The sequence below is a fragment of the Drosophila arizonae genome, chromosome X (genome assembly GCF_054131065.1).
Source record: "Drosophila arizonae isolate 15081-1271.41 chromosome X, UAZ_ARI_1.0, whole genome shotgun sequence".
NCBI lineage: Eukaryota > Metazoa > Arthropoda > Insecta > Diptera > Drosophilidae > Drosophila > Drosophila arizonae.
In genome coordinates this window covers 30,630,635-30,702,723 of record NC_142927.1, presented here as the reverse complement: position 1 = coordinate 30,702,723, position 72,089 = coordinate 30,630,635, and the positions used below count along the sequence as shown (strand labels likewise).

General features: G+C 42.0%; 6 protein-coding genes across 6 annotated transcripts; 2 read left to right on the top strand and 4 right to left on the bottom strand.

Annotated features, from left to right (window-relative positions):
- The first annotated feature begins 18,496 nt into the window (after positions 1-18,496).
- LOC108617779 (uncharacterized) lies at positions 18,497-22,232 on the top strand. The gene is made up of 2 exons (XM_018013548.2): positions 18,497-18,711; positions 18,778-22,232. Exons 1-2 carry the CDS (start codon positions 18,652-18,654, stop codon positions 19,072-19,074), a joined length of 357 nt encoding a protein of 118 aa, XP_017869037.1. The 5' UTR covers positions 18,497-18,651; the 3' UTR covers positions 19,075-22,232.
- On the bottom strand, positions 19,757-21,648 carry Nemp (Nuclear envelope integral membrane protein). Its single transcript, XM_018013888.2, has one exon. The coding sequence runs from the start codon at positions 21,646-21,648 to the stop codon at positions 20,272-20,274; it is 1,377 nt and encodes a 458-aa protein (XP_017869377.1). The 3' UTR covers positions 19,757-20,271.
- Positions 22,078-23,293, top strand: ATPsyndelta (ATP synthase, delta subunit). The gene is made up of 4 exons (XM_018013865.2): positions 22,078-22,232; positions 22,473-22,677; positions 22,752-22,963; positions 23,040-23,293. Exons 2-4 carry the CDS (start codon positions 22,479-22,481, stop codon positions 23,100-23,102), a joined length of 474 nt encoding a protein of 157 aa, XP_017869354.1. The 5' UTR covers positions 22,078-22,232; positions 22,473-22,478; the 3' UTR covers positions 23,103-23,293.
- A 635-nt stretch (positions 23,294-23,928) lies between these two features.
- On the bottom strand, positions 23,929-25,481 carry LOC108617751 (uncharacterized). Its single transcript, XM_018013517.2, has 2 exons — positions 25,324-25,481; positions 23,929-25,264 (listed from the first exon to the last, which is right to left on the bottom strand). The coding sequence occupies exons 1-2, from the start codon at positions 25,327-25,329 to the stop codon at positions 24,209-24,211; spliced, it is 1,062 nt and encodes a 353-aa protein (XP_017869006.1). The 5' UTR covers positions 25,330-25,481; the 3' UTR covers positions 23,929-24,208.
- Positions 25,482-26,044: 563 nt separating this feature from the next.
- Positions 26,045-28,525, bottom strand: LOC108617961 (uncharacterized). The gene is made up of 2 exons (XM_018013866.2): positions 28,372-28,525; positions 26,045-28,303 (listed from the first exon to the last, which is right to left on the bottom strand). The coding sequence occupies exons 1-2, from the start codon at positions 28,375-28,377 to the stop codon at positions 28,016-28,018; spliced, it is 294 nt and encodes a 97-aa protein (XP_017869355.1). The 5' UTR covers positions 28,378-28,525; the 3' UTR covers positions 26,045-28,015.
- A 3,374-nt stretch (positions 28,526-31,899) lies between these two features.
- On the bottom strand, positions 31,900-33,216 carry LOC108617959 (uncharacterized). Its single transcript, XM_018013864.2, has 2 exons — positions 33,061-33,216; positions 31,900-32,989 (listed from the first exon to the last, which is right to left on the bottom strand). The coding sequence occupies exons 1-2, from the start codon at positions 33,064-33,066 to the stop codon at positions 32,096-32,098; spliced, it is 900 nt and encodes a 299-aa protein (XP_017869353.1). The 5' UTR covers positions 33,067-33,216; the 3' UTR covers positions 31,900-32,095.
- Between the last annotated feature and the right edge of the window lie 38,873 nt (positions 33,217-72,089).

Sequence of the window (72,089 nt, the reverse complement as noted above, 5' to 3'; positions counted from 1 at the left end):
GATTTGTGCGTATTATTGAGATTGCATATCGGGGTGGCAACGACACCGTGGCACGGCTGAGCTCGGCTGAGAGTAGCGGGCACTGGGCATACATACGTGGAGGGTGATTGGGCGAGCAGGTGTCGCCGGGCCTATCGTAAAGTTTTACCTTACCTAAATCTATTTATATAGGTTTACAGTTTGACTCCGTTTGATAAATTCATTTTAATCAGATTTAAGCTGCTTGTTTTTCACTTTCTTGTGGCTATCGGTTTCTTGCGCCCGCTGCCTGGAATGAAACGTTGTCAAAGATCACAAACTGAGTCTGGTTCGCAAAGAAGGTCTCTGCTCAGCAGTTCCAATCTAATCTTATCGCACTGCTAATAGTCCATTTAAAAACTTTCATTCCAATGATCATGCGTGACCTCGCCTGTCCAAATGGTTGTTATATATCGTATCGCTGCCTGACTGCCCGGCTAGATGAGAAATATGTATAAAGGTTAGACGCAATCACATACAAACGCACGCGCCATAACTTATCAATAATTGTGGACACGCATTCATTGGAAAACTTTAAAGAGTGGCTAATCAAACAAATATTCAAATGGCCAATAATTTAGTTCTCTGTGAATTGTTAATTATTAACTTTTAATGATGGAGCGTATTTCTAGATTATCAACTGAGTTTATCAACAGAGTCTCGCTGATTGATTCTAGTTTAATTTTAAGAGTCGATAAGGCATAGCTATGAATGTAGATTGAGAATTGCTGCTTTAAGACTAGAAAAAATTAGTGCTAGGAACTTATCTCTCCTATTACTCACGCATATATACAGAGGTATACCACATATCAACATTTTTTTTTTAAATTAATTTTATTTTATTGCAAATTCACCTACATTTTTTTTTGGCAAGCGTCCAAATTATTATTAGTCATAAATAAATATAGTTTGTATGTCAAAGAAATCCATTATAAGCTGTAATTCATAGAACTCTTAGCTCACCCAACTTGGCATATTTTGATAAGACTTACCACTCGGCTGAGTCGTCAGCATTTAGCATATCTTTTTTGATACGTCGATTTCTTTATTACTTCAGTTAAGCAAACGTAATTTATACCCATGTAATATAAATGGCGTATAAATGGGTGAAAGTGTTGAGGGAAGAGCGAGAAGGCAAACAGAAGAGTGAATATACAGCAACTGATAATCGATAAATATCGAGTTGGCTTTCTGTCATATTGCAGAGATTATTAGTCTGACTAGGACTAATATATAACCTACAAGTAAGTCAAGTTCTGACATGGACGCGTGCAAGCATACGGACAGACGGAGGGATGGAAAGATCAACGGACAGGGCTCGTCGACATGATCAAGTATATATAAACTTTATGGGGTGTGTCTGTTACATACAATCTAAAAGAATAGTTACACTCTGATTTCTAGGTCACTATCAAAGGGCTCAGGGTATAAAAAACTTTTTTTTATAGATGTACTCTTTTACAGTTTTTACAACTTACATGAACTTCAATCTATGTAGAGGGTATCTTTAGGTGGCTCACTTAATGTTGTTTCTGTCAAAGGTCTTAATCAATATGATCTCTAGACGCTTCGCCACCAGGAGCGGCAGCGACAGCAACAACAGCACGAAACATTCCACAAATAATAGCCAGAAATTTATCGCATTGAAAATTCCGAATTGCTAAACGACACTAATCTACGATTTATTTAAATAGGGTTCAACAACAACAACAGCAACAGCAACAGCAGCAGCATCATCAACAGGAGGGCCAAAATGTACCTGTTAGCCGGGTTAGGCTGAGCTCAAAAACAAAAACAATAACAAAAACCTGAACAATATCTGGGCATAGCTCAATATGGCTTACATGTGTATCTGTATCTTATGGAAATGCTTCCTCTAGCTTAAACTCCCTCTCTCGCAGTCTCTCTCGCGCTGTTACTCCTTATGCTTGTGTGTGTGTGTGTGTGAGTTTTCATGGGCAACCTATTTAATTGCCGCTTCTTTGTACCTGTTCTAGCCATTCGGTCCGTCTACCAGTCCTAGCTGTCCCTTTGCAGGTTTCGGGTGTTCAAACAGAATTTAGCCGACAATTAATACGGCGCTGAGCTTGGGATTTGGTATTTCGGCTCGCTTGGCTGGCTACGCGCGCTGCTGGCCAGGCGCTGGTTTCGTTATGCGTTTTATGGCCATACTCACAAAGCTGAGCTCGCGCATACTTTAAGATACATAGATACAACTGCGCTCGCGTGACTATTCATAGCTTATTGTCCCCGTCTTCGTCTTCATCACCATCACCATCTCTATCTCTATCTCTCTCTGGATTCGTAAGTTTATTTGTCTCTTTTTTTTCATTTTTTTTTTTTTTTTGCAAACTAAGCATACATGTATATTCATTCAATGAATGAGTTGATTCCGTATTCACAGACAATGTCAATAATAATAATTGGTGCTCACAGGCAAAAACATCATAGTTAACGACACATTCATGGCGATCAATTATTACATAAATCATGAGAATTAACTATATTGTATGTACTCGGGAGACTACTTATGACTAAGCTCAAGTCTGGTCAAATGTTTCAACTACTATCAGAACTGTTCTAGTGCAGCACTATAACTGAACCAGCTGCCTGTTAAAAGAGTTCCAAAATTTCAGTGAAAGCTGATAGATGAAATGATGGGGATAAATCAAGATCTCTAAAATATTATATGTATTACAAATCAATATTGATAATATCATTGCATTTCTGAGACCACGAATCCTCTGCGGAATATGAAGTAGTGAATTTAGCTGTGATATTCAATATACTTATTAAAGACAAAAGGAAGTTAACATTTGCAAAATATAGCTTTTTTGCATTTATTAGTATAAGTTTGGACTATATTTGCTATGCCCATGTAGCAACATTCCTTATACATATATATTTATATTTCAATACGAATTTTATAATACCAAACAATAATAATAAAGTTTGCAGGTCTTGAACAGCTGCCCATTATACGTTCATGTTATTGATCACTGCGTATTGCCTACTATCTCAGATATTGAAGACGAAACGTATATTGATATTCTATGTTTATATATATATATTTTTTTTATTTACGTATCACGTTAGCCCAGTTAGTTGCTTCATTTAGTTGCTGTTGCCAACTGGGCGCTCTTATCAATTGCTCATAAAAAAATCAGAGAGAGACAGATAGATAGATAGATAGATAGATAGATAGAGAGAGAGAAAGAGAGATAGAGAGAGAGAGAGAGAGAGAGAGAAACAGAGAAGTATGTGTTATGTCAATGCTCCCAATGCTTCGATCGCAATATTGATCTTACGCCCAATGGCATCCAATATTTGACAAGTCATCGACGAACCGTCGTAGCTGTAGCTTAAGTCGAGTCTTAGGCCATTTAACACCAACTAATTATAAAGCATTTCAAGTTTATTGAGCAAATGTTTGCCCTCAAACAAAATGTATGCAAAATGCCCCGCATACAACTCGCTTTTATGCCCATCTTTGAAGGCTGCGGCCGTTTTCAATTTGTGCCCAAAATTTTTAGCGTCTTTAGCAAACGAACTTCAAAGACGGCGTTTGTGAAACACTCAAGATGTATCTAATGAAATGGTTTTGGCTTAGGTATTTGATTAATGAAACAACTTCCAAATCACTGGAACTGCAAGCAATATAATAAACTATACTAGTTTCAAATCGTATATTCAATTTATATATTTTTTACTTCAGATTTTTGTTGTATTTAGTGTTTAAATTTAAGCTAAGAGTTAAGAGTAACAAAATGATTTCGTTGGAATAAAATAGCGGTAATGTATCTGAAATATTTTTAGCCTATACACTTAACACTTAAGACTGATCGATAATAATTATACTAAACGAAAAAGCTTTTTGTATATTGCCTTAGAATCTTATAGGTTTACTAAAAGCCATAACAGGATATTAATTCATATGGATTACATTATGTAAGCATTTAAAATTAAAATTATATATATAGTAAGCTATAGAATTCTGCTCATCCTCCTACAGGTTCAAACATCATTATTGATAAGAATAAGACAAACATTGGTTATTGATTCGGTTTTCGACCTCGGTGGAAAAATTGCAGTTATTTGCACACATCAAATACATCTATTGTTATAGACTTTCAATGGACATTATATGGCTTTTTTTCATTTGTTTTACATACATTTTCTACAGAATAATAAATTATATGTTTTTATCGTATGCATAATGTTTTAATAGAAGTGCGTACAATATTATTCGGCGCAACTAAAATTTAGCTGATCTTGAAGACAATATACATAGTTAGTGCTTTCTGATACGCCAATTGCTTTTGAGTGTTTATCGAGTATTTATCCAATTTCCAGAAACATTAAAGTACGTAGTTTTATATGTTAAATATAACATACATAATACCTACTGGCTATATGCGCTATATTGAACAGTTAGTCCAGAGTCTCAATTGGGAAAAATTGATGGTGTTTAGCCCAAGCGTAGCCCCACATGGTCTAGCTTGTAAAGAGATGACGAGCTTGGATCGAGCAGGCAAGTGCAGGGCTTATCAGAGCTAAGCTGATTTCGTCAGCACATGTAGCATGTAGCACAAACATACATACATCCAAATATCCAAAAACGTTTTCTAAGTACTTTGAAAGTGCGCAATTAAGGAAATACAAAATACAAATGCGCAAAAGTATTTCTCCCAGGCGATATCAAGGCGCCAATGCGTGCCCGTGTGAATTTATGTGGGGTCTGCGGCTACAATTTGGATATTCTGCTACCCGCCGTACCAGCCGCACTACCCCGCCCACTCCGCTCCACTGGCACGATCTCGAGCTGGGCTGCCCTTATAAGTAACCCCGATTTCCTTCATCGCGGTCACTGCTATCCATTCAAAAGCGCTTGCTTCCGCCCATATTTGCAATTACAATTAAAAAGATAAGTCCCTCAACTGTCGCAGCGACCATCAAATACTCTGTAAATAGAATTGGAGCTTGTAACGAATACCCAATACTCTCTGCCGATCTTAAAGGCCTATGGATGAACTGAATCAAGCTTTACCCCAATGCAAATTTTTGTTTTCGTTTTTTTTTTTCTGTATCAAACATGATCCACCATCGCAAATCGTCCGACCTAGATATTTGCGTTTGTGATCCGTTCGTTGAGCATATCCGCATGAAAACTACATTTGCTTGTGCTTTGAATTGTTGCTGCTGCTCACTGTGGTTGGGGCTTCGACTGTGGCTGTGACTGCGACTGCGACTGCGACTGGAACTGGAACTGGGGCTCGGACGAGCTGGGGCTGGAGTTGGGTCTGCTAATGCCAAAAGTCAAAGTCTGGATTAATCATCAATCAAAAAAGCAGCATAAATTAATCGCGAGCACAAAGAGCGCTTGTAGATCAGAGACCAGCATGCTTCCACGCCACTGTCTTTTCATCCGACCGCGGCTTTTTGTCATGCCTGGCGAAATTTCTTTCTTTGAAAGTTATAGAACTGATGTCGTATCATAAATGTAGATGTATGAAGATGTCGCTACATACATATATATGTATTACGTACATGTGTAAGTACTAGTACAAGTATCATCACTACTAAGTTATTTATTTCAATTTTTTGTATTTGTCCCTGAGTGTGCCGCTCTCTTTTTCCAAATTTCTTTTCTATTCAAGTTTTTGAGCGTAGGGAATGTGTCCTAAAGTCATCTGTTGAAGGTATCCAGCTCTTTAAACATATGAAAATATAACGATTTATCTAGAAATTTGTGGAATCAATGATATCATTTCTACTAGCATCATCTGAGAAGATAAGTATATACTTCAAATCTGTTGTGCTTTCGGATTCCCACTGGAATTCACATTTAATTCATTATTAATTTTTGGCTACTAAGTAGTCGAGTGTAATTAAATGATCACATTCACCGATTGTCATCAGTGAAAGAGATCCTTACAGTCAAGAGTCATGGGAACTCGACAAGACGTCGTCACGGTCGGTTTGGCTCTTCCGCTATCCATTATCATCATCTGGAATAATCAGTGACGCGTTTAACAGCACCCTTTTATCTCCGAGTGGGGTCTTGGAACATGGAGGGGGCAGAAAGAGGAGGAAAAGAAGGAGGAGGAGCAGCCAGTGTGCGAGTAAGTATTTTATATGTTCAGTTGCTTTATCAACTAACCTCTGCACATGGTCGGTCGACCTAATCAGCTAGTCGTATAGCAGATTGAGATGGGTTGGACAAAGCTGAGAGCGATCTTAACATCTCATTCAGCTGAGTGTTGATATGTGCCATGCACAATGAACTCCAACTCCAACTCCAACTCCAATTCCTACTGCAATTCCAGCTTCAGCGCCAACTCGGCATCGATTTGTTTTGCAAATTTGGATCCCACGGAAGACAAGTGACACTCACGATCCCCCGATCGTGTCATAAGCATTTTCAGTGGCTTTTTTATTTGTATACCCTGTGCTACTGTTCCAACTGAGTCGTTCTGGCAATCCAATAGTTTTTATAGTCTCCATAGTATAAATATCCATCGATAGTATCTACGTACCTATTATATTTATCTATAGTATTTATTGTATCTATAGTATCTAAAGTATACATATATGTGCATATAGCTATAGATCTTTAAGTATCTGTTCATATAGTATCCGTATTATGTATATTAACATATATTTCTATCTACTAGTATCTATTTCTATCTGTAGTATATGTATAGCATTTAGAGCATCTGTGTCTGTCAGCATCCACAGCCGTGGCACTCACTACAGGGTATCTGTTAGCACTTTAATATTCGCTCTTTTGTTTTTATTTTTTATGTGGATTCGAGAAAATTTGCAGCTGTAATTAAAAACAAGCGCAAAACTCGAAGCAGGGGAAGGAAAAAGGGGAGGAAGGCGTGCGACTTGCAGTTCAGATCCTGAGCAGTTGCCATGGCATGTGACGGTGTATAAGTATCTATCAATGTGTTCGCGTGTGTGTGTGGGTCTGTGTGAGTTTGTATGTATTTGTGCGTTCGCACATAATTGAAAGGAGTGAAGTGGCTTGTACGTGCGCCACATGCATGCCATATGTCTGGCCCGGCTCAGAGACCAATTTATTTTAAACAAAATGCAGGTCACGAAATGCTTAACCCGAAAGCAAAGTCAAAACAGGCTGAAAGGCAATAACAATCAACAAACAACAACAACCGCAAACATGCAGGCAATGCGACGGACTGAAAAAGAAAGTCAACCAAATGGCAAAAATTGCCAAATACACACAAATACAGAGAGACAGAGAAAGAGAGAGAGAGAGAGAGAGAGAGAGAGAGAGAGAGAGTTTATGGAAGGCGCATCATATGGAGCATGCAGGATTTGCCCCTATATCTTATGTGGCTGGAGAAAGTCAATAAGCGACAAACATCTATCATAAAACTCACTCTCTCCCACAGTCCTCATCCCCTGAGCCCGCATTGCACGGCCTGTCGTAACGCTTCAGACTTTCCTGACGCTGTGAAAATTCTTAACAAATTTGCAAACCTAGTCGATCAATCATTGAATGGACCATCATCACGATCAGCACGTCGTAGTCACACTCCCATATCTATGATACACTGCGTATTCGTGGGGTGTGTGGCTATCCTCTGATCTTCAATATGTGATAAGTCCTCAGGGGTTCTCTAAACACAGAAAAGTTACACGATCATCAGCTTACAGAGTGCAAAGGCCTTTGGCTTTGTCTCAGTTTCAATGTAAATGAATTTGTAAACAGTTCTTTTGTTATTTTAATGTTTTAATATTTTCTGCTTAAGCTAAAACAGTAAGATAGTTTGATTAAAGTTGGACTGTGGAACTTGACTATACAAATTTATTAATAAATTTCTTATTATATATGACGTATTAAACATATGTAATACAAAAAATTTAGTTCTTGTTTTATTTGTTTAAACAAATGCTTAGCACACTTTTGGGCTGATACATTTGTTGCTACTTACGCCCCGTAGCTAGCTAGCCCCTATACGTAGATCTCTTGTATTATGCAAATGTGTGTGACTGAGTGTGTACATATGTGTGTGTGCACTTCAGTAGACTTTCCAAATGGCTGCATGTTTTATGGGCCATTAAATGCTTGTTACGCTTTAATTTATGTTTGTTACTATTTTACGAGTGTTTAATTTTAGCCCATCAAGCCGAGCAGACTTCATTGACGAGCTGTAACGAACCACCCAAACAGCCGCATGGCCACGCCCACTCCGACACTCTGCACAAAGCCAGCCAAAATATGGGCTCGTTGATTGCCGCTTAATTGGCGAAAATGTAACCATCGTCAGCGACCAGACACATAATTTTTATTTTTTTTGGCTAATTATGAGCTCCCAATTATGAACATTGCAGGCTCGTTGATTGTTTTAAGTGATTTTCATAGTTATACGCTGTACAAAATAAACTCTGTAAAGAGGTCTTAACACAGTTGACGCATTGGATGTACGATGTCAATATCTGAGCGAAGCACATCAGGTTCGAGTAGCTAACTTGAATACGATTTTTTCAGGGTAATCAAGATCATCATAGTAATTATAAAGAAGAGGATAATATAAATTATTAGGATAATATTGAGACTCATGATGAAAACGTAAACTCTATCGCCATGATAATGATTTTGATAGGAATTCTATGCATACTAATAATGATGTTAATTGTGATATTTTAATGTTAGGGCTAAGTAAGCGAGAATGTTACATGCATTTTCTGCTAGACAGCTTCTCTTTATGTCCAACTTCACTTAACATTGCAGCTAACTGACCTACAGCCCTTCTTTTGTCTTTATTTTCTTTATATTATATATTTGTATGCATATATGTATTATTTGTTGAATGCGTGTCAGAGAGATACAGTGTAATAGTACTAGACTTTGCCAGAGAGTATAGGAAGGTTCTCTTGAACTTGACCTACAGAGAGTAAAACCAGCATTACAATTTCGGCTTGCTTTTCCACCTTTAGATCTAATTAAAGTTTTATCGTATTTGCATCTGTTATATATTCGTTCGTTTTTGATTGATAATACATACATAGGTTTTTCCTCTTTGGCGTGTTAAGTTAACAGTGTGATGTCACGCTTTTTATGCCAATGAAGCATCTTATCACTGTTATATGTATATCTATCATATCCTATTTTATCCTAAGCCGTTGCAATAACTTTCTTGTTGAATAACTTGAACATAACTATTTAGGTATTTCACATATTATACTGCTGCTCACAGTTAATTTAATATTCTACTTAATTTGTTTATTTTAAGTAAATATTTGAGTCTCAATATGATCCGTTTTATGGTATTTACTATTGGAGCTCGCTACTAGCTACGTCATTTTGATTGTCTTGTGGAATTTGCGGGATCTCAATTCACAATGGATTGTAAGATAAAAGGCGAAATAAATGCAATAAAAAATGTTAAAAATGTTAAATGTTTGTAGCATCTAGGGTATATTTTCGTCACATATGTAAATATTTCATATAAACATTCAATTTTCTGACGTTTTTCTTTGTGCACTTTGGTGGCAAAAACTAATATTGTATTCAGCTTGTATTTAGTTGGTCGTCAAGAGGTCTTCGACCCCTAGGGCAGAAAATTAGTCAAATTTTCCATTGGAAAATGCGCGTCTGACACCAAATAGATTGACAAGCCAAAAGCAAAGAAACATTTGTCGCGACAACCCAGACAACTAACAGAAATAGTCAGGCCAAGTCAAACTAAAACTCACACGTACGCCCACAGGCCAAAGACTTTTATGCCACAGTGCCATAAATATAGGTATAACATGTAAAATATATATATAGACAGATGTATATATTTATACTTGTACAATAGTTGCTGTGTTGAGCACATTACCCGCTCGCCCAGCTCACTTAGCTGGCACCCCTGCAAAGCTCTGCTCATTAAGTAATTTATCATATAGGAAAAACCTCAAGTGCGCGCCTCATATATTGGCCCAAACTGAGGAAAGACAAAACACCAACGACAACAAAAAGACACAAATACAACAGAACAGCGATAAGAAGAAGAAATAAACTTAAAATGAAATGGGCCGGCATTCTTGAAAATAGTGCGATAGCGCAACTCTTGACTACTTAATTACTTATGAGCGGTAAGAGCTACACCACGGCCGACTACCCCGACTACTCTCTCTCTCTCTCTATCTATGTGCAGTTCGGGCACGACTCTGGGTGGGCAGAACGTTCAATACTTGCCTGAGTTAGGCTATGTGCAGAGAGGCGTGTGTCTGTCTAATTGATTTTCAACAACAAGTGATGTAGCCTACTATATATTATTTCACATGGAATTCGGTATATACATGCATACATATATCAAGAGCGAGAGCGAGAGCGAGAGAGAGAGAGAGACGGAGAGACTGATATATCAACAAAATGTCTCACATTTCATAAAGTTTGCATGAGAAGCGCAAAGACGGGCGACAATAATTGCCAATGAAAATTTATATTTGTCTAACTGAACAGAAGATGCAACAAGTTCTCTGCTTTTGGGCGTCAGCTGGAAAAAAGAAAAAAAATTTACTGACTAGTAGCTACCCTTTACAAAATTTTCTATGTTTGTTTCCATTTTCCATTTCCATTTTCTATGTTTGTTTCGAAATTTTCTAAAATATGAATGAATGAATTATAATATATCGTGTTATGGTAAAGGTAGTTGCTTGTTAGTAAATATTTCGGTTTTTAAATGCAATATATTCGCTTTAGAATTCAGTCCCAACATAATAACTGATTCACTAATTTGAATTCGAATGAAACATTTGATAGCGTGATATCCTAGCATAGCTGCTGTCTGAGGAATTTTTTGCGGGGGTGCAGGGCATTGGAGCTGTTGGCTGATTGACACATATTTCTCTTTAATATATTTTGGTTTATTTCTTTGTCATTCGCCTTTATTTGCTGCTCCTGTTGGCTTTGTCTCAAAAACGTCAACTGACAATCAGTTGAGTTGTGTCCAAAAAGAATCGAAGCGCTGAGCGCAAGTGCGAACGAGAGGGAAAGTGGAAAGTCGAAAGAAAAGCGGAGGAAGCAGCAGACGGATGGATGGCATGGCGCGCTTCTTGTGATAAAAAGCCATTCACGTTATAGGTTGTTAGTTTTCAATAATTTGGTTTGGCTTTTAGCTGTTCTCGGTGAACTATTTTCCTGGCGTTCAATGACATTTCGTGGGCGACACACACTTGTCGCCACTCGATGGTAAATTTAATCATCATTATCACTTGCCACAATGAAAGCAACACCTAAAAAAAAGAAAAAGTTATCATACGACATTTGGCTAGGTTCGAATTGTTGCTTTTTCTTTTTGTTTGTTTTTGTTATTTGTTTTTTTGTTTTTTTTTTTTTTTTTGCCCATTGTTATTGCCAGCGGCGCCGATACTCGCAGACCCATAGAACATACGAATGCCAAGTCAGATACATTTACGATATGTTCTAAGTATAAATGCCATCCATTAAAGCCTCGGCCCAACGCAGCCAAGAGGCAGGGCAATAAAGTGAAAAGAATTTACCAACGCGACGCGCGCGCGCGGCCCTAAAAAGAAAGTCTGAACCATTGTTGAACTTCAGCCCAGCAACGGCAAGAGGAAGAGCAAGAGGAAGAGCAAGAGGAAGAGCAAGAGCAAGAGCAACAGCATTATGGGCAAGCATTATGTGTGCTAGGCCTCTTTTTAGTTTTTGTCAAAAGGGGGGCGGGGTCGTTAGATCATGGTTGGCCTCGTAGATCTGTGTTAATGAGTGGCTGTTGCAACATTCTGCAGCAGCTGTCACCAAGCACCGAGCACCAAGATTCAAGCCGCATGTAAATGTGTAAGCACTTGGTTATCGGTCGCTTGGCTGGGCCGGTGTCTAGCCGAGCAGAAGTAATGCGAGCAGGGCCCCCCGCCAGCTGAGGGCCACTGGAATTGTCTTGGGACCTGGGCTAATTACATGACGCACTCGAATCTCGGCCTCCCTGACCGCAGTTTGGGCAACACCTTTCAGTGCTTTTCTCTTGCCGTTGCGTTGACAACTTAAGTATTAAGCCAAGCGGCCAGGTAAGCAGACTCCGTTTCGGGGTTGTCCTTGTTAGAGCACTTCACACAAGTACATATGCACATATGTATGTGAGTGTGACAGAGAGAGAGAGAGAGAGAGAGAGAGAGAAAGCGAGAGATCGCATGCAAAAGTGGCTTAGTTTCGTATGTGTTGCATGATTGATCAGTCAGCTCGCACCGCATGTTGTTTTTGCGGCTTTATGGCTTGATTGATGGCAGTTGCTTTTCGAGTAGTTTTGTATTTGTTTTTGTTTTCGTTTTCGTTTCATCTGTTTACCTTCTGCTCGTGCCTCGTGTCTCGTGCCTCGGTTTTTCTCTAGAGAATCCTTTGTCCAGCACCGAACTCGTCTCACCGCGCGCTGACCCATCGACAACAGCTGCCAAAGTTAGCATGGGATTAGCACTCCAGTGCGCACAGATAATAATGCTATGCATTCCTAAAGATTAGCCGATTAACATTCACGTTCAGCTCCGTTACAGAGTCCTTATGCAGTAGACCAACGAGGTGCACATTGCTTTTACAGCTCTCTAAAATCATTTACATAAAAAGTATACTTTGCTTGTTATATAAATTTGCTTTATCAGAATATTTGATTGCGTTACATTGAAAAATATGTATGCTTTATTGCCAGGAAGTCTTTGTTTATTTTTAATACCCTGAACCCATTTAAAAAATTTTCGAAAATTTGTTATAGATAATTTTTATTGCATTTTTTAAATAGTTTAGTAGGCTCTTTAACATTCAATATTTTGCCATACATATGAAATTTTAGGTAGAAGTATGTAAGCTTGAAGGCAAAGAAAGAACATTTTTTAATATTTTGTATTCAAATTTATTATAATATTATTATAATCCAAAACTCCATGAACCAACAGAAGTTTCAAAATATATTTTGATTGAAAATAATTTAAAATTGAAAATAAGCTGATTTCGAATTATTATAGTTAATTCTCTGAAGAGTTCAATTTAAAAAAAGTTGAGTTGAGTTTGTAAATAGAGAAGAAATTGGATCAAGTGCAGCAGAGAAATGCATTGCGTGCTGGCGCTTGCGCCTCACTTGAGCCCCCACTTAAGTGCAAAGACGGCCAGGGCAGTGCTTCATCCATTCCCTTACAGCTTCATTAACGGTTTTGTAATACAAATTATGATTGGATTGGAAGCACTAGGAAGCGCTTGGGCGCCGGCTTTTGAAGTAGAACGCATCAGTCGATTGTGCATACAGAGGCGGGCTGCATCTGCCACAGCAGCAACGGCAGCAGCAGCAGGAGCCATATGTTGGCTGCCGGGGGACACGCAACTGCGTTGTCCGAGTCAGCAGCAATTTGCCGACCATCATAATTGTGTGGATGCAATGGCGATGCATGAAACTAATAAGCGACAATCGCTGCCACGTAGTTCTCTGTTGGCGCAGACGCAGATGCAGACGCAGACGCAGACGCAGACGCAGACGTTTGCCAAAGCGCAAAGGATACACAGAAACTTGTTTGTGCCTGACGCCGGCTCTCCAGGTGACAGCTGTTGATCTACTTTAGCCACCTCTGGGCGCACCAACTGTAACTGTAAAGGCGACGAGCTCTGCGCCCAAGCCCTAGAGCAAGCAATAGAGCAGGAAAACGCAAAACGAGCACAGAGGCAGACGCGGCGTCTTTTCATTCGTTTCCCACTCCTCTGTCTGGCTAGGGCCATTGCCACTGGTTAGGGTATTTTTGTGCTTTTGTTTTGGTTCTCTGTTCTATAGAGATCGAGGTTTTTATTGCTTTTTTTGCTCGTATTATTTACGTATGCTTTTTACTTTTGCTCTTGCATAGCACGGCCCGACTGAGTCATCCGTGAGCCAACTGGCAGGGGCAGACGCAATCCAAACAGACGCCTGTTGCCTGCTGCCTGTTGCCTGTTGCCTGTTGCCTGCTGCCTGTTGCTTGTTGCCTGTTGCTTCAACCTCAACCTCAACTGTACTTGCCGCTGCCGCTATAAATTAAAATTATGTTGTAGGCATATATGCTTGCAAACTCACACACAAGCACACATATGCATGCATACAGAGGAACAGACGCCGAAGCTGCAAACTCAGGTTCAGTTCGCAACACAGCCTTCAACTTTTCCACCAGGCGAAGCTCGAATGCTCTTTGATATCAATGCTCTGAAATTTATTTACTAATGCCCATTTCAAATAAAAATTGAATCTCTATTGTAAAATAATATAAATTATTTCAAAATATAGTTAGTCTATATATGAATATTAAACAATTCTGCTGCAGGAGGAGAAAGAGTTTTACTTGGAGCTTAGTTCCAAATTTACAGAAACAGATCAAATTTAAGCTAACTCATTACAAATTATACTTATATTATATTATATTATATATTTGTTGTAATTTGCTGTAAGAATATATTCACTTTCATATTTCAATTCGAAATGTTTAATAAATTTATATAAATATTTCAAATTTAACATAGTAAACCTTTTTTAATAAGATTAATGCAAGATCCTGTAGGTATTCAACAAAAATAACAACTATTAATTCGTTAACTTTATACACTTAATTTTCTTTGTATAAGTAAAAAATAAAAAATATATAAATAAATAAAAAAGCTAAATCAAACATTTGATTTTTTTTGTATTAATTTTTATAGGTTGGTTTTAAGTTTGTATTTAATTTCTTATAGAAAGGAAAAGGAAAGAAATTTAAGTTTATGCTAATTCCTCAACTAGGTGGCTAAACAAAAGTGACTCAAAAGCGAGGGAAGGGGTCGAAGTGGAGGAAACTGGCCTGGTTGGTTTTTTGGTGAGAGTATTTAACAAGGCGGAGCAAAACAAAAGGAAGACGACAACTCAGACGAAGCGGACGACGACGTCGGCGTCGACGGCGTCGCAAAAATTGCAGCTTGCAACATTAACATGTTTTATGCGAGCTCGGCTCTTGAGGCAAGGAAGAGCGAAGCGGAGCTGATTGTGGATGGTAGCCGTTAATGATGTTGATCTTTATAATGATGATGATGATGACGATGATGATGATGATGATGAGGCCGCTTCCTTTAAGCAAAAGCTTGGCAAACGATCTCATCTGCGTATGAAAGCAGATTTCGCGCGCGTTTCGCGCTTTGTTTGCTGTTGTTTTATGAAGGAAGTGATCCTTTAAGCGACAGAGAGATACATAGAGAGAGAGAGAGAGAGAGAGAGAGAGAGAGAGAGAAACAAGCTGAAACACAGCTCCGTCAGCCAGTCAGCCAGTCAGGAAGGAAGTTGCTCCTGTCTCAGACATAGCGTCTTCAATTTCAATGCATCGGACAAACGGCTACCACACTGAATCACATGAAGTCAAAGGATGCAAATTGTTTCCAAAATGTTATTGACCTCTGCCAAAACGACCAAGATGACGAGAGAGAAGAGCAAGACCAAGACCAAGATGCCCCTGCGTAGACAGACATTCAGATATTTTGCTGCTGCATTCAGTGTGCATAGTCTCATATTTGAGATTCCTGAGCCATGGCAAATGCCAACGCGGCGACATTTTCCATGTGTTGACAATAATTTTGCTTCTCTTAATATTTGATTTTTTCCGCCCGTCCTCTTGTTGTTTTTTGTCTCTTGGGCTAACCGTTGGGCAGGCACGCCTACACATGCCGTTGGCCATGCCCATACCCATGCCGATGCCCATTCCTATTCCTATTCCTGTGCATAATCTATGCCTCTCAAATTTAACTATTTAATTGCTTCATTTCGGCACGACATGGCACACATGTTCAATACAACGAACTGAGCGGAACGATCCTTTATTGATACTTTTTTCTCTCTTTTTTCCAATATTTATTACGAACAAATGACAGCCAAAAGTGCCTGTCCAAGTATCCACTTACACAGCTCCTACACATCTCCCCCCTCTCCGTCTCTGTTTCTTGCTCTGCTTTTGGAAAATCACACACACACTTGAAATTCACCCAGTCACAGATCATTTCTTCTTTGTGTGTGCCTCTGGATGTATGTGTATGTGAATGTGCCCATGCTTGGGGTCAATATTTAACAAAATCTTCCAAAGCAAATTGGCGCTTATGCTTCACAGATTTTATAGAACGCCAATAAAAAATCGATATATTCAAAAGCCCGTAATTGTTAGATACGTGGAATCTGATTGAATCTCATTTCAGGTAAGCATTCATAAATGGCACATTTGTTGCGTATTCCTCTATTTGCCTGTACAAAAGTAAAAAATGTCAACAAATTGGTTGGAGTATAATAAATAATTAATAATAATGTAGTCATCAACATATTGACACGATACTGTATTCTTTACAAGGCTTAAACTCCACTATACGTCATAACAATAAATCATAGTGTTAACTTCAAGCTCAAAATTATAAAAATAAATAAATTAATTAATAAATGATTAATGTTAGCATACACTAAATATTTTGAATTATTACTGTCTATTTAGTATTATTACTGTCTTGAACTTTAAAAAGTCTCGTCTCTGGTCAGTTATTAGCAAACAAATAAATCTTGGGAAAAATATAAGTCTGGTTAACTCTAGTAGTACTGCAGATTACTCAAACTATATATATATATATACATATCTCCATATGTCTTCTGTTAATATACAGATTCTAAGTAATCATAGGAAATTAAGTACAAAATGTAAAATTGGACTTATGTCAAGGGTCTGAAGATATAAGATCGTTGACATTAATGTAACCCTTATAATAATATAATAATACTCACTTTCCCTCCTGTCTTTCTCGCTCTTTTCATTTAGCTGAAATTGTTTTGATTTACATGTAAACGATATAAAATTGATCAGTATACAAGCATACATACATATTTAATTACAAGCGACCAAATTTTCCATGGGCAACGTGTGAACGGGAAAACCCACAAAGGTAAAGAATCCAAAACAAATACATGTCTCAGAATAACAATAACTAGCGAGAGATGGAGAGAGCGAATGCGAGAGGGACAGAGAATGTGGAAAACTGTCCACACATCAAAAACAACCATATACACACATGCATAATACATACATGTACATACATATACACACATATATACACCTCTATATATGTATGTATTAGATTATGAAACAGATTTTCGGTTCGGTTTCAGTTTCAGTTTCGATTTCGGTTCGAATTCGATTTTTGTTTTTTTCCGCTGTCTGACAAAAGATAAGGTTAATCGACTGCATGGGCTCCATTTCCATATTAACATAATCAATGAAGTATAGAAATGTTGCCTAGTGTGCGTGCGTGTGTGCGCCTAAGAAGGCCCTCGCATCGGCTACTATCTTTCATTAAGAGAGCCGGGGCAACACTCTAAAATGGGCATACTTAATTCTTGAATGCACTTACCGAACATTTTCAATCAGCAGCCAAGCAACAGTTAGGCAATTGAGTGACCCCCTACCGATGAGAGCGGTTCCGTTTCGTTTCTCTAAGCAGCAGTTAAGCCTTCGTACACACGCACACACACACACACACACACAGGCAGACACAGACGAGCGATCACGAAATGATATTTGAGTAAAATGTGTTGCGATTGCAGCCAAGTGAAGTGACAAATCGAACGCAGAGCGGCACTCTGGTTGCCTGACTTGGTGCACGTGAAGCGTTTGTCAAATATTCGAGTATCTACGGCTCTAAAGGATAACGCAACAGGAGTTCGTTCAGCGCATATCAATTGCTGTGCAAAGGAAACGTTTAGCCTTAAGCACTAAAAAACCAAAAACCGAAATACACAAAAGTCAGGCATATTATTCTTATCTGCTGGCACATAAAGTGCCAAAAATTATGGCAAGAGGAAATTGGAGCCGCCGACGCGACGTCAACGGCGCTGTCAGCGTCAATGTCAGTGTGCGAGACGAGATGAAGAGAAAGAGGAAGAGACGGCGGCGAGAAGGCGAACAGAGACGAGCTGGGAAGACGAGACTAGCCAGAGTCTACGCTCCCTGCATACAAGCACTACTACAGCACATCAGCGGATGAGGCACTTTAACATGTGCTTCATTAGCTGGACTATCATCAGACATGCAGAGCGCATCTGCAGAGAGCCTCGATGTGCCTTCCTATTTGAGTTTATTACTGCCGTCATGCGCCAATATGTTACATCTTGATTCATAAATGTGGAGCAGAACCTGAAACATTTGCATTTGCATTCTAGATCCACCCCGCCCTAGCAATGGCAACTGCTTCATTCTGCAGCTCGAGAGTATGCTGCGCATTTCAATAATATTGCTGCGCCAAAGCGTAGGCAACACTTTTAATAGATGGCAGTTCCATCAGCAGAAACATATGAAGACAAATATGAGACAAATATCATATCATAATAAAAATACTTAAGTAAATATTAGCACTATTATTGAGTCTAGAGCTGATGACTAATCAGCTCTAATTTGCGGTTATATGTATAAGCGGCAAAATTGCAATTCGAATTTGAAACTGAATTTAAGAAAGTTGGCAGCTCTGGCAGGCGAAATCAGCTGTTCCGCCTTGCACAAGGCACATTAGTTAAATTAAAATACAGTTTGTTCCATTTTGTGCGCTCGAAAACAGTGCAATGCGTATGCTCTTGTTCAAAACAGTTGACAGGTTTGACGAATTTCATGGAACGCAAGCAGCATGTGGAACCGACGCGCGACAACATCTTGGACCAGTTCAGAAAGGTACTCGAATTGCCAATTGCTCTTTGTGTTATCACATCGTTTTTGTTTTTTATTTTGCTGTTGCAGCGCGAATTGTACGTGCCGAATGCCGAGAGCTTGGCAATGGAACAGCTGCTACATATCTACAACTCTTTCATCATGCCGCATCCGCGTCGGGAGCGACGTGAGCGACGGCGCACGCAAACTGAGTCGCAGCCAAAGCGCGCCAATCAAAGCGCGCCTGAGGAATTTGAACACCTGACGAAGCGCTCTAATATGGTCAGCGTGGCCAGTGAGAAACGTCCCATCGAACTAGCCACAGAATCTCCAGGGCATCTGCTCAACTGCCCACGAAAGCGCATCAAAATTGAGCTGAAACAGTGACCTCTCCTCTCCTCCACTCTTGCTTATGATTCAGTTGACGACTTATCAGTTCTGCTGTTCAGATATGTACATACATATGCCTGTAATTCTGACCATGATGCAAGTGGGAGATACGAAACCAAAGTTGTGCCTTAGAGCTTGAGATGTGAAGTTTATTGACTTACTGGATACAGGTCTGCTTAGATACATATGTACATATGTATGTATGTACATATGGATGCGAGTGAAATTGATGTAAGCAATATGCCTTCTTAACGTAGTTTAAAGATAGCAATTTATTCTGGCTTTACCAAGCACCCCCAAGTACAAACGGAATTAAATAAATTTTGCTAATGTTACTCCTTCTCAAGTTAGTTTATTGTATTGTATTCCAAAAATATAGTCTTCTTCTATAGTCCACAAATACGAATAGCTTAAAATAACTACGAAAATGGCTTATAGAGACATGCTGCCTCTTTATTTTTCGCAGCTGTACACACGTTTACATGCATATACATATGTATGTATGCATATATGTACGTGTATATTAGCTTAGTTAACTGCGCTCATGGCAGTTGCAGCATGGAGCCAGTGTGTGCCAAAATGAAACGGATGGCATGACGCGCATTGCGCACACACAGCAATGAGCGGGACAGAGCGAGGCTGCTGTCACATTCGCACAGTTTATGCATGTGTATATGAATGCATTTATAAAAGTAATTTTTATTTTTTCGGCAGGAAAAGATTTTGTTTTCGAGAGTTTTACAAATGGCTGTTTAAGCTTACCTTATTGAATAGAGAGAAATTTTCACTTAATATTTATTTAAGATTAAGTTAATTTAAATATAAAATATAAATGCAATTTTTTACAGATGGATCAAATTTAAAATTATCGGTACAAATGATATCAGACCTAGAGCTCCTACACTTACATACATAAATAATTAAAAACTAGCGAGTCTTAAGTAATTATGTCTGCATTGAGGACTTGAACGAAAGGATGCCAGTTCAATTAGGCTTTTACAAAACAAACATATAGACGTACATTTAAAGTCTTCCAAATTTACATGGGCCAAACAAATACATATATACAGTCCGTTTACGACCTATAGCTAAAATTAATAAGGGCTTAAAAAAAATTTATCTTTTGGCATCGGTTAAGAAAAAAAAAATGTTCTACAAATATATATAAAGCCTTATCTTATGATGTGTATACTCCTAGTCCATAAATTCATCATCGTCGTCGTCGTCCTCGTCATCGTTGCGTGCGTTCACATTGTTGTTGCCTAGCTGCCTGCCACGGGACGGGGCACGTCTCGGATATGAGGCCGGACTGGACGAAGTGCGTTGCGCATTTCGAAGCCTGCCGGTGGGTCGATAGTACATGCTGGATTGCAAAAAGTCAAAGGCCTCTTCCTCGTCAGCACCTTCCAGAGAGTCCTCAATGGTTCGGGAGTAGTCCTCGATTTCTTCATCAAACAAATGCGGAGCACCGTTGGCAAAGGAGGCAAAGCGCATTGGGTCACGTAGGGCGCTGATAACACTCCATTGGCGGCAACTCGGGCTGTTCACGTATTCGCGCAGCTCGGCCAGCGAGCGGGCTGTCTCACTCACGGCCTGCTCATAGTACTCCTCCTGGGTGAGTAGGCGACGTTTGGGCGGAAAGCGTCGCTTGTAGAAACTGCGCACGTACTGCAGCACCGAATTCGGACAATAATGGGCCGAACAGACGAGCACCAGGAGGACGACGCACGCACTAGTGTGCCAGCTGCTGAAGTAGACGATGGCAGAGCCAACTGCCTGTAGCACCCACATAATAATATTTTGCGAGCGCGGATTCTTGGGCGGACCGATGCGATAGCAGACGAGAAACGATATTAAGCCAGTAATCACCAGATACCAAAGCACATATTCGCGATAGGTGATTAATATGACACGTATGTTGTCCGATAGTTGTTTGAGAATGTAAAGGCCGATGGTCCACCCTCCGATTAGTACGCCGTACATCATTGGACGGCGAGGAAAAAGCTTCGACGTAACGGCAATGATGACCAACAGCGAGGCGCATATCCCGAGCACCATGCCCGCCATATAATAAAAGAGGCTGTTCTTGGCCAAGCGGCCCGCACTCCAGAACACTGCAATGCCGAGAGACATTTGTAGGAGGCGCCATATATCCAGCTGTGCGTGTTTAAGGCTTATATTGTACGGCTGCTTGGAGGAGACGCCGATACATTGTTGTTCGAATGGCGATAGCTGGATGTTTTGGCGCTTCTGTGAGAAGAGCGTGAAGCTGAACAACGAACGCTTTTCAGTGTAATGCTCAAGGACTTCTTCGGGGGTTCGCCCGCCATATTCGGAGTAGTCATCGTTGGCTATTGAGAGCACCAGTTCCACCGTCTCAAATAGGCTGAATAGTGAGCGAGGCTTACCCGGGTAACAGAATGTTCGCAGCACATTGTTTCCGTAGCTGTTTGCGGTTATATCAATTGAAGTGCCGACAGCGAGATACACGGTATCAGTTTGAGGTCGACCGGCAGATGCCGGCTTGAAAGATAATAGAACTAAGAGTACTAATAACTGTAAGTAACTCATAGTTGTTTAGACTAAGAAATTGCAGCTTTATATATTCTGAGTAGCTCTGAATTTTTCAGAGTTTATTTATGTACACTCACGCCAAAAACAAATAAATACTAATTTATACTGAGGCAGCTTTCCCAAAGCGACAAACGAGCTGTGCTACTATGATTTGAAACAAGCTGTACATATTGATAATACATATATGTATCACAGCTCTTCACTAAGTTCTTATGTTTATTTTGTTTGTGTACTACGCGAAATATGACGCAATATATATATATATATATATAAATATACTTTTTTAAATTTTGGATGATTATTGTATGTATTTACATTCATAAATACATTTATATTTGTATTATTATCTAATGTTTATAGTACTGCATACCAGCCTCGCGTGCTATTGCCGATAGTTTATGGCGGCGAGTCGATAGAGAGAGAGAGGAAATAATATCGATATTTATTCAGAGTGCAGGCAATCGATATGAAGAAATTAAGTGATTGTCGATTTGATTCACATCTCTAAGCAGCGGCACTGGTTACGAGCTTAGCGATTCCATAATATTCTTTATTTTCGCCACACTCCAAATAAATAAAAGGTAATCAAATTGCTGCAAAAGGGCTGTTTTCAATAGGAAAAAAAGAACAGCAAACAGGCTGCACTCCGTGGTGCTATCACAGTGTTTAGTTAACCGAATGCTTGTCACTTGTCGCCTGTGGCATAACCTACAAAGTTACATAATTTGTATACATTTTATTTTGAAAGCAGTTAACTGTTTTGCAAGGTGCTGAGTTAACTTACCAATTGACTGCCACACACATTATTTTACTTTTTTCAGAACAAAATGTCGTTCGTGAGAAACGCTCGTTTGTTGGCCATGCGCGGCGCTCGTCTCGGCCAGAATCGCTCCTACTCGGACGACATGAAGCTGACATTCGCTGCTGCTAACAAGACCTTCTTCGACGCCGCAGTTGTGCGACAAATCGATGTGCCCTCTTTCAGCGGCTCTTTCGGTATTCTGGCCAAGCATGTGCCCACATTGGGTAAGCACGAATTGTTGCTATTTATTAATCAAACGTAAATCAATAATCAATCTCTTGACCCGTTCTGGCCATAGCTGTGCTGAAACCCGGCGTTGTCCAGGTGACCGACAACGACGGCAAAGTAACAAAGTACTTTGTCTCCAGTGGCTCAGTGACCGTCAATGAGGACTCCTCTGTGCAGGTGCTGGCCGAGGAGGCGCACAATATTGAGGACATCGATGTCAGCGAGGCCAGGCAGTTGCTTTCCAAATACCAGTCTGAGCTGAGCTCTGCTGGAAACGACAAGGTGAGGGGCTGTTCGATGGACTTGAAAATGAGAAAATGAGAAACGTAGACAACTAACTCTTTGATTCGCATTGCAGGCCAAGGCAGAAGCTGCCATTGCCGTGGAAGTTGCTGAAGCGCTAGTCAAAGCTGCCGAATAACTTTAAAAAAATCTTTAAACAACTTTAATAACATTAAACAACCGAATCCACAACAACAACAACAACAACAACATCAACAGCTTACAATTGTGTTTAAAATAATTAAAGCGAAACAAATTTGTCGTCGTTAGCGTCGTTCGCATGCCCCAACAAATTTGTTATGAAACAATAAAATAAGCGAATACATATAATATCATCGTAATAGCAAAAGCTGACCAGCAACAACAACAGCACAGCCCAACAAAAGCCAAATTTGTTGTTTCTTTTTTTTTTGTTTTTTTGTTTTTGTTTTCTTTTTTGTTCGCGTGTTCAAACATTCGTAAAGCCCCGCCAAAGATAAAAGAAAATGTGAAATTTAACAGTTTATTTATGCAAATGCGTCAGATTAATATCTATTGGTGTTTGCGCAGGCGCAACAGCTGGCGTTGCAGCTAAGCCACTGGCGATAACGCGAAGGTCAAGTTTAGAGTGGGCTCCAGTGATATAACATTGATGCTTTTCCTTTCTTAGCCCCCGCGCATTGTATGTGTGTGTGGGGTGGCAGGTGTGGAGTGCGAGTGCGAAAGCGGTGCGTTGATATTTCAAGAATTGCAATCCATATTCAAGGGATTCGTTGTAGTCGTTTTAGTGCCCAACTACGATCTCGTTCTGATGTTCATAAAAGTTTATAGTCAATTCATTAGCCACACTAATATGGAATTCGATTCATATTGCTATATATTAGCACCAGCTGCTTTAGAGCAGATATATTTATATAGTATTTTCACTGCATATGCAAATTTCAGATATCAAACTGATCATTTGTCAATCTTCAAAGTGTTGCGAATGTATTTAACAGTCGGTTTATTTTCTATTTTCTCTTTTTAACAAACAAAAAATATATCTATTATATAAAAAAAAAAAATTAAAATAATTTATGGCGTCGTTCAGAAGAGTTTTGAGGGCATAAAGAAGCTAGGTCGATAGGTCGATAGAAGTCATAGAATTGGAGGTCTTTGATGTATCCCCACATTCTGAAACATGTGGTGCTGGTGCTGGTGATGGTGGATGCCTCCAGTGGTGCTGCGGTGCAGTTGTGCTCTTAGGTGTTGAAAATGGATAGCTATTTAAAGCTGAGGCGGGCCATAGCTCGGGGCGGGTGCGTGGCCGATGGGCAATGGTGCCTCCTCGACGGGTGCGGGTATGCTCAAGACTGAGCCCTGGTTAAAAGTTGGACCGGGTGCGGGCTCGGGCACGCTCAGCACGGGTGATGGGGCCTGGAGCGGTGCGCTATACTGTAGCGGAGGGGCAGGAGCACTGTATTGATTCTGAACTTGAACGGGAGCGCTGTACTGAATGGGTGCAGGCGCCGGGGCATTGTAAATGGGCAGAGGTGCGGGCGCGGGTGCGGGTGCCGAAACTGAGATGGGTGCGCTGTAGATTGGAGCGGGTGCGCTGTAAATTGGAGCTGGTGCAGGTGCACTGTAGATTGGAGCTGGAGCTGGTGCAGGTGCACCGTAGATTGGAGCTGGAGCAGGTACACTGTAAACTGGCGCTGGTGCAGGGGCACTGTAGATTGGAGCTGGTGCGGGTGCAGTGTAAATGGGAGCGGGAGCAGACACCGAAGAATGCTCGTGAATGACACGCACCACCCGGGTAGGCGCGTGCACGGATGGACCGACATGGATGTGGTGGCCATTATCGTGGTTCTCATGCAAAACCTTGATGATCTGTGGGCCGCTTTCAACGATGGGACCACCGACCAGAGGGCCAGACTCCTGATGCAAAACCTTGATCACTTTGACAGAGGCGGGTCCGCCACCGCCATGGTAGATAGGAGCTGGGCCCGAGCCGCCGCCAGAGATCACCTTCACCTTGTACACCTGTGGGGCGGGTCCATAGCCATAGCCGCCAGCATAGCCACCACCGCCGGAGATGCCTCCCTGCTGGTGAATGACTTTAACCACTTGTACGGGTCCATGTCCGTGCAAGCCACCGTGTCCGCCGCCGTGCCCGCCACCGTAGCCACCGCCATAACCGCCACCGTAACCGCCGCTACCGCCTCCCAGGCTGAGGCCTGACTTGACGCTGCCGCCGCCACCTCCACCGCCGCCGCCACCTCCGAGCAGTCCCAGAAAGCCGGCGTTCGCCACGGCAAAAAGCGCACTCAGACACACAAAGACCTAAATCAGATTAGAATGGATACACTTGGCAGGGCTGGTTGAGTATGTGGGATGCTTACCTTCATACTGACGACTATTCCTGCTTGGGATTGACGACTCTAATGCCAAATTCTACGCTATGTGTGCTCTTCAAACACGACTGATGTCAATCCATTGGCCATCGCTCGCTTTTATACGATTCCAAGACGTTGTAACGCACGAGCATGGCAGCAGCATCAGCAGCATCAGCAGCATCAACAGCTGCTGTAACCAATGCTCATGATGAGCTTGATGCTACGAAATTAGCAAAGCAATTTCATAGCGACGCAACGACGCATCCCAATCTTTTGAGCTGGCCCAGCCCAGGTCCAAGCAGAGGCAATATCTTGAGGGCTGAGCCAGAGTTAAACAAAAGCATTTCATTAACATTTGCAATGACCAGGGCCGCATCTCATAAATGGTCTTCATTATCACCATCATCATCTTTGTGGTCATCATAGCTAATATCATCATGATTAAGATAGTGATGATCGAAGATGATGCAAAGTCTGCTTATAAAGAAGCAGCCGCCGCCGCCATCGCCGTCGTCGCCGCTTTCGTTTTCATAAGGTCGCACCGCACCCAGTTGGTTCTTCATTTCCATTTCAATTTCCATTTCCAGCTCAATATCAATTTTAATTTTCATAACGTTGTCCGATTTCCAGTTTCCAGTTTCGTAAAGCCTTAACTTTAACGTAACGTTGCAACGTCTTTCGGTCTACTCCATGCATTTCCGAAATTCCGAAAGCGACCTCCTTCTAATTAGCATGAAAATGAAGCGACCGTGGACGCTGTTGCCGTTGCCGTTGCCGTTGCCGTTGCCGTTGCCGTTCACGGCAACTGATAAGACGATGCCTCAAGTAGGTGTCTCACTCTTCCACTTTGTCTACCCATATCTGTCTCTCTCTCTCTCTCTCGCCCTCTCTTTCTTACTTTATTTCTCTACGGATGCATTTGCATATGCGTATTGTTGGTGCTGCAGTTGCCTCAAGCGGCGGCTCGCTGTCTAACGCGGCCCACGGGCCAATCGAACACTCTGAATCTAGTCTCAATTTCAAGTCAGCATTTCAAGGTGAATCGTTTGTGTTTGTCAACTCAAAGCCGACATCTCAGTTCGCCAGCGAACAGCGGGTTATGTAAAATTCCAAATCAACAAGCCAGCCATCTAATACACACAACTATTGTTTAATGGTCGTAAACCGGCAAACAACATCAGTAATCTGTAATGTATGCGTGTGTGTGTGTGCGTGTGCACGTGTGAGTTCGAGTATGTTAAATGTGTCCCAATTAGTGTGAGAAACACAGATTACATCAAATATTTGAGCTTTACCTGGCAATTTTGTATGCTTTTAGTCATTTAAGAAACATTTTTTTGTATATAGAATAAGATATCTATCTCTACTTAATCTGTTTACCTCATTATGAATGTTATTATTAATCACCTCTGCAAATTCATGCTGGACTGTGAGCAACCGTTAGGATCTTAAAAAAGAATCTTAAAGAGTAGCTACCTTGAACTACTACAACTACAAAAGCAATGGTTACGACAATATCATTATTGGGATTAGTAGAAATAAAGATTTAGTTCCTCAATCGAGCTCAATACTATCTATTTCACATCTGTTTTGTACGTTCAAGGTTGTCTTCGTGTTCTTCTAATATATAATGTACATATATCATTAATCGAAAAACTTGTTAAGCGCAAGCAAAATATCGAAAACCGAATGTCACCCACCTTATTCAGCTATCATTAATTGGGGTTTCTTTGGGTAAGATCAATGAACAATTCGCATATGTTGAAACACATAGACTAAAAAGAATTTTTTGTCTTCTCCACTTTTAATGGATAACGATATCAATGTCAAGATTGAATCCCATGTAAACATGATGTTTCGCTTTAAAATGTTCAACTGGGAAGAGTGCATTCAATTTCAAAAACGTACATCTCCTTCATACTGAATAAATCAAGAGCTCATATTTATAACTGAATGCATGTTCACAGCCGATGATGCCAACAGTATATAAAAGGACTTTTTAGTTCAGCGAAGCATGAGGTTAAATATGACATTATTATAATCCTTACAGCTTACGTGAAAGGAGAAACACCGATAATGAAGAATAGCTCGATTAATTTCTGTACAACAAGAGACATTACAAATAGAGATAAACACAGGCAAAGATATCGGAGATACATTACATTCTCCGGATCCACAGAGTCAACGCTGTAGATTGAGTTGCTGGGCCTTGAGGCAACTTGAACCAGGCCAACTACAGCTTAAAGATAGATCAAGAAGATTGCTGGCAAGAGTAACCTCATTAGGATGAATCATTTATTCATCTCTTCATCTCAGCTATCAGTTGCTGGAATTGAGCTGGAAGCTCTATTGGTGACATGGTCTTATAGATGTTTGGCAATTATATTTGGTTATAGGCAACAGTGCTCCTTAAGACCATATTCATGATGGGATATGTTTGAGCTCGCTGCTATCTCATTACCATCGATTTATGGAGTAGCAAATGCAAAAGGATTGTTCAACCATGTGTATCAATTTGGCGCCAGTTTGTCGTAGTCCATTCAACATTTTTAAGCACTTATTATCTTTGACTACAGATTTCGAATTTATTGACGTATTACATTAACAAAAAAAAAATAATAAAAAAAAATTGTTCGTAAATTTTGTTGCAAGAATCTTGAAGCGTATTTGCCGAGCTGTTCAGTTAATTGGAGTAAGCTTATTTCTTTTGCTTCAGAATTCCGCCGTAGGCGAGAGGAACATCGTAGGCGTGTCCAACGCGCAGCAGAGATGGTGATGAAATGTAGGCGGCGCGATGCACGGGCACTACCGAGTGGACGACGGGCACGGAAACGGAGTCGACGACGGGCACATGACGGACCACGGGCACATTGCGGACCACGGGCACTTGACGGACGACGGGCACTTGGGCGTAGCTTGTGCCATAGATGGCACTGCTCTGGCCAAGAGCCAGGCAGGCGGCGAGCAGCAAACAGGCGAGGAAGAACTGCAAAAAGACGTCCAATGAATGCTCGATGAATCCACTTGGCCATCCATCGATGATGGTTTGCTTACCTTCATGTTGATTGGATTACCGACTGATTTGTATTGAAGTGCTCCACCGATCGGTGGCCTTATATAGCAGCAGAAGCAGCCTCCGCAGCATCAGCAACTGCCAGAGAACCTTGTGAAAAGTAGATCAGCAAAAACTAGCCGGAGACGCAAATAGAACGGCAGACGTAAAAAAAACCCAATCGAATCGAATGGCGTTATGTAAATTTTCGCTCATATAAAGGAAGGGATTTAGATGTTTGGCATTTTTATTGAAATTGTTGATATTTGTTAAATATATCGCGGAATGACGCGCATCTGCCCCAATCGGCTTGATGAACGCCCCATTCAATTTGGCAGAACAATGAGAACTTGTTCCTGCACACAACTTAGTACAATCACAATCTGGCTCCGGCTCCGGCTTCGGCTCCGTCTCTGTCTCCGGCTCGGGCGCCTTGATTGATTCTTTTCATTGTGTAAATTTATCGATCGTAGTTTATGGCAATAAACAATAGTGTGCTCAGCCAACTCAAATGCTAATCAATACCCTCAGCATTTAGTTTAGCTTCCCCATATGGTTTCATACTGCGTTTCCAAAACACTCAATAACAACATGTTTATGAATAATATTTGTTAATTCTTTTTTCTTTTTGATACTTTTGCTTTTGGCTGCCCATTGTCTGACGTCTTTATGCTCCGTTTTCATTGAAGTCTCTCAGCAGCGTGACTTCGGCAATGGTTGCCTGAACATTAGCCTGTGGCCAGATGATTATTCTACAGAGTTCAATGATTATATCTTCTTACAATAATCAAAATTCTATTATTAATGATTGGCGTGAATTTAAAACTTGTGTAATGAAACTATTAGAAAAGTTTAAAATTTTGTCCCCCAAAATAATTCAACTAGGGTATATGCTAGTCGTGCAAATCCCAGATTTAAGCATACTTATTTGTTTATATTAAATTGGCTTTCAGATAAAACACAAATACAACGTATACATTTAGTTTGCCTGCAAGTATTGCATACTTTCGATCCAGCTCGTACGGGAAGTCGCTTGTCGTTTGCCATTATTGAACGGGATTTCTCTAGTTGATTGCTTTTTGTTTACCCATTGAAGCCATTGTGAATTGAGATTTCAGGGCATAGTGATTTTGTTTCCATGTATGTAACGGGTGGGCGTGGTTTAGCCCATAACCCATTCTTGATGATAATCCATAGTCGAGTCAACATACATAGTCCTACGCGTCCTTTTGTCAGGATGAACTCAGCAATATCTGAGATCTTCATCTAATTGTAGACAATTGTAATTATCAGTATATTGTACTTCTTCCATACACAAAATTTGAATCAAGATTAAACTCTAACTATTTGAGTTGATGTCAACTGTATTAATTATCCTAAAGCAACCCAATGCCCCAATGTCCTAATAGTAATAAACTTATCAAGTTCAGGGCTCTGTACTAGTGTGGCTTTTAGTCGGGGTTTTCCATTTAGAGAATCTTCATATTTGTTTTCTAATGACATGAATGAAAGTATAGCCACAGCAAGTGGTTTTTACTTCACATTTCTGTTAACAAAAGATCAGCATTATAATGCATAAACATAAATTAGAAATAAGAAATATCGATTCAATTTGTATTTGAAATAAATGTATGAACTAAAACAAGTTTCTTTTATATTTGTCGCATTGGTAAAAATATTTCCAATTGCTTTAATGGACCTGGTTTGAAAATAAGTAAATTTTTCAAAAGATTTTGTTTAGAAGTATAATCAAGTTTGATTGCTAATATTAAAAAAAAAAAAATTAAATAATAACAAAAGTGGTAATATATGTATAAATAAATACAAATTATATTAATGTATGCATGTATAAATAATAAAAATAAACCATCCGAAATTGAATTTACCTAGAAAATTCTGAAAATGTATATTGTAAATCATATTATTTTGGCTTTTAATAACCTAAACCTTAATTGAAATTTGGAATTCCTGGAACCCGATAAAGTGTATATCTATTTTTTTTATTAGGGCGACGATTTTGTATGACTCTAATTTCAAAGGTGTAGCAGATATAAGTTTATAACTAATTTACATAAGTTTTCATTATTCTGCTTTTCTAACTACTAAAGCGCAAAGTCACTAGGCTTATTGGTATAAGAAATGGGACGGTAAAGAAAAAGTATAGTAAAAACTAAAGTAAAAGTATAAGCGTGCAGTGTGATCCATGTCACATGGAATGAATTTTGGTCCCATGGGCATATTGGACCAGCTTGTTGATTTGTGATCTCGGTTGGCAGTTCTTATTAAGTCAAAAATGGCTTCGATTTTTCTCAATTAGGACATGTGAGCTGTTTAAGGCCTAAGGCCTTGACTAAAAATGAACAATATTTTTATTCAAATAGATTGCTAAATACTGTGAATGCAGTTTTAAAGTTGAAAACAGAAATACGCCTAAAAGGTAGTCAAAAATCCTATTATGTTCATTAGAAATAATACAGAAATAGATGAACAAAAGCGTGCAAAATTTACTAAGCATAAATGTGGGCTCACGAAACCAATTCAAAATCATAAGCCTTGTATATAATACATATCATATCATAACAATTTTATGAACATTTAGCTCTTTTAAAGGCGGGAGTTGCTTCTGTATATATGTATATAGAACTATAAAAATATAGCAAACACCTCCCTCATATATATTTATATCTTATGTTTGAAGAAGACACAATTCTATTTCTGTCTAATAGTTTTCAAGCCCGCAGCATCTATCTCGCGAAAAATAGACTTTTTGCGGGCGCCATTTAATCTGATTATAAATTTACATAAACGAGGTGAATACCTTCTGAGGTGCCATGAATCAGAGGCTCGCAACTTTCCAAATTTATAAGGTCAACACATTTTACTAAGTTGTATTATAATAGTGTACTCTTCTGCCGTTGATAAATATAATAAAATGATATTTAATAAAAAAAGACCAAATGTCTCTGTTATCTTATTCAAATCGCTTCAAATTGTTATCTTTGGCTTGCGCTTTCTTGCTCTGTGCGTTATATAAGAAATCAAATTTCACAGTCTTCGCCAAGACAATTGAGTTTTGAAGATCGTTTAAGATTTTGTACGAGATTCGTAGGTGCTACAGCATCAGCATCAGCATCAGCAGCAGCAGCGGAAGCATCAACATTACGACGCTATCTAAAATCAATTTGGAGTTACGCCAGCTGCTGCAGCTACCCGCAGAAAAGTTTCACCTTTGGCTTCGATGGTCGGCACACGGCGTAGCTCGAATCTACGCATTTGGCGACTAGCTTGACTGGAAATCGATTCAAGTGGCACCCCATCCCACCTCTCTTATGTCTCCCCCAAACGCTTTGAGGCCGACATCGTTAGCTGCCCACTGCCAAGGGCAGGCAACGAAAGTCGTGCCATTATGATATAACTTTTGGTCCACAACAAGTTACAAAATCTTTCTTTTTTGTTTATGTATATATATCTATACATATATATATATATATATATATATATATATATATATATATATAAATTTATTTATTTATTAACAAATAATTTAACAATGACGGGTATACATACACACACATATATATATATATATATACATTTCTTTATATATATATGTATATGTGAGCATACAAATATGCAATTAATGACTGCGCGATGAATTAGCCTAGCAAAAAAAAAAATAAAAAAAAACAATTCATTTGGTCTAACTAAGTGAGATGAGTGCAGTGTCTACCAGCCGGAGGGTGGAGCGCTGCTCCAGCCACCACCGCCGATGCTGCCACTTAGTGAGGCACCTCCGTTGCTCCAGCCGCCGCCACCGCCACTGGGGTAGCCGCCAGCTCCATAATGCTGCTGCGGCTGCTGCTGCTGCTGTTGCTCTTGGACACGCATCACCTTGAGCGTGCCGCGCTGCACAACATGCCCGCTCTTGAAGAAGGCGCCCTGCGCTTGATCAGCGCGCATGATAATGGCCTTTCCTCTGTGCCCGAAGGTGTCGATCAGCTGGCTGTTGATGGCATCCACATTGCCATAGCCGCCGCTGCCGCCGCCGCTTCCATAGAGTGCATCCTCTTGCAGCACGAGCTGAATGATCTGTGGCAGAATCGAATTCAGCTGCTGGCTATTATAGGAGGCACTGCCGCCACTATAGCTATGGCCGGCTGCATAGGATTGGCCATAACTGCTGCCGCCGCTGTTGGCGTGATAAGCTACCGGGGCAACAGGTGCCGCGTGCTCAATCACCTTGTACACCTGCTCGCCATAGGAACCCTGATTGTGTGCGCTGGCGTAGCCATGTCCATAGCCTTGACCGCCAACAGCGCCGCCTCCATTTCCATAGCCGTTGCCATTTTCCAGAATGACCTTGATCAGTTGGGTGGACCCACCGCCGACGCCGCTGCCCCCAACATATGAATAGCCATGTCCATGGCCGCCGCCGCCGCCGCCGCCTCCACCATGTGCATAGGCATGCCCGTTTCCGTGAGCAGCTCCAGTGCTTGGCGTCGCTATGACATTGTAGGTGGTCTTAGTTCCTCCACCACCGCCACCTCCTCCGCCACCGCCCAGGAATGACAAAAATGTGGCGTTACAGACGGCAAACGTGGCTAGTAGACAAATGAAGACCTGAGACGACAAGAGAGCGATGCGTCAGTTATCGGCGCATTCGTTATCCAAAGGAGCGGCTGCTAACTTACCTTCATGTCGGCTTTCTCTGAATCTCCTTCTCTCTCTTGACTTAAGTGGATGATATGCTCGAGCACCTGTGCGCGTCGAGCTGTTCCCGGTTAGCGAATGATGCTACTTTCGCGCTGCCGTTGAGCTTTTATACGGGTTCCGCAGCTACATAGTTCCCGTTATAGGGCCGTCCACAGTCTATCGTCCGGTGTCCGGAATCGGTTGCAACAACTCGCTGCTCACTACCCGCTGTTCGCTGCCCGCTGCCCGCTGCCCGCTGCCCGCTGCCCGCTGTCCGCTGCTAAGATTTGTAAGCTCAGCGATGACGTCGCCGATATAGAGCCGGCGATACGCATGCGAAGGGGAATGCAAATGGTAATTGGAAGATATGCGTAATGCGACGCAAGCCGAGGCAAACCGATGCGGCGCGACGCTCGGCTTCAAAGCCAAAGTCAAATCATTTTGCTTTAGTCCACTACTCATCTCAGCTCTCATAATTCACTTAAGATATTTGAAAGAAACTACAAAGCAAAGACAACAAATGAATACGAAATTGGCTAACTTGATCATACCCTGGCCATCAATACAACATTTATATACCAGATACTCTTCGAAAATAGTTTAGATTTCAGTCTTTTTCTAATCACAATTTATAGACTTTCAACTCGATCTCAGATCATATTCAAAGAGGTACCCAATATCTATAACAGCATTTTTTGTTCTCTTAGTGCTAAACGCAGGCACTTCAAAGCCATAGCAAATTAAAAAAAAAAAATACTCAAAGAGACCCTGGAAGATATTTCAGAATAAAAGAAACTCGTGCATGCACCGTATTTTATCTATATCGTTATCTTATCTTGTAAGCTATATATGTATATATATCTATGTTATAGCTATATCTTTGAACCTCTGCATGACTATAATTACCAAGACAAACCAATAATTTCTGGACTATGGAAACAGTTTTGGAAATCAACGGGTATATCATAGGGTATATTGAAATGAAGAAGAAGAAAATACTTTTTTTTTGTGTTGGCCGACTTTTCTCCCGCTCCTACGAATTTCATTATACAGGGTGTTTGAGGTAAATGTTAAGCGAGTATATTCAGTTGAAAAATAGAGCGAACATTGTGCTGCATATTTCACATAATAAATAATGGTATAGTAGCTAAATATACATACAAATGTACACACTGTATAAATAGTTTAGAAAATTGCAAATTTAATGCATTATTTTATATAAAATACTGCTATAATTCGTATTATAAAAGTTGTAACGATTTTAACCTCTTAAAGTAGGCAACAAGATTGTCCTCAAATTAAACAATTAAGCGAGGTATCTGGTTCGACTGTCAGGCTTACATTACACAAATTTATTTTCATTTTGTTTGTTGTTGCTGGCACATAAATGGCATAATACGTAACAAGAGTGGCAGAAGACACCCTGTATGTGTGTTATTTGTTTATTGGAATAACAAAAATATGCAACAATAAGACAAGCAATAACGCAGCTTCAAGCCGAACGGCCGAGCCATGGCTCCACACCTCGCTCTCTACCCCACCTGGGGCACAGATCCCACGTGTATCAAAAATTGACCGGCTTTTTGCATATGATTATCGATTCGAGATTTGTTTCTCTTGCTGTTCCTCTTGTGTCTTTCGTGTTGTTGCAACAACTTGGACGCTTGTCGATTGAGTCAATCTGTTGTTAGCTTTGAGCCATGAACAACTTCGCTGTCGCTGTTGCTAAGGCTGTCGACGTCAACGCCGCAGTCGGCGTCGCAGTTCGCTTATATCATGCAAGCGATTTCAAATTTTGTTTAGTTTTGTGTGCATTTTTGTATAAATTATTTAATGCGCATCGTTGCGCATTTATTATTATTGTTGTCTTGCATTTTTTTGAAACGAAATGCGATTGGCATTTTATCACTTGGAAATAGTGTCAAAACATCCAACTACATAGAGTTGGAGCTTCAGGTGATTATGCAGCCGCAGAGGATGATTCCATTCCATTCCATTGCAAACAGCTAATTGTTTGCATATGCATATACGAATGTATGTATGGCATGGGATGGTTAGGTATATGGTTGATCAATGACCAGCATTTCGCTTTAACACTTAGCCACTTTCCTGCTAGGCGCGCGGGCAAAAAGAAGGAAAAACGGTTTAATGTTGTTGACTCATTTCTATTTTATAGATTCATCAGAGTTCGATTAACGTTTGATCAGTTATGCAATGACAGGAACTTAACTAATACAAACGAGGAAATTAAACCATTATTTCATAATCGTTTTATAGTTTGGTACTCGCACCCATTGAAAAATACCCAGAGGTATGATGGTTTTCTTAAAATGTCTGTAACGGGCAGAAGAAAGCGTGGCAGACTCCATATATTCTTTATCAGGGCGATGAGCCGAGTCGATTTAACCCTGTCTGTCTGTCCGTCCATCTTATTAAATGTCTTAAATGTCCGTATATACAGCGCGGATATAGAGCTTATTATTTCGTTATTTTGTTAACGATTAAATGCCTTATCAAAATCAGTTATAATAACATATAACCTACATCTTTACAGCTAAAATAATACGTAACAAAAAATTGTAAACATAAATTATTTCATTCTATTTATTCTAGCATATTCTAAGAATCACATTGCGTTTGAAGTGTGTTAGAATTCTCAGCAGTTTGTTTAGTTTATGTTTGGTTGATGGTACCAAGCAGTGAACCTATTTTAATATATAATATAATGCCAGATGGGTGGCAGCCTCATATCTTTTGACAGGGATGCCAAAATTATGGAAAATGCTGCAAAACGGGCACAATATGCCGTTAATTCTTAAGGCGTCCATTTGAGAGGTATCTTACTCATAAAGTGATGAAATCTACTGGAACCAAATAAAATGATTATTGTCGCCAACATAAGAAAAAAACATGGGTCAGTCGAATATGTTAATCAAATCAGAAATAATTTTTAAAATATATGTATGTATGTATAATTATTCCGACAGCAACTAGTAGTATGTACACATTGATGTACTACAGCTTGCCTGCGCATATATAGATTTACATGTATACCTAGCATTGCCTTCCACAGCTCATTCTTGTATCTACATAGTATATAGTACATTCATATGTACATATTGTACACATATATGTACATAAATTCGGCTTGTACAAGTCATTTCGAGCATTACACACATGTACCGTGTCACGATTGAGTGCGCGCCTGACTTTGTATAAAATTTAGCGATTTCGACACTGTTATTTGTCTTAAAACTAGTACAGTAAATAAAACGAGCTGGGCGGCTAATCACAAGTTCTTCATAGATTCACGAATCGGAAAATGTAAGGGTTTTTGCTAATTTTTATACCCTGAACCCATTGAAAATAGGAAATTAGGGTATAATGGTTTTGTGGAAAAGTATGTAACGGGCAGAAGGAATCATCGCAGACCCCATAAATTATATATATTCTTGATCAACATGACGAGCTGAGTCGATATAGCCCTGTCCGTCTGTCCGTCCGTCCGTATGAGTGCGTCGATCAGAAGTTATAAGAACTAGAGAGCCGAAGTTTGGCACGCATATCATATTTTTTCGATGACTCGATAACCATTTTCAATGGGTTCAGGGTATAAAAAGTGCGGTAAAGTTTCTGTTTACTTGCGAGCGACAAAATTAGTGTGGCTTTTATTAACTTCACTAAAATTATGGAAATGAAAATCCAGGGTAAGTAGTATTTGTATTAAAAAAAATGTTCTTCGTGTTCATGTGTTTTTTGTGTGCATTTATTTGAGCTGTCCAAAAGTAGAAAAAAAGCTAACCTGCTAAGCCGTCTATTGTGGATTACAACTAATTTTGTGCCAAGTTGTGCCAAAAAGTAATTATGTGTCATTATGGTGCAAAGTGTATATAAACTAATGTAAAACAAGTAAGAAAGCTGTAGTCGAGACTGCTCGACTACGAGATCCCCTGAACCCTTCGAGCAATAGATATTTCAATAATTATTCGCATATGCACTCATACACGCACACACACAGACATACGTACAGCACGCATAAACACGCATTGGCTGCAGTGTTGGCTTACTATGGGAACTTAATTGTTTAATAACTTTTCTTGTGGATGGACTATCTTCATGAAACTTTCAGATTATGAATATAACATAGATATGTATAACATATATAAGGTATTTGTCAAAGCACAAGTCTCTAGTATTTGAAATACGCCTTTTACAAATGTGAGGGCGAGGAGGTGAATTAGAGGTGGGGGTGAATTTTGAGAAAAATCGATAGCAAAATGACGGGGCATGTTATCGATATTTAAAGCAAAACTTAATATGCGCGTGCTATACACGGACCTAGGAAAAATTTCAAGTCGCTAGCTCTTATATTTTCTGAAATCCACGCGTTCAAACATACGGACAGACGGACAGAGTTAAATCGACTCAGCTCGTCGCCATGATCAAGAATATATATATTTTATGCGGTCTGCCACGCCTCCTTCTGCCTGTTACATATATTTAACAAAAACATTATACCCTGATTTCCCATTGAAAATGGGTTCAGGGTATAAAAATAGTCTGACTGGCGTCACCATGTCGCCAATACAGAGCAGAAAAGCTCAAAAAATAGACACTGGTCAACGGCAGAGCAACAACAACTACTATCAACCGCTACATGCGCTAGATGACCAAACTGATAACGACACTTGTGAAGAAGTAATTTTCAGCAAAACCAAAATTCACATTCCTCCTATTACGGTGTTTAAAATTAGCTGAACAACTGCATGGTATCTGCAAATAGCTAAATGTCATTGAAATGTCAGAAAAACCTCTATCGGAGTCAAATTGCACTGCGAAGAAGACTTTGCCAATGTCTGCACCCACATGCAAAGCTCTAATCATGAGTTTTTCTCCTTTGCAAAAAACATAATAAACCATACAAAGCGGTACTTACGGGCCTCGATGACACTCCGGCTGATGCGGTTAGAAACAAGCTTATCCACCAAATGGGACTTCAGTGTACAGATGTCAAGTTTATCCATAGAAAACGACCCAACAACAGCAATTTTTCACTGTATGTAGTCTACTTCGTCAACAAATCAACAAGTTTAAACGAGCTAAAGAAAAACTACTGTGTTATTGACAATATCAGAGTCAAATGGGACTACCAAAGACGCAGGCCAAACAAACAACGTCACTTAGTGCTACAATTGCCATATTGTATGAATTGCGCTGGTAGCCACAAAACTATAGAGTGCCCAGAAAAGTCTCCCATTAAGTGTGCTAATTGTCACGGCAAGGCTATGGCAAGGGAAAAGGGCATCACCAAAGAACGGGTAGTTAGAACGCCATCACAGGCACCACAGATAAACTGCCTTAAATCCTTTCCAAATCTTAATGGGCAGATATCTGAGCCATTAAAGACAACCTGGGCCAAGCAACCAGACTTAAGTAGTACTGATCTATTTTCACTAGATGAGCTAAAAAGTCTTACTCTTGAGCTTATTAGCATTCTCAGAAACTGTAGATCCAAGACTGATCAGTTTGAGGTAATTACTTCACTTGCCTTCAAGTTTCTTTCTTAATGGTAGACAAATTAAAGATCATTGCGTGGAATGCCAGGAGTATTCTAAAGAAAAAAGAAGAATTTTGTCAATTTCTGCTTGACTATGACATTGACATTTGCTTTGTATCTTAAACGTGCTTAAAAAATGACATCTCTCTGAAGATTCGTAATTATAGCTCTTACAGGAACGATCGTACGATTAGCAGAGGGGAAGGAGTAGCAATCTTCATTAAAAGAAATATTCGCCACTCTTTGCTTCCTCTCCCAAATACCAAAGTTATTGAAACAATTGGCGTAAAAATCTTTATTAGCGATGGTACAGATATGTCCATTTTCTCATGCTATTTCCCAGGGGGCCGCGAAAATCCCTCTAAAAAACAGAGCGAACTCATGGGGTTACTAAAATACAAGGTAGACTGCAGAAACTTTTATCTAATGCATCCCTCAGAACATTCATATGACCCCGCAGGAAGTCACGGGCGACCCTCAACTTTAGACGTTTTCCTTACCAATCGTCCCGTTTATCTATCTAGCCCACGAGTGTTACACACATTAAATTCTGATCACTTTCCAGTGCTTTTTGAGATCTCTGTCAACTTTGCAGCGTCCGCAAACTACTTTTATTTCAATATAAAACAAGTAAGAAAGCTCCAGTCGAGACTGCTCGACTAGGAGATACCCTGAACCCTCCAAGCTGATATTCTATTCATTCTGCACTTCTTTTATGCACACATACATACACATGCATCCACACACACGCATAAGCCTGCGCTCTGCTAACTGCGCAGTAAGCAGCGACTGCGCTTGGGCTGCGCTGCAGTGTGGGCAATATAATGAGAATTTATTTGTTGAATAACTTCTTTTGTAGACATACGATCTTAATGAAACTTTTAGACCGTAATCATATGGTAAATATGTGTGCACATTCAAAAGCACAAGTCTCTAGTACTTGAAATGAGTTTTTTACAAATTGGGGGAGAAGGGGGCGTGGTATCCAAAATCTGTAAATTACAAAATCTTTGTATCGATTAACTTTATATACAACGCAAATTTGAAGACTCCATCTCTAAAAATGTTCAAATTAGGCTAAAAAAACAAAATCAATTTTTCGATCATTCTCGATAAAAAAGTTGTCGGACGAATTATCGAAAAAATAAAGCAAACTCGTACTGCGTATGGTACTCACGAGTATGCATGCCAAATTTCAGCTCTCTAGCTCTTATAACTTCTGAGATCGACGCACTCATACGCACGGACGGACGGACGGACGGACGGACAGACGGACAGGGCTATATCGACTCAGCTCGTCGCGCTGATCAAGAATATATATACTTTGTGGGGTCTGCCACGCCTCCTTCTGCCCGTTACATACTTTTTCACAAAACCATTATACCCTGATTTCCCATTTTCAATGGGGGCAGGGGAGCAGGGGATAAAGAGCAAGGAAAATTAAAAGAAAAGGAAAAGGACAGGGAGAGGGAGAGGAGAGGGAGAGGGAGAGGGGAGAGGGAGAGGGAGAGGGAGAGGAAGGGATAGGGAGAGGGAAGGGAAGGGAGAGGGAGAGGGAGAGGGAGAGGGAGGAGAGGGAGAGGGAGAGGGAGAGGGAGAGGGAGAGGGAGAGGGAGAGGAGAGGGAGAGGGAGAGGGAGAGGGAGAGGGAGAGGAGAGGAGAGGGAGAGGGAGAGGGAAGGGAGAGGGAGAGGGAGAGGGAGAGGGAGAGGGAGAGGGAGAGGAGAGGGAGAGGGAGAGGAGAGGGGAGGGAGAGGGAGAGGGAGAGGAGAGGGAGAGGGAGAGGGAGAGGGATAGGGAGAGGGGAGAGGGAGAGGGAGAGAAGGAGAGAGGGGAGGGAGAGGGGCGTGGAGGGAGAGGTAGAGGATTAGAGGTATCGAGCGTGCTAGTATAGTGGGGAGAGGTGAGGGTACGGTCTGGGTTTAGTTTGTTTAGATTTATCTAGTAATAATGTGAGATTTAGTCTTTATATTTCTATTTCTATTTACTTTTTATTTATATTTTCTTTTATCATTTTTATATTTATATTGTATTTATATTTATATTTATATTTCTATTCATATTTATTTTATTATTATTATGAATAAGAAACCACTAAAAAGGTGAGTGCTACCTCACTCGCCTTTCTTCTATTTACAAAAGCACCGATTATATAATTCTCAAACGGTTCAAGCATGGCGAGGTTGGCACAAAGGCACTCAATAGAGCTAGCAATCAGTGTTTCCCGAGAGAAAATATCCGAATCAGGGCAAAAAATAAGCATAAATAAGCTAAATTCCAGAAACACTTAGCTGAATAAGTAGGAAAGCTCTAGTCGAGTGTGCTCGACTACGAGATCCCCTGAACCCTACGAGCAATAGCTATTCCAATAATTTTTTTTCGCGGCTTTCTGCTTACACAAGAAACACATACGTATATACACACACACACACGTCAGTGTTGCCAAATCAGATATTTCCCCGTCAAATCTGGCTTTTTTGAAAAGCCGACTACGGGAAAAATTCCAAAACAGCGGGCAGCGGGAATTCTGGATTTTTTGAAGAATAATTTGCTTTATTTCCGCTTTTTTATTTATTAAAGAAATTTTCGTATTATGTATGGATAATTCGTTTGAAGAACAGTGTTGCCGACAGTGTTGCCAGGTTTTGAGACATAAAAATAGCAAAATCGTCTCTAAAAAATAGCTGAAAATAGCTAAACAAATTTTAAAATAGCTTACAAAATAGCTGAAACCTTTTATTTTTAAATGTTATTTAATAATGTTACAATTTGGTCCACATCCAAATCATCATCAGAATTATATTTTTGATTAACTGGAATCATGTTTAAATGGAATCATGGAAAATGTTTAAATTTTTTGCCCAAAGGCGCCAACCGCAGTTTTATGTTTTTTTGTCGCGGCATGCATTTTAATATCGTGCAATTTGGCAAAAACACTGAATTTGCAGTATATACAATACGCCCGCCTGTTGTCTGACTCATCCTCCTTAATCCAATTCTTAAATTCGGTGATTGTTTTCCAGGAATCACGAAATTTCTGCTTATATTTTTTATCCATCACATACAATTAATGCCAAGAAGCGCGCCAAGAAGAATTAGCGATGGTGTAAATTCACAACTGATAGTATAAGTACGATAAAGTCGTGGTGGTAGTATCGCGCAGATCATTCGTACAATTTGGGACTTAATCGAAAAATGTTTTTTTTTTTTTTTTGGCTTTAAATACTAAAATCAAATTCAAAATATTCGTTTGTAAAATAGCTAAATTTATAGCTAATAGCATTTTCAAAATTTTCATAGCTTTTAGGGTTCAAAAATAGCTAAAAATGCTATTAAATAGCTAATCTGGCAACACTGGTTGCCGAAACTTTTTCAGCAAAAGTAGCAAAATCGAAGGCTGAAAGTAGCTAAAAGTAGCCAACTTTCTTCTAAAATAGCTGAAAAAGTAGCAAAAAAGAAAACAGAAAAAAGTCAACTTTATTAATTTAATTATTATATCTCATCTATGACCACCAACTCGTCATTTTCACCATTGTCGCTTTTATAATTTGCCTTTTTAAGGTAGTTGGGTGGAACGCTATACTCATAGCAAAAAAAAAAATAATTCTAGATAAAAAAAGTTATCGGATGAGTTATCGAAAAAATATGATGCATGCCAAATTTCAGCTGCGATGATTCCTTCTGCCCGTTACATACTTTTTCACAAAACCATTCCCATTTTCAATGGGTTCAGGGTATAAAAACTGATAAGAAATGAATTTTGCATAACATTTTAGAAAGCTTACCTATTATATATATATATTTGAAAATAGCCAGATTTGTAGCTAATAGCTGTTTGAAAATTTGTGTAGCAATCGGACTCAAGAAGTAGCCAGATCTAGCTACAAAATAGCTGATTCGGCAACACTGTTGAAGAATGAAGTTTTCTTCATTGTAGTTAAATTAAAACCAAATAGTTCAGTAATTCAATTTACAATGAACGAACCAAGCAGTTATAATATGGAACTAATTAACTAGGATATGATTTATAATAAATTCAGAACAACTTATTGTGAACAACAATATCGAACTTTTTGATTCTATGTAAATGAAACGAAAAGATTAAAAAATGTATGCAACTCTTTTGATAGCGTGTAGTACAAGAATTGATGTGTTTAAGGTTGCCGACAAATTTTCAAATAGTGAAAAATGTTGATTCCTTTTCATGCATATATATTTTTGGAGAACATTTATAGTATTGACCCCAATATAAGAACATCCACCCAATTCAGTAGGAAACTACTCAAGACGCTACAATGTTTTGAGTTGAGAAGCGTGTTCTAAGGGTTTGATAGGATATAAGAAATTTAGGAACTTGGCCACTTTTGCATTGCTTTCTTTGCCAATGCCCAAGTAGGTAACATTTTTCGTCAGATTAATACTGTAATGCTTAACTGAATTTCAAGCATCAGGTAAAACATATATATTATAAAACTTCACAGATACGACTTGCGGTGGTTGAAGAAAATATGCCATGATTATAAGTTGTTAAAAATATATTTAAATATCAATCAAATCAAAGCAAAAAACATCATCTTTTTTCACGATTTTTTTCACAAAATTTCGGTTTTTTTTTTAAAGTATCTTCCCACTAAAAACAGCTTTTTTTGCTCAACAAAAATTGGCAACACTGCAGCCCCTCGCTATCAAAAGAGTTGCATACATTTTTTAATCTTTTCGTTTCATTTACATAGAATCAAAAAGTTCGATATTGTTGTTCACAATAAGTTGTTCTGAATTAATTATAAATCATATCCTAGTTTAGTTAGTTCCATATTATTACCGCTTGGTTCGTTCATTGTAAATTGAATTACTGAACTATTTGGTTTTAATTTAACTACAATGAAGAAAACTTCATTCTTCATACGAATTATCCATACAAAATACGAAAATTTCTTCAATAAATAAAAAAAAAAGCGGAAAAACACCAAATTATTCTTTTAAAAATCCAGAATTCCCGCTGCCCGCTGTTTTGGAATTTTTCCCGCAATCGGCTTTTCAAAAAAGCCAGATTTGACGGGAAAAAAGCTGATTTGGCAACACTGATGGGCTGCAGTGTGCGCTTACTACGAGAACTTAATTGTTTAATAACTTTTTTTTGTGGACATGCGATTTTCATGAAACTTTTAGATTATGATTATAACACGAATATGCATGTATTTTCCAAAGCACAAGTCTCTAGTATTTGAAATACGGGTTTTACACATATGATGGTGAGGGGGTTGATATAAGGGTGGGGGGTATACTATTAAAATTATTTTCCCGACACTTTTAAATTACGAGTGCAACTTGATCGATGCATTATTTTAGACTACAAAGAGTTTTAACATAAAAGCTTCAGGCTTAATATTTTCATTAAGCTGCCTAGCCTCTTGGCAATTTTGTCATTGTAATTAATTAAAGAGGTAAGAACGTTGCAGTCGGGCGTTACCGACTGCGAAATACTTAGTCACATCCCATCAGCAATTTAGTAGCTAAGTTTCGTTCTGATACTGTAGATGCAGTCTTTTTTTTCATTCTTAGAACGAGATAACGGTACCCTAGCTGCAAAATTTGAATTATATGCTTATTTGAATTTTATGCCAAAAAAAAAAAAAAAAAAAAAAAAATGGGAAAATTGCAAGGTATTCGATATTTTTTCGCCCCTAAAGATGCGTAAAAATTAATTTTGGGTCATCGATAGAAGAGGTTACTAGTAACTTAACTATCTAAACTTGAAGCTTCTAGCCATTATACTTTAGGAGGTATAAACAACAAATCTTTTTGGTCTTAGGTGGTCAGCCCGAGTATATATACAAAATTTGAGGTCTCTAGCATCAATAGTGTCCAAAATATAGCAGAATTCAGAAAATGCATTTTCCGATTTGCCACGCCCCTACTGGGCGGATCGAGAAAATCTTAACATTTCATAAATCAGAGATATACACGAGTATGTTTTCCAAATTTCAAGTCTCTAGCCTCAATAGTACCGAAATAAAATGCGTTCATACGGACAGACGGACGGACAGCAAGACGGACACTGCACAAAACCAATATACTAATTTACTTTCGTGAATGAGTATAAAAATTAATTAATACAAATAGATAAAAAGCATATACTAGTTGCTCTGTGGCTCAGTTAGCTTAGGTTCGCCCATTACTTTATATATACATACATATATGTTCGTATATGGGCTACAGCGGCAGCTGATACGCCAGCCAGATATCCGCATTACGACAGTTTTCAAGCTTAACATACGCGTCGTATATCATCGCCACACGCATAATTAAGTAGATATCTGCACGAATGCCTAATGTTGTTATATCACATATGGTTATATAGGTTTCATAGACTCCGGAGCTACATACTTATGCAGATTTATAAGATTAAATTTCATTCATATTTTATTGACCAATTACCTGGACCCGAATGTATCTAATGTATTGACCAAATAGCTGAAGTAGCCAGCTTTTCTGCTGCTGGTGCTCCGATTGCCAAATCCTCCAAGCTATCAGTAGAACAGCACGTGAGCTGATGTTTCGATTCAATAAAGATGGGTGAAAAAAATATATATCTGCGCCTACTAGGGGCGTGGCAAATTGGACCTGAAGATATAGCGATTTTTCGAATTCTGGTTTACCACCCAAGTCCAACGAGCTATGGTAGATATATGTCCGCCCATAGGGGGCGTGGCAAACCGCAAAAGTTTATATATCCTACAGTTTCAGAGCTAGAAGCTTCAAATTTGGATAGTTGAGTTACCGGTAGCCTCCTCTGTCGATGCCCCAAAAATAATTGTTACGCCTCTTTAGGGGCGTGCCATATCGAAAAATACGCTGTAATTTTCACATTTTTTGAGCGTAAGAATTCAAATTTAGGTTACCAGTTGATCGTTCTAAGAACTGGCCAAAAATGAGGAGTGTACAGCCACTAGGGGCGTAGCAATCGGCATTTATAGTGCCCTAAACGCGGCATATACATATATGCGTCATCCATCTATTTATGTATTTGTACATATAAATAAGCTTAATAGATATTCATAATACGAAAAGACACATTTTTATGAAATTTAAAAAATACAAAAGAAGCTAAAATAACAAAAATATGCAATTTGCAAAAAAGAGTTTTCCGCGGGATTTGAACTCGCACCCAAACCAAATAGTATGTTTGTCAAAATAACTAAATAAATATCGCAGGTGCTTTTGCCTACAGCACCACCACGTTGTTTCGAACAGCATTAATTAAAACGAAATCACATTATTGTTATGACGCCTTATAGCAAAGAAAAGCCAGTGTAGCGGCTGGAAATTCAAAAACAATGCAAAGACAACTCAATCGCAACGAGATTCTTAGAATATGCTAAACTACGCATTTATGTGTGCATACATCAGTGTTGCCGAAACTTTTTCAGTAAAAGTAGCAAAACCAAGGGCTGAAAGTAGCTAGAAGTAGCCAACTTTCTTCTAAAATAGCTGAAAAAGTAGCAAATAAGAAAACAGTGCTGTTTTTTTCATAAAAAGTCAACTTTATTAATTTAATTCCGATAATATCTCATCTATGACCACCAACTGGTAATTTTCACCATTGTCGCTTTTATAATTTGCCTTTTTAAGGTAGTTGAGTGGAGCGCTATACTCATAGCAACATTTGCCATGTCGGCGTAATCCATATCTTTTGTAGACATACAATCTTAATGAAACTTTCAAAACGTGATCATATAGTTAAAATGTGTGTACATTCCAAAGCACAAGTCTCTAGTACTTGAAATGCGTTTTTTACAAAATGGCGGCGAAGAGGGTGTGGTATCCAAAATTATACCCTGATTTCCCATTTTCTGATTAATTGATAAGAAATGAATTTTGCATAACATATTAGAAAGTCTACCTATTCTTCAGTTGTAGTATTAATTCTACACAAAACTTAGTACATTTAAATCATTTACATTTAAAAAGTATCGAATCCAATTTTGTTATAAGTTCGCTTGTATTTTAGCTAAATGTAATATTTGAAAATAGCCAGATTTGTAGCTAATAGCTGTTTGAAAATTTGTGTAGCAATCGGCCTTAAAAAGTAGCCAGATCTAGCTACAAAATAGCTGTTTCGGCAACACTGCCATACATACACATACATATACAAATGAGCGCGTGTATAAGGCTGGAATGCTTGATGCTATGCGTGCAGACTTACATACATATATACATATGTACATATGTATTTGTGTATATGTATTTGAGAGCTATTTAAAAAGAATCAAATTTAAACTTATAATTATTCGACTAAGAAAAAGAAAAGTATTAAGTGCCATTCATTCAAGCTCGCACCTTCCCAATAAAATATCTATTTCATAAAAAACAAAATATGTATTAAACAAGTAAGAAAACACTAGTCGAGAGTGCTCGACTAGATACTACCCTGAGCTCAACTAATAAAAATGCCCATTTAGTATGGCTGAAATTTCAATTTCGATGTATTTAAAAATATAAATAAAATACCAAACAAAAATACCAAACTGTATGTATGAAAAAAAAAAAAAATAACATCGAAGAGGTTTCGAAACTCCTCTACTCTAGCATAATTTGCGTCGCCCTTAGTAGGGCTGCAAATCCGTCGATGGTGGCTACACTCGATAATTTCTCCATCGATGGAAAAAACTATCGAGTATATCGATGCTTCCATCGAAAATTTAAAAAGCTGTAAGAGAACATTTTTTGAAGTTTGAGTACTTAGCTATTCAACTTTTTATATTATTTACATTTAAATATTTCGCAAATATTGTATTTGAATTTTAAACATTTTTTATTTTTGTGTTTTTTTTTTAACAATATTATATTTAGTTGATTTTCTCAAACATCATTCTTCTTATAAGCATAAAACAATAACAAAACAATAAAAAAGGTATATATTTTCTTAAAAATAATTCTATAAAATTAAAAATTTGTATTATAGAGATCTATTTATATTTTTGGGACTAGTAAAAAGCTATTCATTTCAATTCTTATGATTAATTGGATTTTTCATCTTCAAGCAAGCTCATAGAAGGATATTTACATTTTTTGGCTTCAATGCCGATCTCCGTTGAGAAATGATTTTCTGCGTAGGGAGCACAGCTGTTTTCAACTTGAATCGCAACACATAATGGCACGACACAGTCAAATAATTGATGCCACTTTGGGAAGTCCAGCTATCCGTTTTGGCAGAGCAATAATTTACTTGCTTAAGCTGAGTTTTCACTTTAGTTTTTAGCTCATCATAGATATTTTGAGTATGCACATTTTGTAGCGTTGTGCGGCTTGGAAGTATGTACTTCCACGGTATGCGTGGATCCAATAAATTTATTAAATATTTGAACCCTTCGTCTTCCACGATACTGTACGGTTGTACATCTCGAGCTACCATTCGAGCAACCGCTCTGTTGATATTAATTTTTTTTGATGATGACATTTTATATGTGTCTGGCATTTTACAAATTAATTTTATTTAAATTAGATGAATCATTTGATCTCATTGGATGAGTACGTTTGAGATGATCTAGCAAATTGGACGTATTGCCACTTGTTCTGTATTCTTTACCGCAAAGGCGACACTTGGCAAACATTTTGTTTGGCCATCCCTCAGAGGACTGGCAACACGTCTTGTGTGCCTACTCTCTCTATGCGGATGTGCGGAAGGACTTAGAATTCAGTAGTCTACATCCGGTGACTGAATAATGGCGGAGACATTAATGAATCAGGAGAGCATGGAACTGCTGGAAAACTACGCTCGCACAGTTTTCAGTAGGCGACGCACGCTGCTAGACGCTGGAGAATCTGGGCCTGGCTTTTGGAACGACCATAAAGAAGCCGTTGAGAGATATCGGAAGAGTTTTCTTTTCTGTTTTATAGCCGTACTACCATGGAAGTCTTTCGCAGAGAGATATGGTAGAAGGGCTAGAAGAGCATGACATATACTGTTGTATCGATATTTTCTCCTCGGATCTTGAAAATTTATGGTGGGGATACACAAATTTCTCAACAGACCGTACCAATATCCGCAGCTGGGCTCCAAGGTGAAGAGTCTCTAGTCGATAGAATTATGTAGGTAAGGGAAGTCGGCAAATTAGATCCGTAACTTCGGAATAAGGATTGGCTCTGAAGATTGAGATAGTCGGGCTTGATTGAGAAACAATAACATGGTTCATGTACTCGTTCTGGGTGAATAGAGATCTATCATTTTATGGTAGTTTCTTGTTCCCCGGATAGTTTAGTTACGTAGCCAATTGTGGAACTTTCTTGCTAAAATTTTTAAGAATACTAGCCGGGCAACCGATTAGTTCTTTTAAATTATAACGATTATCAATTAACAATCAATTCAGAACTAGCACGGACTTAGGGAATCCGACTGTCTAATTGAAACAAAGCATTGTGATGGCCCTAGCGGGTGTTGACACAATGTGATTTCTGCCAGTGCTCTGAATGTCAAAGTGAAGATATTCAAGTAAGCGCGGGTCAACGGCCGGAGTAACTATGACTCTCTTAAGGACTTTTAGGAGGATAAATGGGCTGTTCAGCCAAGTCGACTCATAGGCACAATGTGCCCCACAAGTTGGAATGTGGCCTCCTCGTGGTATCCTCCGGGTTATTGGACCTGTGTAATAGCTGGGCAGTAAGCTAATTTGAGCAGCGAAAGGATCCTCATGGGTTACCGGCCTAGAGGATCGACAACTGATGGTGTGAATATTATCAATGAGCCTCGAATAGCTGAAATTAACTTAGTGAATATTACCTCTACGGCTCAACGCCTAAGGGACCATCAGGAGCGGAACGTAGACGCTTTGGTAAACGCTATGTTTTCGTGTACAGAATGTGAACGATCGTTTAAAACGAAGATTGGGTGTTCACATGAGACATTGTCACAGGAATGCGCAGGATGTCGTGCGCATCCGTGTCGATGTTAACGCAAGATAGAGTGACGAAGAATTGTCAATTGCAAAAATAGAGCAGCTAAGAGGGCAAGCAGCTCGTACCTCAGAAGCGAATGAACAGCGCCGCCCTAGTTTATGTGAGCTTGAGGTAACTCCCTCAACATCCTCTCCAATTCCAGTTGCTTCATCACTGGTTCATTCGGACGATATCCTCTTGCAGGAGCTTCAGGGCATGTCGCCTGTCGCATGCAGAAGATCGTGGAGAGCCGAGGAATTGCAATCTATCATAGATGGAGCGCATATTCTTGGAAAAGAGAGAACTCTCCAGTATTTGTCCAACTACCTCCTGGGAATTTTTCCGCAACGGAACGCCCGCCCCGTTCCTACGAGGCCGAGCCGCCCTCAGCCTCGTAATAGAAGAGTTAGTAGAAGGCAGTACGCCAGGGTTCAGCGTAACTGGGACAAACACAAAAGTCGATGCATAAAATCCTTGCTAGGAGGAACCGACGAGTCGGCAATGCCAAGCCAGAGAGTCATGGAGCCGTATTGGAAACGAGTCCATCTTGGCGTCACGGATAACGAGTTGCGTTGACTGGGACCCAAGCCAACGAGGCTTTCTACCCACGGACGGATGTGCCGATAGCGCGACCATAGTCGATTTAGTCTTGAGGGATCATCATAAGCGGTTTGCATCGTGTTACATCGCCAAACTCGATGCGAGTAAAGCGTTTGACTCTGTAGCTCACGATGCGGTATTCAACACCATAACTGCTTATAGCGCACTGAAAGGCTTTGTCGACTATTTACTAAAATATTACAGGGGAGGTGGCACCTACTTCGATGGTGGAGATTGGAGGTCGGAGGAATTCGTCCCTGCACCAGGTGTTAAGCAGGGTGACCCCCTTTCTACCGTACTGTTCAATTTGGTCATTCACCGGTTGCTCAAGTCCAAAGACATCGGTGTCAGTGTCGGTAATGCCAAATCTAATGCTGCAGCCTTCGCAGATGATTTGGTGCACCCTAAAGGGCCTTCAGAAGCTCTTGGACATTACGGTTGTGTTTCTATCAACCGTGGGGCTAATCCTTTCACTATCAGTATTAAGGGGTAACCGAAGCAGAAGTCTACCGTGGTCGAGCCATGGAGCTTCCGTATAGGTCCTAGCTTATGCCCAAGCCTGAAGCGTTCCGGTCGCCGCACCTCGGGCTCGCAAAGTTGCGGAAACTTGGTCGGCGATTGTGACGATTGTGACCTACGCTTGCCACAGGTGTTTCAGTTTTGACCACAAAGTGGCAACATGTAGGATGAAGGAGGAGATATGGAAGCGATGCGGAGAATCGGGGCACCGTTCCTCGGGCTACAGAAATCCTGTACATTGCAGGAACTGCAGTTTTAAGGGTTTACCCGCGGGGCATCATATGCTCTCAGAGGCCTGCCTGATTTACGAACGAGTAAAGATATTAACAATGTTTAGAGTCATTCAGGCTAACTGCGGTCGCAGTAGAGCTGCCGTTGTCGACCTCGGAGTCAATATGAGGAACTCTGGGGCGATGTTCGCATTGCTGCAAGAGCCGTACGTTGACCGTGGAGGAAGAATTACCGGATTACCGGCAGGCATGCGAGTCCTCCCCGACAGTCGCAACAAGGCTGCAATTGTCGTAGACGACCTGTCTCATCACTCATCACGGAGTTTAGCGTTTGCGTGAGTGTGTCCGGAAAATTCGGCTCAATTTTCCTCACCTCCGTATACTGCCAATTTAACGCAGAACTGGAACCGTACCTGCTGTACATAGCTGCGGTGCTGCTGCTAGCCAGCCGCATGGCCTTGATACGAACGCAGTATCCTCCCTGTGGTTCAGTAAGCTACCCGAGCGTTCTCAGGGCTACTTGAACAGGCAGCGGGGTGAGCTGCTAGTTGACTGGGTTCAGGGCAGTCGAGCCGGCGTGCTGAAAGTCCGCAGCAAAGTTCGATATACGTTCGATAATCGCAGGGCGAGGACGACGTGAAATCGTCAGTGATTCAGCGTCTACGTGGGCCGCGTATGACTGGAGTGTAAGCGAGTGGGATATAAGCGACCACAACATCATCTGGCGCGCCATCCCGGAGCACATGACAGCGTTGTATTCCCGCTGCCTGGCAGATGGATATTTTCCACTTGAGTGGAAGCCCCCGCGTGTGGTTGCGCTCCTCAAAGGCTTCGACAAGGACAGGAACGATCCAGCGTCCTATCGGGGCATCTGCCTGCTGGCTGTCATAAGCAAAGAGCTGAAGGGCATTATGGTGAACCGCATGAAAGAGGTGCTCAGGGACGAGAGCCCCGGACGCTGCGTCGAGGATGCCAGGAGGCATGTTCTGAGCAGTATCGAAGCCAGCCCGGTTCGATACGTGTTCGGAATATATATTGACTTCAAAGGAGCATTCGAACATGTCGAATGGGACGCAGCGTTACGCCGACTATCGGATCTAGGATGCAGACCGAAATGCCAGCATCATCAGCAGCTTTGGTGAAGTCAATGTGAACGTCTCACGTGGCTGGGCAGGGTCTATCAGTGGTCCATTTATATGGAACATCTTGATGGATGTCCTTCTGCTCCGCCTTGAAGCGCACTGCACATTTAGTGCATATGCTGATGACTTGCTGCTGCTCGTCGAGGGGAATTCCAGATCCCAACTGGAGCTCACAGGCGCCCAACTAATGGAGATAGTTGGAGGATGGGGTATAGAGGTAGGCGTCTCAGTCTCGGCAACGAAGACTGCGACGATGCTCCTTAAGGGAAAGCTGTCAGCCAGCAGGAATCCCGCCGTCAGATTTGAAAATCTACGGTATGTGACGCCATTCCGGCATTTCCGGCATTCTGCGATAAGCGATCTTTGGGAACGCGAGTGTAAATGTGGTTGTGTGTGTGAGAACATTGAGCGCCCGGGACAATAAACTCATTCGCTCCCCTCCCCCTCCCTTTCTTACAATTTAAAATTTTGAAACAATTCGCGGGTGTTTCATATCAAAGACGCTGAAACAATTAGTTCTTCAGTGGAGAGCGGTGTTATTGAAGCTGTACGATTATTAATTTCAAATAATCGCTGAAAAGGAATCGACTGTTCATTAATCAAACGTATTGTTTTTAAAGGTATTCGTACAAATTCGTAGAAAAGTAAGCATTTATTTATTTAGCTCCAATGCAAAAGATTCTTGGCAAAATGTGCCAAGTAAAAGGTGTACAATCTATTAAGAGTAATAGCAATTGGCTTTTGCCAAGAAAAATGGTAAAATGTATAAATAGTTTATAACCACCACTGATTAATGATCTTATATATATATATATAGTTTCATTTGTTGTTTTTTTTTTGGAAAATCTAAAAAATAGCTAACGATTTTTATCCAGGTGATATACTCGTAGACAACAAAGACTTGTTAAACGATATTCAAGACGTCCTACTTTTACAAAAAAAGAGCGAAGAAAAACGTTGAGTAATTGGATTCTCGCCTGAACAGCTTCTGTTAAATATTTCATTGGGACAAGAATCTTACAAGTCATTAGCGACAGCTTTGCAAATATTACTAACTATACCTATTTTTTACTTTTTAAACTCACGGATCAGCAAATATCGTTTTGCTACTTTGCTGGGTAGACAGCTTGGCGGCTGCCATCATAGCCAGTGTCGCCTCTGCTACCCCGCTGATGCCACCGTTGCTGTTGCTGCTGCTGCCCTTGGCGGTGCTATCGCTGCTACCCGGCCCCCAGGAGGCGCCGTCGACGTCCGTCCACTCGTCTCAGCGTGCTGAATAACTCATCGAAATTCCAAGAGTACATACCGGAGATGCTCGACAGGATGAAGGAGTTGGAGCTGCATTACCCCGAAGCATTTTATGGAACGATTCGTCAAGTACCACTTCTTTGGACACTACTACAGTGTAGCGTTCAAGAAGTGGGTAGATCAGCAACTCAGCTACAAAATAGTCGTGAAAAAGATGAGCAACAACGGATTCCTTTCTTCTTCTTAGAATGTATAACGCAAGCAAAGGCAAATACGACCCGCGACTCTAGAGCGGGCGTCAAGCCCATGGACTTAAAAGCAAAACTTTACCATCGCCCTAAAGCAAACAAATATCGTTAAACTGTAGTTGTACCGAGGCGATATAGCCATGTCCGCCTGTCCGTCCTCCCCAGTCTGCTTCTGACAGCCGACTGGTGCGGACGTGTTTTTCGAGTGCGCGTGTGAAAATTGAAAAATAAATAAATAAAATAAACAGTGGCTAATATTAAATAATAATTAATAAATTATTATATACTGACTTACTCTTGTGCGACCGCGGAGCGCGGGGAGTGCGGAAAACAAACAAAATTAACAATATTTATAATATTGAAAAATTTGGTAAACATTACGTGGCCTTTTACTGGAAATGTTGCAATCAATCGATATCGATTAATTGCAAGCAAGCGTATGGTAACTTACATATGCAAATAGAGCATTTTGAAAAATAAAAGGTTGGTCACATCTTTTAGTTTTTTTTTATACCCTGAACCCATTTTCAATGGGAAATCAGGGTATAATGGTTTTGTTGAAATGTATGTAACAGGCAGAAGGAGGCGTGGCAGACCCCACAAAGTATATATATTCTTGATCAGGGCGACGAGCTGAGTTGATTTGGCCCTGTCCGTCTGTCTGTCCGTCTGTCCGTCTGTCCGTCTGTCCGTATGTATGAACGCGTCGATTTCAGAAGATATAAGAGCTAGAGACTTCAAATTTTTTTTAGAATGTCCGTAATTACAGCGCGCATATCAAGTTTATCATTAAAAATCGATAACTCATCCCGATCTTTTTTTTATCGATAAAAAACCTTATCGAAAACCAGTTATAAAATTATATCTTCTACACCTTTATTGCTAGAGTCTCCAAATTTTTTATATATGCTTATATGCAATTTATACAATTTCGGTTTTTGTTAAAACTAACCTTCCACCTCAAAATTCACCCCCTCACCCTCACTTTTGTAAAAAGCGTATTTCAAATACTAGGGACTTGTGCTTTGGCAATTACATGCATGTTCATGTTATAATCATAATCTGAAAGTTTCATGAAGATCGTACGTCCATAAAAAAAGTTATTAAGCAATTAAGTTCTCATTGTAAGCGCTCACTGCAACCCATGCGTGTTTATGCGTGGGTGCTTATGTGTGTATGTGTTTGTGTATGTGTGTGTATGTGTTTGTGTATGTGTATGTGTGTGTGTATGTGAGTGTGTGTATGCGTTTGTGTCTGTATGCGTGCGTGTGTATGTATGCCTGTGTGTGCGTACGTGCGTGTGTGTGTGTGTGTGTGTGTGTGTGTGTGTTTGTGTGTGTGCGTGCTTCTTGTGTAAGCTGAAAGACGCGAAAAATTATTGAAATATCTATTGCTCCAAGGGTTCAGGGGATCTCGTAGTCGAGCAGTCTCGACTAGAGCTTTCTTACTTGTTTAAACTTATTGGACTGGCCACACTTATTTTGGCGGAATATTCAAACCAACAAAATGGCTGCTGCTGGCCATAGTAGCTTCGGCGAAGCAAGTGGCGGAAGCGATGCTTATTTGGTGCCAACTTCTGTTGGTAGAAGGTGGAAGCTGTCGAGGAAGACATCTTCCAGCCAAGAGGGTACTATATTCATAGTTACTGAGTCGCTCGCGCAGATAAGAAGGAGCATGCCGATGACTCGGATGCCCCATCTTTTGCCCCTGTTACCCCTGCTACCCCCGCTGTTACTGCTGCCCCCGTTGCCCCTGCTGACCCCGCTGCCGACCATGCTGCTGCTGCCCCTGCTGGTGCCCCTTCCGCTGCCCCTTCTGCAACATCTGCCATCTCCCAAGGCATTGGAGAGGAAGCTGCTGCTGACCAACCTGGAGGACGTAAGGAGGTGAGCTCCAACTCAATGGTCCAACAAATGTTGCCCATCGAAAAGAAGCTCAGGAGAGCTGTCGTCGGTGCTTGACATGTATGGCAGGATAAAGGAACTGGAAGCCGCCGCGCAGACCCGCCCACTGGTCGCTGCCCCACAAGTGAGTGCTGTCCTCGCCACTTCTTACGCCGCCGTCCCTGCAACTGCAGCCGCAGCTCCGATTGCTGCTCCTCGGGCCCGCAAAGTTGCGGAAACGTGGTCAGCGATCGTGACGTCCAGCAACCCGGAGGAGACGCCTCAGCAAGTTGCTGAGCGTGTCCGAAAGGAAGTTGCGCCCGCACTAGGTGTCCGCGTTCACGAGGTGCGTGAGCTGAAACGTGGCGCTGCGATTATTCGCACGCCATCTGTTGGCGAAATACGGAGGGTTCTTACGAATCCAAAGTTTAAAGAAGTTGGCCTCGATGTCAAGGAGAATGCTGCAATGCGGCCCAAGATCAACGTGGTTAATGTTGACAGCAGCATCACGCCGAAGCAGTTCATGGAGGGTCTATTTAAGAACCACTTCCGCGGACACTGCTCCAGTGCAGCGTTTGAAAAGTCGGTTAAGATTGCCTCAAAGCCATGGAACAGCGACGATGGACCCACGGTCAACGTTCAACTGGAGCTGGAAAGGAAGGCGCTGGACATCCTGGAGGATTCTGAAAGGATCTACGTAGAGTGGTTCTCTTTCCGCTGGTACCCGCTGACCCCGACTTACGCTTGCTTTAGGTATTTCAGTTTTGATCACAAAATAGCGACATGTCGGATGAAGGAACAAGTATGTAAGCGATGCGGACAATCGGGGTATCGTGTCTCGGGCTGCAGGAATCCTGTGCATTGCAGGAACTGCAGTTTCAAGGGTTTACCCGCGGGGCATCATATGCTCTCTGAGACTTGCCCGATTTACGGACGTGTGCACGCCAGGGTGGCTGCTAAACATTAATAATGTTTAACATCATCCAGGCTAACTGCGGTCGCAGCCGAGCTGCCGTTATCGTCCTTGGAGTTCGGATGAGGCACTCAAGGACGATGTTCGCATTGCTACAGGAGCCATACGTTGACCGTGGATGAAGGATCACCGGATTACCGGCAGGCATGTGAGTCTTCTCCGACCGATGCAACAAAGCTGCAATTATCGTAGATGACCCGTAGGTCATCTGCATGCCTGTCTCCTCGCTCATATGCGTGAGTGTGTCGGGAAACTTCGGCTCGATTTTCCTAACCTCCGTATACTGCCAATTTAACACAGAAATGGAACCATACCTACTATACATGGATGCGGTGCTGCGACTAGCCAGCCGCACGCCTGTCATCTATGGCCTTGATGCGAACGCAGTATCCCCCCTGTGGTTCAGTAAGCTACCCGAGCGCTCTCGGGGCTACTTGAACAGGCAGCGGGGTGAGCTGCTAGCTGATTGGATTCAGGGAAGTCGAGCCGGCGTGCTGAATGTTCGTAGTAGTGTATACACGTTTGATAATCGCAGGGCGCGGAGCGATATTGACGTGACCATTGCCAGTGATTCGGCGTCTACGTGGGCAACGTATGACTGGAGTGTAAGCGAGTGGGATTTAAGCGACCACGACGTCATCACTGTTGTAGTGACGCTTGATCCGGAAAACACAGTTGAGAGCTATGCTCCTGTGCCCTCGTTGTGCTGACTGGCGGCGTTTCTGTGATGAGTTGAGGACTGCATCTATGGAAATCCCCCTGGAGAACTTTCATCTTATGACATCGGATGAACAAGTGGCTGCACTGCGCTCCCTGGTCCATCAGGTGAACGACACTTTGTTTGGGCGTCGACAACCGCAAGCTAGACGTCGTGTTGGCTGGCTTCAACATGCGCGCCGCACTCAAAGTGATAGTGCTAGTGCCCTTGCCTTGCATTTCAGGATCACCCGAAAGAAATACGAGAGGATGATACTTAAGACGAAGGAGGAAGACTGGAAACGATTTGTTGGCGAGCATCAGGATGACCCATGGGGATCAGTCTACAAGGTATGCCGAGGCCGCAAGACGTGCACCGATATCGGTTGCCTTCGCTGGAACAATGAGCAGTACGTAACCTGGCACGACTGCGCGAATGTCCTGCTCCGCATTTTTTTTCCAGTTGCGGAGAGGCCAGTGGACATTGTCGTTCCACGCGAAGTACCCCCAGCCCTCGAAACTTTCGAGGTGGAGATGTGCATCGCCAGAGCTCGCAGCAGGCGCTCACCTGGCTTAGATGGCATCACTGGGGGTATGGTCAAAGCGACCTGGCGCGCCATCCCGGAGCACATGACAGCGTTGTATTCCCGCTGCCTGGCAGATGGATATTTTCCACTTGAGTGGAAGCACGCACGTGTGGTTGCGCTCCTCAAAGGCCTCGACAAGGACAGGAGTGATCCAGCGTCCTATCGAGGCATCTTCCTGCTGCCTGTCTTTGGCAAAGTGCTGGAAGGGATCATGGTGAACCGTGTGAAGAAGGTGCTCACGGACGAGAGTCGATGGAAATTCGGCTTTCACCCCGGACGCTGCGTGGAGGATGCCTGGAGGCATGTCCTGAGCAGTGTCGAGGCCAGCCCGGCCCGATATGTGCTCGGAGTCTCCATCGACTTCAAAGGAGCATTCGACCATGTCGCGTTACGCCGACTATCGGATCTAGGATGCAGGGAAATTGGGATCTGGCGCAGCTTCTTTTCGGACCGAAAAGCTAGCATCGTCAGCAGCTTTGGCGAAGCTAATGTGAATGTCTCACGTGGCTGCCCGCAGGGGTCCATCAGTGGTCCATTCATATGGAACATCCTGATGGACGTGCTCCTGCGCCGCCTTGAAGCGCATTGCACTTTCAGTGCATACGCTGACGATTTGCTGCTGCTCGTCGAAGGGTCTGGAATTCCAACTGGAGCTCACAGGTGCCCAACTAATGGAGATAGTTGGAGGATGGGGTATAGAGGTAGGCGTCTCAGTCTCGGCGACGAAGACTGTGACGATGTTCCTTAAGGGAAAGCTGTCAGCCAGCAGGAATCCCGCCGTCAGATTTGCAGACCCGCATATCGAATCTCTACGCTATCGGCTGGCCGGAGTCGTCGGAGCCCTGACCCGTGTGCTACGCGTCGACTGGTGACTGGGGACGCATAAGTTCATCCCGGATGTCAGCTTCGTATACAGCCGCCCCGACTTCAGTTTCACGATGCCGACCAATATCCTCATAACTGGTCATGGCTCGTGCTGTGTGACTGCCCCCTCTATGCGGATGTGCGGGATCTGCAAGGACTTAGGATCCAGCAGTCGGAATCCGGTGACTGGACTATGGAGAGGACTTTGGCAGATGCTGAGAGCATGCAACTGCTTGAAGACTATACTCGCACAGTCTTTAGCAGGCGACGCATGCTGATTGATGGCGGAGGATCTGGCAGACCAACGCCGGACTGGTATCAGACTTATCTACGAGGGTCTGACCAAAGTCTTTAAATTTGGAAGACGAAGTCCTTCGGGATTAGTCGAAAAGCTGACCAGAGCCTCAATTTGGAAGATGCGCCCCTCGTGGGCAAATCGCAGGCAAATCACTAGCCCCAGGCTGTCGGAAACCGAATTGGGCAGTAGTCGCAGACTGCGAACAGCCGATCAAAGCTGCAAATTGTAACAAATTTGAAATTTGAACAGGGGATGGACTGGTCGCCGAGGGCAGCCCAGTGAGGTTGGCCCCATTTAGTGGGAGTATCGTGGTGGCTGTGGTGTTACTCGCTGTGTCTCCACAATAGTCGGAGCAAAGCCGCTGGGTCCAATGTGTATTTGGACCACAGCCGGAACCTGTACCCGTGGTCAGCAGAGGTTATGATAGGGCTCGCCTCGACCCAAGAGGAAATTGTGCCCGACAGCACAATTCGAGTTGGTAGCTAAAAGTTTTTTCATATGTGACACATGAGAGTACCGTGGCTGTAAACCCTCATTAGGGTACACGTCACGTTAAACAAATCAAGGATTCTGTCCCTGTCTACTCAGTCTGCTTCTGACAGCCGACTGGTGCGGACGTGTTTTTCGAGTGCGTGAGTAGAAAAGTGAAAAATAAATAAATAAAATAAACAGTGGTTAATATTAAATAATAATAATTAAGTTATTATATACTAACTTGCTCTTGTGCGACCGCAGAGTGCGGAAAACAAACAATATTAATAAGATTGTAAAATTTGATAAACATTTACTGGAAGTGTTGCAATCAAAACACTATCGATAAATTGCTAGTGAGCATATAAAGCATCTTGAAAAATCAAAGGTTGGTCACATCTTTTAGCTTTTTAAAAACATATTTGACGGGCCACACTTATTTGGCGGAAAATTCAAATTAACAAAATGGCTGCAGCTCGCCATAGCAGCTTTAGCGAAGCGAGTGGCGAAAGCGACGCATATTTGGTGCCAGCTTCTGTTGGTAGAAGGCGGAAGCTGTCCAGGAAGACATATTCCAGCCAAGAGGGTACGATATTTGTAGTCCCAGAATCGCCGCCTCCCAAGAAACGCGCAGGTAAGAAGGAGTATACCGATGATTCGGATGCTCTATCTTTCGCCCCTATTGCCCCTGTTGCCACTGCTGAGCCTGCTGACCCCGTTGCCGAACCTGCTGCTGCTGCCCCTGCTATTGCCCTTTCCGGTGCCCCTTCTGCAACATCTGCCGTCTCCCCTGGTGTTGAAGAGGAAACTGCTGCAGCTCCCCAACTTGGAGGACGTAAGGATGTGAGCTCCAACTCAATGGTCCAACAAATGTTGGCCATCGAAAAGAAGCTCAGGAGAGTCGTCGTCGCCGTTACACTGAGTGTCCTAGATCTGGCGGCCAAGTACCAGGAGTTGGTGCTTGAAATGTATGGCAGGATGAAGGAGCTGGAAGCCACCACGCAGACCCGCCCATAGGTTGCTGTTGCCTCTGCTGCTGCCACCACTGCTGCACCTGCCGTCACATATGCTGCTGCCGCCGCCGCTCCAGTTGCTGCACCCTGGATCCGCAAAGTTGCGGAAACTTGGTCGGCGATTGTGACGTCGAACAATCCTGAGGAATCGCCACAGCAAGTTGCTGAGCGTATCCGAAAGAAAGTCGAGCCCGCACTTGGTGTACGCGTACACGAAGTGCGTGAGCTCAAACGTGGCGGTGCGATTATTCGCACGCCATCTTCTGGTGAGATACGGAAGTTCAAGGAAGTCGGACTGGACGTTAAGGAGAACGCAGCTCTCAGGCCAAGGATCAACGTCCTGAATGTGGACAGCAGCATCACGCCGAAGCAGTTCATGGAAGGGCTGTTCAAGAACCACTTCTTCGGGCACTGCTCAAATGCAGCGTTCGAGAAGTCGGTGAGGATCTTGTCGAAGCCATGGAACAGCGACGCTGGACCCACGGTCAACGTGCAACTGGAGCTGGAGAGAAAGGCACTCGATATCCTGGAGGATAGCGAGCGAATCTACGTAGAGTGGTTCTCTTTCCGCTGGCACCCGATGACGCCGACCTATGCTTGCCACAGATGTGTAGGCTTTGACCACAAAGTGGCAACATGTAGGATGAAGGAGGAGATATGGAAGCGATGCGGGGAAATCGGGGCACCGTGCCTCGGGCTTCAGAAATCCTGTTCATTGCAGGAACTTCAGCTTGAAGGGTTTACCCGCGGGGCATCATATGCTCTCAGAGGCTTGCCCGATTTACGGACGAGTGCTCGCCAGGGTGGCCTCTAGACATTAACAATGTTTAGAGTCATCCAGGCTAAATGCGGTCGCAGTAGAGCTGCCGTTGTCGACCTTGGAGTCCGGATGAGGAACTCTGGGGCGATGTTCGCATTACTGCAAGACCCGTACGTTGACCGTGGATGAAGGATCACCGGATTACCGGCAGGCATGTGAGTCTTTTCCGACAGTCGCAACAAAGCTGCAGTTGTCGTAGACGACCAGGAGGTCGTCTGCATGCCTGTCTCGTCACTCATCACGGAGTTTGGCGTATGCGTGAGTGTGTCCGGAAGATTCGGTTAGATTTTCCTTACCGCCGTGTACTTACAATTCAACGCAGAACTGGAGCTGTACCTGCTGTACACGGATGCGGTGCTGCTGCTAGCCAGCCGCACGCCTGTCATCTATGGCCTTGACGCGAACGCAGTATATCCCCTGTGGTTCAGTAAGCTACCCGAGCGCTCTCGGGGCTACCTGAACAGGCAGCGGGGTGAGCTGCTAGCTGACTGGATTCAGGGCAGTCGAGCCGGCGTGCTGAATGTTCGCAGCAGAGTGTACACGTTTGATTATCGCAGGGCGAGGAGCGATATTGATCGTCAGTGATTTGGCGTCTACGTGGGCCGCGTATGACTGGAGTTTAAGTGGGATTTAAGCGACAACAACATCATCACTGTTGTGGTGACGCTTGATCCGGAAAGCACAATTGAGAGGTTTTCTCCTGTGCCCTCGTGGCGGCGTTTCTGTGATGAGTTGAGAACTGCATCGATGGAAATCCCCTGGAGAACTTTCGTCTTATGACATCGGACGAACAAGTGGCTGCACTGCGCTCCCTGGTCCATCAGGTGAGCGACACTCTGTTTGGGCGTCGACAGCCGCGAGCCAGACGCCGCGTGGGCTGTTGGAATGCTGCCCTCACGGACGCACGCCGTACGCTCAGGAGAGCACGGCGAAGGCTCCAGCATTCGCGCCGCTCGCAAAGTGAGAGTGCCAGTGCCTTTGCCTCGTATTTCAGGATCACCCGAAAGGAATTCGAGAGGATGATGCTTAAGGCGAAAGAGGAGGATTGGAGACGATATGTCAGCGAGCATCAGGATGACCCATGGGGATCTGTATATAACATCTGCCACGGCCGCAAGACGTGCACCGATTTCGGTTGCCTTCACTGGAACAATGAGCAGTACGTAACCTGGCACGACTGCGCGAATGTCCTGCTCCGCATTTTTTTCCCAGCTGCGGAGAAGCCAGTGGACATTACTGTTCCTCGCGAAGTACCCCCAGCCCTCGAAACTTTCGAGGTCGAGATGTGCATCGCCAGAGTTCGGAGCAGGCGCTCACCTGGCTTAGATGGCATCACTGGGGGTATGGTCAAAGCGGCCTGGCGCGCCATCCCGGAGCACATGACAGCGTTGTACTCCCGCTGCCTGGCAGATGGATACTTTCCCTTTGAGTGGAAGCGCCCACGTGTGGTTGCGCTCCTCAAAGGCCTCGATAAAGACAGGAGCGATCCAGCTTCATATCGAGGCATCTGCCTGCTGCCTGTCTTTGGCAAAGTGCTGGAAGGGATCATGGTGAACCGTGTGAAGGAGGTGCTCACGGACGAGAGTCGATGGCAATTCGGCGGACGCTGCGTCGAGGATGCCTGGAGGCATGTCCTGAGCAGCATCGAAGCCAGCCCGGCTCGATACGTGCTCGGAATCTTTATCGATTTTAAAGGACGCCGACTATCGGATCTAGGATGCAGGGAAATTGGGATCTGGCGCAGCTTCTTTTCGGACCGAAAAGCCAGCATCGTCAGTAGCTTTGGCGAAGCCAATGTGAACGTCTCACGTGGCTGCCCGCAGGGGTCCACTAGTCCATTTATATGGAACATCTTGATGGATGTCCTCCTGCGCCGCCTTGAAGCGCATTGCACATTTAGTGCATATGCTGATGACTTGCTGCTGCTCGTCGAAGGGAATTCCAGATCCCAACTGGAGCTCACAGGCGCCCAGCTAATGGAGATAGTTGGAGGATGGGGCATAGAGGTAGGCGTCTCAGTCTCGGCAACGAAGACTGTGACGATGCTCCTTAAGGAAAGCTGTCAGCTGGCAGGAATCCCGCCGTCAGATTTGCAGGAGCAAATCTACGGTATGTGACGCAATACCGTTATCTTGGCATCACGGCAGGCGAGTTTTGGCGGTTGAGTTTTCTTCCCCATATCGCGTCTCTACGCGATTGGCTGGCCGGACGTGGGGCGTGTCCGCAATGTTGCATCAGCCATACATTACTTAGACACTACTACAGTATATCGTTCAAGAAGTCGGTATGATGTTTCCAAGCCATGGATCAGCAACTCAGCTGCAAAATAGTCTTGAAAAAGATGAGCAACAACGGGTTCCCTTCATAGAATGTATAACGCAAGCAAAGGCAAATGCGACCCGCGCACTCTAGAGCGGGTGTCAAGCACATGGGCTTAAAAGCAAAAATTTACCATCGCCCTAAAGCGAACAAATATCGTTAAACTGGAGTTGTAATGAGGCGATATAGCCATGTCCGCCTGTCCGTCCTCCCTCAGTTTGCCTTTGATTGTCGCTGTGAACGGACGTGTTTAGTTTCGTCGCGGATCATTGTTGCAAATTTGAGTTTTATTGCCGGCAATAAAATACATCGAACGCGCGTTAAAGTCGCTTATTTCGAGCATTTCGCGATAAGCGATCTTTTGCCGCGTTTGTGTTAGTGCGTCTGTGAGCGTTTTACCGCTACGCGTTTCTGATTGGCTAGCCAATCAGAAGTGACGAACTCTTGCGCTTTAACAAAAAGTGTTATATTCAATAATAAAGTTTAAGTGCAATTTTTCGGTCGGGCTCCGGCCGCCTGACAGCGACCGCCTGTCAAAATCAGCTGTTCACTGGTTGGTGTCCATGGAAGTCATACTGGCTGGTTGTTGTCCAAAGAAGGTTAACAATCAGCAGTGTTGCATACTCTTGGGCAGTCGCAAATTTGGCAACAACAAATTTGTGAATCTTGCTCAGAATGGATGGAGGCTCAACTAATCAACCCCAGCTTAATATCAAGCAGGACATGACTGAGAGAATGAGGAATATAGCTGGTGCGACGCCTGCAGAGCTGCGCACCCGACTGGCCGAAGAGCAATTAAAAGCAATGCAAGCGGCAAAAAGTAGAGTGGGTTTGGTCGCAACAAGCACAAGCACCATTACTACGAGCACCCTAACATTTTCTAATGCTAGCTGCACTACTAGCTATACTACTGGGAGCATATGTTCTACTGCCCTTGTTTCTAGCGCCGCATCTTCTTGCGCAAGTGTGGCTGCTAACCCTTCACAAAAAAAAAGACTGCACTTTCCAATCTACTAAGCTGGCTCTCTCGAAAAAGCATAAAAAAGCGGACAAACTGTCAAAAACAATCCGCAAAATGAGCCCAGCCCAACTTAGCGTAAATGTTGGGAGCCTAACCAAAAGCCCTGCTGCATCCTCCTCGGCAGCTAATTATAGCAATCGCTTCGCAGCTCTGGCTGAAGAAGCCGAAGCCCTAATGGATATGGACGAAGAAGTTGAAGGAAGGGAAAATGAGAGCAACCGTCATCCTGATAGGGAGGAACAGGAAAACAAAATACCTAAGCCTCCAGCTATTTGCGTGCCGCAGGTTAATAATATGATCAAATTTGAGACAGCGTTAAGCTCTGTTATTGCGGATACCGAGTATGAAATACGCACATCCAGATCTGGAATCTCGCGTATTTATACAAAGAACTCAAACGCATTTAGATCTGTCGTTGACATATTATCCAAGCAAAATTGTCAATTTTGGCATCATCAACTAAAAGAAAATACACCATATAGAGTGGTCATTAAAGACTTACACCCGAACGTCTCAAAACATCGAATTGAACGCGCTTTTACTGACCGGAACCTCACAGTACTGAACATCTACTGTCCCAGGAAACGAGACTGGCGCAATATTGAGATCAATGAAGAGGATGATGACGAATTGAATGATTCTAAAACAAGACAAAGCATGTTCTTTGTTAATTTACAGAAGACGCCAAATGTTGCAGAGGCTTTTAAAATAACTCATATTGGAACGCATAGAGTTACAATATTAAAAGCAGAACACAACAGGGAAATAGTCCAGTGCTTCAGATGCCAAGACTACGGACACACGAAAAATTATTGCCTCAAAAACCCAGTTTGTGGTAAATGCTCAGGTGACCATTTTACTGGCTCCGAGAATTGCCAGCTAAAGTCTAGTGAGACCTCCATATGTGCCAATTGTGGAGACAACCACATTTCCAGCTTTAAAGGCTGCACAGTCAGAGTCAAGCTAAGCAAAAAGCTAAAGCCTGATGCAAGATTGCCCAAACATGGACTGCCAAACAATAACAATCATGCAGACATTCAGAGTTCTAGAGCGCAGTTTATTTCAAACGCCACTGTTCAGAGAGGCTTTTCTTATGCGGATAACTTCAGGCCCAAAGTAAACCAGCAAAATATTACCAGAGCACAAGTGTCTAAGTCGAATGACAATGCTGATGACCGAGAATACGACAGCAAATTTATACTTTTAGAAAAGGCAATATCTGATCTAAATTCAAGAATGGATCAAATGTTTAAACTTATCCAGGAAACAATGGAAGCAAACAAAGCCTTTCGTGTCCTGGTTCAGAAGCTTATTTTAAAATGATCAATTCAATTTTAAAAATCGGATTGTGGAATGCAAGAGGATTGGTTAAAAGCAATAACGAACTGAGACTTTTCCTTGATGCTAAATCAATTGATGTGATGTTGGTCACGGAGACGCACATGCGCCCAGGCCTTAAAATTTATACACCTGGATACAACCAATACTACGCAAATCACCCCAGCGGTACAGCGAAAGGTGGATCGGCTGTGTTGATAAAATCTAACATTGTTCATGACGCCACTGAACCCATTTCAAATAATAATATTCAATCGGCTAGTTTGAGTTTGATGACAAACATCGGAAGCGTCATAATATCATCAATCTATCTTCCTCCTAACGAACCCTGGAGTGAAAATGACTTTAAGGTACTTCTTCAGTCCCTGGGAAACCGGTTCATTGCAGGAGGAGACTTTAATGCAAAACACCAATGGTGGGGAAATTCGCGGAGTTGTTATCGTGGAAAGCGGCTGCAAGAGGCCATTGCAAGTGGTACGTGGCAAATCCTAGCAACCGGAAAACCAACTTTTTATTCATTTAACACCCTGCTTACTCCCTCTGCACTCGACTTTTTCATATATAATGGGTTCGCTGCTAACAAGCTATCTGTCCAGTTGCATCATGAGCTTTCGTCGGATCATTTGCCGGTCGTAGCGACTTTGCATCAATCACCACAGCTTAGACCTATGAGGCAATATATCCTTGCACCTGGAGCTCGCATTAATGAATTTAGGACAAACTTAGAGAGCAGAATTCATCTAAACACTCAAATTGATAGCGAGGCTGACGTAGAAGATGCTATTACAATGTTTATGCGAAACATATCTTTGGCTGCATCACACGCGACCCTAGAATATGTACGTCATACAAGACAGCATCATCAGGATATTCTGCCCCCCAATGCTGCTGCTTTATTGCGAATGAAGAGAAGGCTGAGGAAAGAGTATGTGAGAACGGGAGATATACGCATCCACCAAATTTATAAAAGAATTTCCAATCGCGTTCAAAAAGTCCTCGCTAAAATCAAGCAACGCAGTATTGATCAAATGCTGGAAAATGCTGGCCCGGATGCGTCTTTCAACTACTCCCTTTGGAAGCTCACAAGTCGTTTTAAAAAAATCGCAGCTCCAAAAGTACCGATTAAGGATACGGCAGGTAGATGGTGTTACTCCAGCCAGTAAAAAGCTGATACATTTGCAGACAGCCTACAACAGAGATTCATGCCGTTCAACTACACCGACGATGCTACGCGAAGAACTGTTGAGCTGCAGCTGGATATACCGTTCCAGATGACTCTGCCACACAGGAAGAAGTAATAAATATTATTAAAAATCTGAGGGTTAAAAAATCTCCTGGAGAGGATAAGCTGGATAACAGAACACTGAAGCTCCTACCCAAAAAAGCTCTCCTGTTTATAGTGCTGATCCTAAACAGTATGCTCAGGCTGGGACACTTCCCAAATATCTGGAAGACAGCGCAAATAAAAATGATCTCAAAGCCTGGAAAGAGTCTTAGTGAAGTAGATGGGTATAGGCCAATAAGTCTTCTCCCTGCCTTAGGAAAGATGGCCGAAAGAGTAATCCTTGACCGGATCCTGCAACTTGAAGCAGTCAAACAAATAATCCCAAACTGGCAATTTGGATTCAGGAGAGTTCATAGTACTCCGGAGCAGCTTCACCGTGTGGTCAATTTTATCCTGGACGCTTTTGAACACAAGAAGTATGCAGTTGCTGTCTTCATGGACATAAGGCAAGCGTTTGACAGAGTCTGGCATGACGGACTACTATTCAAACTTAGAAGCGTTCTTACTCCACAATTGTACCAGATTGTCAGCAGCTTTCTGCGAGATAGAAGCTTTAGGGTTGATGTTGATGGAATTAAATCGTCAAAAAGACCAATATGTGCAGGCGTGCCTCAAGGTAGCGTTCTCGGCCCTACCTTGTATACTCTGTTCACATCCGAAATGCCCTCACATAGCGACATCACAGGAGTAAACCGGAACAATGTACTGATAGCCACGTATGCCGACGATACAGCCGTACTGACAAGTAGTACCTGCATCAATAAAGCTACAAAGTCATTGCAACAGTATGTGAGCAGCTTTGAAGACTGGGCCTGCAAATGGAACATTGGTATTAACGGGAGCAAATGCGCAAACGTTACGTTTACCACAAGGCGTTCAAACTGTGGTCGCATTAGCATGCAGGGCTCAACACTACCGCACAAAAGAAGCCACAAATATCTGGGCGTAGTGTTAGACAGAAGGCTTACATTCAACATGCACACCACGATGGTCAAAAAGTCTGTTTTGTCCAAAAGCGCAAAGATGTCATGGCTTCTTAAGCCGGCCAATAAATTGTCACTGTACAATAAAGTCACAATTTATAAAGCGATACTCAGCCCCATATGGAGATATGCGCTTCAAATCTATGGGATTGCGTTAAAAACAAATTTAAATAAAATAAGAGTTGCACAAGCAAAAATCCTCCGACAAATTTGCAATGCTCCCTGGTACATGCGTACCAGGGACATTGAAAAGGATCTCAAGGTCCCCAAAGTTGGAGACGTTATGCAAAAGGTAGCTGCTAGCTACCTTGCAAGACTTGAAGGCCACCCAAACCCTTTGGCGAGAAGACTTAAGAAAACAGCCAGAAAAAGAAGACTGAAGAAGTGCCATCCACAGGACCTCCCCGCGAGGTTCCTATAAAAATATATCAAGTTAAATTTAATGTGATTTACGTAAAAACTGTTATTGTTTGTTGTTGATGTTTTTGTAAATATTGTAAATATTGTTATTGTTATGAAATCTCTGTAGTGTGTACTGTAAATAATTTTGTTTTTATGTTCAACTTGTTAAGCTGCCAATTAGGTAGTAGAAAGCCTGGGTAAAAAAAAAAAAAAAAAAAAATATATAATATAAAAAAAAAAAAAAAGTGTTGCATACTTCCGTGGACAGTCTAAAATCACTGCATACTTTCGGGTATCACTGTTTTTGTGTTGCCTAGCGTCCAGGGATGGACTCTGAGGCGAGTAGTGGGAGTTCGACGCGGTCGAACTCCAAGAAGAAGCGTGGCCGCGGATCGAAGAACCATCTTCAGCCATGCCGCCGCCAACGGACTCGCCGCCGCGAAAGCTGCGAGTCCACGTGGACAGCTCTGTGGATGAGAGCGACGCGTCGCTGGTTGCCACTGCAGCCATCGTTGCCTCTGCTGTTTCCGCTGCCTCCGCTGCCAACGCCGCTGCCAACGCTGCTGCCCCCGCTGCCATCCCTGCCATGAAGGCTATTTTAGCTGCTGCCCCCGCCTCTGCCCCTGCTGCCAGGAATCCGGCCCCACTGGAGGCGCCGTCGACGTCCGCTGCCGCTGCTGCTGCTAGCGTCCGCTTCGTGAGCTCGGTGCCGGCTGGAGCTGGTACCGCGAACTCAAACTCGATGGTACAACGCATGTTGGCCATTGAATGAGAGCTCCGGAGAGCCGTTGTTGCCGACAACGTGCCTGGCGCTGTTGCGCTCAGCGTGCTGGACAACACTGCCAAGTTCCAGGAGTTAATCCTGGAGATGTATGGTAGGATGAAGGAACTGGGGACCATGGTTAGGACTCGCCCTCAGGCCACTGCTCCCCAAACGAGTGCTGCCCCAGCCGCTTCCTACGCTGCTGTTACTGCAACTGCAGTCGCTGCTCCGGTCGCTCTTCCTCGGGCCCGCAAAATTGCGGAAACGTGGTCAGCGATCGTGACGTCCAACAACCCGGAGGAGACGCCCCAGCAAGTCGCTGAGCGTGTCCGAAAGGAGGTTGCGCCCGCTCTCGGTGTTCGTGTTCACGAGGTGCGTGAGCTGATGCGTGGCGGTGCGGTCATTCGCACGCCATCTGCTGGCGAGATACGGAGGGTTCTTGTGAACCCGAAGTTATAGGAAGTCGGTCTAGTCGCTAATCTGCTCTCGTCGCGTTCGGTTGTGTTGCGCACAAAGTACGCGATTTTATTTTCTACTAAGCTAAAAATAGCCGTAACGGTAAACGAAAACCTTCGGACGCTGCCCCGTGCAGTGTCGGCTGCCCGAAACAACAAACAGCAAGGGGACTGCGACAAACCACATACATTCGTCGCCCGCAAGGGCCAAACTTATTACCCCTCTTCGTGCGCGCCACTGCACAAGAAGGGAAATAAACGACGTGCTCAGCTGATATTTTGGTTAGAAAAAAGTAAAAGAAAATATAAGTAAAATACTGTCGGTTTATAGGCTAAACTTTAACACTAAAGTTGCTAACAATATAAACCAATTGAAATGGATGAAAATAATTCTTCAAACAATCTGCCTAGTAATAAGCAGATTGACTACGAAAAAATGCACCAAGTTGCCGGCAAATCGCCGCTAGAAATCAGGGCAGAATTTCTAAAAATACAACATCTGTTATGTACTGATACACAGAATATTAGTAGTACAACTACAACACTAACATTTACTAGTGCGATTAATAATTCCACTTACACTAACGCAACAGCAGCCACTGCAGCAATCTACTGTGTTAGCCCTAGTGGATGCACGGCTAACCTTGAAACTGGCTCAATTCAACGCTCCGCTGATACTGTCGCTCCAATATGCAGCCATGCCGCTAAAACTAACAATCCAGTTCTTAGTGGAGCTGCACTAAAATTGGCGACTGCCCAAAGAAACTTAAACAAGTAAGAAGGCTCCAGTCGAGACTGCTCGACTAGGAGATACCCTGAACCCTCCAAGCTGATATTCTAATCAGTCTGGACTTTTTTTATGCACACATACATACACATGCACTTATCAGCACGCGCTCTGCTGACTGCGCAGTTAGCAGCGACTGCGCTTGGGCTGCGCTGCAATGTGGGCAATATTATGAGAATTTATTTGTTGAATAATTTCTTTTGTAGACATACGATCTTAATGAAACTTTCAGAGCGTAATCATATGGTTAAAATATGTGTACATTCCAAAGCACAAGACTCTAGTACTTGAAATGCGTTTTTTACAAATTGGGGGAGAAGGGGGCGTGGTATCCAAAATCTGTAAATTACAAAATCTTTGTATCCATTAATTTTATATACAACCCAAATTTGAAGTCTCCAGGTCTAAAAGTGTTAAAATTAGGCTGAAAAAACCAAGTCTATTATTCGATTATTCTCGATAAAAAAGTTATCGGACGAGTTATCGAAAAAATAAAGCAAACTTGTACTGCCTATGGTATACACGAGTATGCATGCCAAATTTCAGCTCTCTAGCTCTTATATCTTCTGAGATTCTTTTGCTCATACGGACGGACAGACGGACAGGGCTATATCGACTCAGCTCGTCGTGCTGATCAGGAATATATATACTTTATGGGGTCTGCGATGATTCCTTCTGCCTGTTACATACTTTTTACAAAACCATTATACCCTGATTTCCCATTTTCAATGGGTTCAGAGTATAACAAGTTAGAAGGCTCCAGTCGAGACTGCTCGAATAAGAGATACCCTGAACCCTCCAAGCTGATATTCTAATCAGTCTGGACTTCTTTTATGCATACACATGCACTTATAAGCACGTGCTCTGCTGACTGCGCAGTTAGCAGCGACTGCGCTTGGGCTGCGCTGCAATGTGGGCAATAATATGAGAATTTATTTGTTGAATAATTTCTTTTGTAGACATACGATCTTAATGAAACTTTCAGAGCGTAATCATATGGTTAAAATATGTGTACATTCCAAAGCACAAGTCTCTAGTACTTGAAAAGTACTAGTACTAGTACTTTTACAAATTGGGGGAGAAGGGGGCGTGGTATCCAAAATCTGCAAATTACAAAATCTTTGTATCCACTAACTTTATATACAACCCAAATATGAAGTCTCCAGGTCTAAAAGTGTTAAAATTATGCTGAAAAAACCAAGTCGATTTTTCGATTATTCTCGATAAAAAAGTTATCGGACGAGTTATCGAAAAAATAAAGCAAACTTGTACTGCCTATGGTATACACGAGTATGCATGCCAAATTTCAGCTCTCTAGCTCTTATATCTTCTGAGATTCTTTTGCTCATACGGACGGACGGACGGACGGACGGACGGACGGACGGACGGACAGACGGACAGGGCTATATCGACTCAGCTCGTCGTGCTGATCAAGAATATATATACTTTATGGGGTCTGCGATGATTCCTTCTGCCTGTTACATACTTTTCACAAAACCATTATACCCTGATTTCCCATTTTCAATGGGTTCAGGGTATAAAAATAAAAGGAAGACTTCTTCTCCCTATAATAGCCTTCAGAGGTCGAACAA

Bases quoted from the DNA above. Each gene is read 5' to 3' on its own strand.
- LOC108617779 (XM_018013548.2), top strand. From the start codon at position 18,652: ATGGAACGCAAGCAGCATGTGGAACCGACGCGCGACAACATCTTGGAC. The intron at 18,712-18,777 runs GTACTCGAATTG...TTGCTGTTGCAG, and splicing joins TCTTGGACCAGTTCAGAAAG to CGCGAATTGTACGTGCCGAA.
- Nemp (XM_018013888.2), bottom strand. From the start codon at position 21,648: ATGAGTTACTTACAGTTATTAGTACTCTTAGTTCTATTATCTTTCAAG.
- ATPsyndelta (XM_018013865.2), top strand. From the start codon at position 22,479: ATGTCGTTCGTGAGAAACGCTCGTTTGTTGGCCATGCGCGGCGCTCGT. The intron at 22,678-22,751 runs GTAAGCACGAAT...TTCTGGCCATAG, and splicing joins CAAGCATGTGCCCACATTGG to CTGTGCTGAAACCCGGCGTT. The intron at 22,964-23,039 runs GTGAGGGGCTGT...TTCGCATTGCAG, and splicing joins GCTCTGCTGGAAACGACAAG to GCCAAGGCAGAAGCTGCCAT.